Here is a 56080-nt window from a genome sequence, read left to right on the forward strand (position 1 = left end):
GACTGAAGTTTTTATTGTTTTTGTTTAAATGTGTAATTTGTGGCAGTCCTCATTGATGCCTGTTTGTAATATTTTGGGCTCTTAATGAGTTCCTTGGATTTGTTCATTATCTCAGCTATCACGGCTGTGTATGATGATGGTTTGTACTGTCTGATTATTATGTTTTAACATTTTTAATGTTATAACATCTGATCTGACATTCTCTGCTAGGCTAATTGACATTTATTTTGTCTAATTGGTCACCTTTAGTCAATTTTGACTAAAAAGGGGGAGAAGTGTGATGTGGAAGCAGTTAAAGTTGTGGAGCTAAGAGATGTATGTAGCTGAACAGAAGGACAACTATTATTGAAGGAAGTGCACAGGTGTTAAAACAAAATGTTGTTCTGTTTACAGATGTCAAAGGGGATGTCTGATGTGGTGCACAGGTGTTGATGTTGAAGTAGATGTCAGAATGACATTCTGGCTGGTACAGGTGTTGTGGTTATAGTAGCTGTTATTTTCATGGAAGATGTGTGCACAGATTTAGGGGGAGAAGGAGTACCCTTGTGAGTTTGTGTGTCTTACTAGTTGCATCCATAACTAGTAATTCTTTTTGTGTTGCACAGATTTAAGGGAAGGAGAAGTACCCTTGTGCATGTGTGTATTACTAGTAGCTTAGCTAGTAATTGTGTTTGCTTATGCTGCTGTTTAAACTGTTGTTTAATTGCTGATAGTTTTCTTGTGAACAAAAAGGGCAGATATATGTTTTAGCCAAAATTTGCCAAAGGGGGAGTTTGTTGGTTCTATGTGTTGGCCGCAATTTTGGTAAAACAAAGAGAGTTCACAAGATGTTATGTGTGATGTCTTAACATAAGATATCCTATGTACCTACTGGAGTTCAAGAACATAATCATGCAGGATTGTTTCAGAATGTCATATACAATGCCATGGCTTCTGATAATGTGTTCCTGCTGGAGGTAAAATGGAAAAACATAATTATGCAGGATTGTATCAGGATGTCATACACGATGTCATGACATCTGATGTTTGTGTACCTGTTGGAAGTTATAAAAGGAATTATGGAATTATGCAGGATTTTTCTAGGATGTCAGACCCGATGTCATGACATCCTGTACACAGAACATTCAGTGTGAATGTCTGGTGTTTTGTGATTGCACAATTAATGGCAATCTATGTATGATTGAAGATCTGATTTGCAGGCGCATTCAATCATGGATTACAACCTGATTTACTTATTTTCCAAGGAGATCTAACTAGCAGTTATGAAAAGATTTAATTGGAAAATAGATTTAGGGTTTTCAAGATGTCCAAGCCCAGCTGAAAGCTTCTATAAAAAGGGACTTAGAAAACCTGTTTTACAACACAACCAATACTGAGCGAAATATATATAGAGAGAGAGCTAGGGTTTGTGTCTGTTTAGTCGTGAGACTTGTAAGCCATTCAAGTCATCTTTTGATGATTGAATTGGACTGATTTGTGGTTGTAATTTGTCACTCTAAAGCTGTTAAGCAAGAGTGTGTGTCTACTTGATCAAAGTTGTGAAGCAAGATTAAGTGTGTGTCTACTTGATCAAAGCTGTGAAGCAAGATCAAGTGTGTGTCTTCTTGATTGAAACTGTGAAGTAAAATCAAGAGTGTGTTATTGAAAGGTGTTTTCTTTTCTCAAGGGATTGTTGTTGAAGATCACAGGTGTGATTGTAGGGAAGTGAGTGGGTTCTCATATCTAAGAGTGCTTAGGTAGAAATTGCACGGGTAGAGATTAGGTGAGAAAGACTGTAACTTGTTGAAGTGTACGGAGAGTCTTTGAACTGATTCTATTTTAGTGAATTTCCTTCCTGGCTTGGTAGCCCCCAGAGGTAGGTGAGTTGGACCGAACTGGGTTAACAATTGCCTGTGTCTCTTGCATTACCATTTTATATCTTTCTTCTGTTTGTGTAACTCATATATTAGTGTCGTGACATTACCTTTGACATCTCATATCTAATACCAGAATTTCAGTTTATATAACCTTTTTTTAGCACTCTCGAGCTTAACTTCAATAAATTTGGCTAATTCCATAACTTAAGAAATAGAGTAAACAAACTTAATTGCAATTCCCTATCAGATTTATAAGTTAACACTAAATAAAACAATTTAGAATTGTATCTAGTGGTAATCCTAAAATGTGGTTCCCTACTTTTTCAAAATCAGTGGTATTGAGAAACAAAACCGTAACATCTAAGTTTTAACAGTCGAGCATGGTAATTTTCATAAGTTGATGGTCTAAGTCGTAATTGTAGGGCTTTAGAAATTTTGAAACATCCATTTATACCATCCTAGAGCATCTTGTTTCATATAAAAAGCATCCATAAGTAAGTGGTTTTCTAATGGAATATTATAAAAATAATTTTTTTCTAAATAGTCGACCAATGAGCCTGTTCCATAAAAAATCGAGCATGATTTTTTGTTTTCTATATGAAGTGTGCAAGGTGTTCTGATTCTGTAGAAAATATGAAAATATATGGGTTTATTGGGGAGAGCTTGGGTTGAATAATGGTGGAATTGTGTAGTAGGAGATTCTTGGTGTAAGCCTTAAAGGCTAGTACTTTTATTAGAACTTGATACTTGTATCAGATTATTTATTAATAATAGAAGGCATTTCTTTGTCCCTATAATAGCTAGTCTGTTTAATGAATCATTAAGCGTGACTTAATCATGAGATCCCTTTAAACATAAGAACAATATTCTTAAAGTATCCACAATCAAACTTTATTGTGAAATGGGATAATATTAAAGTATTAAGATTATTCTATGGATATGTTGATGATCACATCTCATAGATCGTGAATAAAAAGTTATCAAGTCTTCACATAGGTATGAATATTAGAAGTAATATTTATACTGAATTGACCCACCATGAGAATACTATAAAGAATGTTATGCAAGTGTCATAAGTTATTCTCAAGGTGATAGTGTTGTATATCACCTTTTGACCTGAAACCACTATGAATCCTATATGTGGAGTCGAGCACTTTATTTCTAATATAACATTGTCTGTAACAAGATGATCATAAATATGGTTGATGTGTACTCCATAAATCATATTGAGGGACATGAGTGATCTAGATGGAATTTCCACATTCTACATAACATGATGTATGTCTTATGTTCAATATAGACAAGAATAACACGGTTTATGTCTTGTGTTCAATATAGACATAAGGACAAAATGATAATTATACATGCAAGCATTATCACAAAAAGGTTTTGTCATATCACATGACATTTTCGTAACTTAGGTAACAATGATGTGTTGCTTGATAACGCTCATTGTTTGTTATGTAAAAAATGTGATTTAATATAATTGGCAACGTCACGAGAACCTACAAGGTCACACGCATAAGGATAAATTGGTGAGAAAGTGAAATATAGAACACCGTAAGGTACGTTATACTTAAGAGAATTATGGAACACCGTAAGGTACAATGCGCTTAAGTGAATTATAGAACACCTTAAGGTATGACGCACTTAAGTGGAATATGGAATACCATAAGGTATTATGCACTAAAGTGAAATACAATACACTGTAAGGTACTATGCACTTAAGTGGGCTTTTTCAGCTTACCGCTACTATGAAAAGCATATTTCATAACAATTTCTTACTACAACCACTTAACCAACCGATGTAATATATGTTCATTAGACGTCTTTCATTTTTTTATTTGTAAATAACATATAACCACGATTCATTTAAATAACCACTGAGATATGTGAAGTAGTGACACACTTAGAATATCTACACTTGCAATTTTAATTTTTTCATTAAAAAGGGTGTGTTCCCTTAATTTTTATTTTTGAATAAAAATTAAACACTTTTCACCATGGTCTATATTAACAACCATAGTTAAATATAATGACATTTCACCACGGTTCATTCTATCAACTGTGATGAAATATGTTAACTATAAAAGCTAACTTATATCAGTTTATAACAGAATGTGCTTAACGAAAACTCTAACTTCTCTCGCCTTATCCAAATCTCTCAAAATTTCAATACAACTTCTCCAACTATTATGAATCAATGAACGGTTTCACGAATCTTTGTGAGACAAAATGAGTAGCTCATTTCTTTGTTTTCATTCTCCAAGAATCTTTCCAATGAAAGGTATGTTTGTAAAACATTTAATGAGTTGATGTTCAAAATATTTGTCTTGTTTTTCTTGTCCAAAATATGCATGAAACATAGGATTTATTGTTTTCCTGTTATTAAGATGAGATTATAGTTTTTATATTATTGTTTTTGTTGAGATAAGTAAAGGGTTTGAGTTATTATTAAGGTATGTAGTTGTTTTGTTAAGGTAATTTGTTGTTTATGTTAAGGTAAGTTGTTGTTTTTGTTGATAAATGTTATTGTTTGTGTTATTGTAGATGTTTTTTTATTAGGTTTATTGATGTTTTGTTGAGGTATGTTGTTGTTTTATTAACGTGATTTTTTGCTTATGCTAAGGTAAGTTGTTATTTTTGTTGATAAATGTTGTTGTTTGTGTTATTGTAGATATTTTTTATTAGGTTTGTTGATGTTTTGTGGAGGTATATTGTTGTTTTTGTTAAGGTAAGTTGTCGTTTATGTTAATGTAAGTTGTTGTTTTTGTTGATGAATATTGTTGTCTGTGTTATTATATATGTTTTTTATTAGGTATGTTGATGTTTTTATGGATGTATGTTGTTGTTTTGTTAAGCTAAGTTGTTGTTTGTTTTAACGTAAGTTGTTGTTTTTTTGTTGATAAATGTTGTTATTTGTGTTATTTTAGATGTTTTTATTGAAGTATGTTGATGTTTTTGTTGATAAATGTTGTTGTTTGTGTTATTGTTAATGTTATTCCTTGTACATTGTAGATTTCATTTTGTTCAGCTAACATGTGCTAGAAGATGAGTTTGATATGTCGTATGCGGTTTGAGTATTTTACTAACCCTTCATTGAGTATATAACCTTTAAAATTGAATTAGAAAATAATAATATGAGATATTAAGTTATATTAGAAGACAACTTACACTTATTAATATTTTACGGGCTTTTTACAACCCATTATTTGTATCTTGCCCTTTAACGATTAGAATTTGATTTAATGCTTCTAGTTCTTCTGCTATCACTTTCTTCACTATTAGTTTTGTCTATAAAGTAAACAAAATTTTCCAGAACGAGCTAGTAGATAAGGAAGTGTTAATTGAAGAATTAGAAGCATTGAAATAAATTCTAACGGTTAAAGAGAAAAATATGGATAATGGGTTATATAAAGTTTGTACAACATTGATTAGTGTAACTTGTTCTTCTAATATAACTTAATTTATCATATTATTGATTTCTAAATTAGATTGAAAGGTTATATGTTTAGTGAGCAGTTGATGAAATAAGAATTCCCAATATGTTATAATAAACAGAAGTGAACATATCACCATAATTGGATTTTATGATTATGGTAAAATGGCGTGCGCTACATATTTCACTACAATTAGAAGGAACAATTGTGGTGAATTGTTTTAGAAATTTTCCAAAATGTTGGAGTTGGTATCAAACCCTTGAACTGGACCTTTTACTACAGTTATTGTTTACAACTGTAGTGATATGTTATGCGATACTATGATTTTACCACGGTTACCAGCCCGTGGTGGTAAAGAGGGAACATACTATCACACCATTAGTTACTATAGACCATCGTAAATGATGGAATACTTCTCCAAACCACAGTGATATAGACATTTTTTGTAGTAGTGTGCAACCCACACAAGTGATTCTATAAATAGACTCCTTGTGTAGAAGCTAACACACTTGATGAAATTTGGTTTTGAACCCTAGTTGTATCCCCCTATCTCTCATGGTCTTTATTCGTAACAGCTAACATTGAGATTGAAGGCACTATGTCAATATGGACTGAGTGGAGTCATTGTTCTTCATTCAATGCTTGTAATCGTTCATCCAATTTTACATCAAAGGTTTTAATCACCACAAGAGTTAATCGTTTCTAACACTGGTCATGCTCATTCGTAAGGATTGACTTAAGAGAATTTTTTGTTTTCTGATGTGTTTTATATCATGATTTCCCTTCATGAGTTACTATTTTAACTTAAATGGTAGGGTGATTGGAAAATGGGTGGTGGTGGTTATGTAGTTAGGGTAATAAAGGGTTGACTTATACTAGTGTGGAGAATGATAGTTGGTAAGGGTACATTTAGGAGAGGAAAAGGAATGTTAATGACAACATTTTCTAAGCCTATTAGTTATATGTAAAGGTGAGGAAGATGTACCTATGAAGACAAGGTTCTGAGATGAAAAATGCTGCTATGGAAAAAAATTGTTGCATCATGAAGGATGTGAGTGCTGCAAATTTGGCTTTTGTACAATTATCAATGTTGTTATCCTACTAACCCAACTACAAGGACATGTGTTTGGTTGTTGGTTTCTTGGGCTTCTTTCAAGGTTGTGGTGGTGGATGAGAATCATCCCATTAAGATGTTGGTTTGTGGATTGAATAACATTATCAATGTCTTTTAGGGCGGGGGTAATAGGCTTATGAGGCATTGACGAAAGATGTGAAATGGTTGTGAGTTCTAAAACTACAAATAAAGTTAGAGTTTATCTAAAAAAAACTAAGGGAATAAGATAAAAAAAATAACAATTTCATTTTTCATATCATTTTCGAGTGGCATAATACATATTAAATATAAAGGTAACCTTATAAGTTATGGCTAATGAAAATTGGGCCACATGCCCATTAAAGGAAATACAATACATGTAGAAAATATATTAGTAATAATAACTATTTAGCGACACAATCTTTTAGCCAAAAAAAGATTTGGAATAGTTCTTTTGGCATGTTTAGTCAGCCATCACCAGATTAAGATTGATTAAGAATTCAATAATAGTTAAATGAGATAGATAATTGATGAAGGTCGACAGATCACGAAAGACCATCTGATGGTAAACTATGAGATCTTGTAACATTTGCCTTTTAAGAAGGTTCTAGGGCCTCTAAAACCTAGAAATCTACTATAAAAGGAGGACTAAAAATCAGACTCATGTATTTTAAAACTCTAAACATCGCACTTGTAGAGATCATGCCAACACCATCATCATGAGCAACACTTAAATAAAAGCTCTAACCATATCAATTTTAAAAAAATTGAATCCATGGAATTTAAAAATAAAATAATTTCTAAATATAATTACTTAAATAATAATTCTACTTTTTTAACAAAAAGAATAATAAAAAAGTAATTATATATATTTTTTTATATAGGTTCTAAATAACAATTTGTTATATTATTTTAAAAAAAGTAATTTTCAAACTTAACTATTAGAGAAAAATATAATTCTATTATTTTGAAAACCAATTCTTTTAACAAAAATAAAGAAATTGTTTTTTTTTCAAAATAAATATTTAACTATTTTCCATTAAAAATAAAATAATATAAATCAAGGTTGTTGGAGGCTATCAAGCATTAGAGTTGTCATCGATCATTGTTAGTATACTTTATATAGCAACATCAAGAACAGTGATATGCATGATCGTATGTTTGAATATGGGATTGATCACTTGTCCACACTTAGAGTGTGTTTAGATGAAGACATTTATTAGGGGAAAGTGATTTGGTCAAAAAAAAAGTTCTTTGGACAAAAAAAAGTAAGATTGTTAAAATAATAGAATTTTATTAAATATTTTTCTTTGGATAAAAAAAAGTAAGAGAATTGTAATTTGTCTAAGGGAGGCTGGCTTGTTATTCTTAAATGTCTTTCCAATTCTTATAGTTTACTTCATTTCCTTCTTCAAGTCTCCCTCAAGTGCTATTTCTAAAACTGAATCTCTTTTTAAATCTTTTTATAGGGGTAGTGAGGAATATTGTAAGATTCATTGGGTTAAGTGAATCATGATTTGTTGTTAGCAAGAACAAGGTAGGTTCGATGTTCATATTCTTCAGCTATTTAACGTGGCTTTTTTTAGGTAAATGGCGGTGGCAATGTAAGAAAGATATGGAGGAGTTGTGGTAAGGTATTGGATTGTAAATATGGGTCTGTGCAAGGGAATATGGGTATATGATCTTGAAGAGAATATATATGGTGAAGGGATATAAATCGAGTGGATGAGGGAGGTAGGGGAGTCTGGTTCATGAAAAGGTTATCTAAAAATTTGGAGAATGTTAAAGACTCATACTTTTAGTTAGATTTGTGGATAAAAGAGGAAAGTTGAGAGATAGGCTCGATAGGGAATTGTCCTCACACTTTAACTTCCATCTTAGATTTAGTACACAAGCATTATTCATATCCATTAAGTTTCTCATTCATAGTCCGCTCAAAATCTTGGGTTTTGCTATGTTGACCTTATTTAAAAATATGAGCATGTCTCCTTTCATATGAATCTCCCAAAGCAAAACCTGCTTTAGGTAAAACACATGTCATCATAAAAAAAGTTTGTATATCTTCAATCAATAATTTGTATAATGTTTATCTACCTACAAATGATATATGATATCCCTTCCATGCCACTAATTTTGATTTGACTTAGTCCAAAATATGTTGAAAGTCTTTCCTTTTAGGAATTTTGCTTGTCAAGGAAATTCTTAAGCATTTGCCAAACTCCTTAGCTTTATTTAATACAAACACTTGAATAAGATTATTTTCAACTTACTAAATAGTGTTATTATAAAAAAGGATTTTATTTCTCTCATTGCTTATTCTTTGCCCTTACATGGCACATAATTTTTACAAGACCTCTTTGACACAATGCATCCATTTCTAAGTAGTTTTTCCAAACAATAATAGGTCATTAACAAACATTGGGTGGGATATCATAGGCCCTATCATACATGAATTCATACTCATCCAATTGTAAATTGAGTGGTGTTTTGAGAAAGTTTATCCATACACATCACAAAGATATAGGGTGAGATTGGGTCACCCTATCTCAAACCTATTTTAGGAGAAAAAGTGTTGTTACCAATCACATCCCACAAAACATTCATTCTTATAGTGGAGTTGACTTTCATGATTATTCTAATGATTTGGTAAGAAAACTCTACTTCACTCATAATTTAGTTTACAAATTTCCAGTTCAAGTTATCATAAGCTTTAACTATATCTACGTTGATAACAAAAAAAAGCCATTCTTGCCTTTCAATTGATTCGTGCTATGCTACATTTCCTGAGATACCACTATATTTTCTTGTATACTTCTACCAGAAATAAACCAATTTAGAAAGGGGTAATTGTCTTATCAATCTAGATTTTAAGCCTATTCACCAATACTTTACTCAAAACTTTGTATATAGTGTTGCACAAAGATATTTGTCTAAACTAGCTAACATATTGAGGGTTATTCACTTTAGGAATAAGGACTATATAAGTGGAATTTTCCTCTTCAATATGATCAAGATTTCCCCATAGTTGATTAATGTTCTTGCATATGCTTTCTTCAATGACATGCCATGTTTTTTGGAAGAACCCTGCAGGATATCCATCTGGCCCTGGTGCTTTCCACGGGGACATATCAAACAAAGCAGCTTTAACTTCGTTATCTCTATTCTCTTATGGCAGAACATATTAAGAATATATGTCTATCCTGGGGTAAGGAATACCAGTTTGAGACTAATCACTAATCTCTATGTGTATAGTGAAAAGTTTCTGGTAGAAATATGTGAACATGCTTTTGATATGAGAACAATTTTTAATCCAATCTCTTATATCACTTTTGATCAAGATGGCTTTGTTATTTCATCTTCTCTACAATGCTTTAACATGGTAGTATATGGTGTTACTATCTCAATTAACCAACCATTTAATAAACCATCTTTGAAACCACACGAGCTCCTCCCAATGAAGAATACAATACATTTCTTTTTGAAGCTCCCTTTCCAAATTTTGAAGACGAGAATGTCCTCTACCAGGTTGGAATGAATTTTGGATCTCTTTGATTCTTCCCATGATCTTTCTTTTTTGTATCTAAAGATTGTTGACTATAAACATCTTCTAGTTTCCTATCTTCTCTTTGAGATTCTCTAAATTTTAATTTACTCTATTAACATTATTCCAATTGCTTCTCACCATGTCTTCACAAGAGTATTCTAAGAGTCATACACTATCAAATATAAATCTTCTTTATATGTTTCTAGTTCCTATATCCTCTATAGTGATAAGAATAGGATGGTGGTTATAGAAATCCAACCAGGTGAGCACTTAAACAAAAGCATAAGCGAAATGCATTCCCTAGTATTCATTGTACAACACCATGTCTAGTTTCTTGTAGATTCTTTGTCCTCAAGAACAAATAGTCCCTCTCCATGTGAATTGATTCCTATGAATCCAATATCCATTAACTTGCAATGATCAATTATGTTTTTAAAGATGTCACATTTCCTCCTTAAAGCTAAGGCTTATCCTTTTTTTCTAGTTGCATTCATTATATCGTTGAAGTCTCCTCCCAACATCCAACCTTTATTCATCGAAGTTGCAATCCTCATAATCTCATCCCATAACTCATTCATGTAATCTTATCAAGGGCTCGCGTAAATAGGGGTGAAATACCACTATTCATCTTCATCCATATTGATCTCTACATGTATATACTGAAAGTGCTTATTTTAGAATGTCTACATTAACTTTGTTTTTCTTCCACGCCAAAGTGCTTATTTTGAGTGAAGCCATATACATCAAACCCCATTGGATTGCAAGTTTTTTTTTTAAGATTCTTCGGATTAATTATTGTCTCTGTCATTACGAAGATATCATTTACTCTCTTGTAAATATTTCTTACAAACTCATAGTAAGACTTTATTCGTCGCCCCTTTATATCCAAACAAAAGTTATATGGTTGTGTTTATCCATAAGAAATAGTTGTAAGGTTGCTCTAAGCATTTGACACTGGCTTGGGGTTTCTTCGAATACATCCATGTTAGATCTATCTTCCTCGAAGCCATTCCCATTTTCAACATCAACAAATTCCCATCTCTATCAATTGGTATCATTCAAAGAAATAGTAGAAGGAATTTGTTCAGAAGTAAGTTAGGGTACAAAGTTTCCATTGTTTTCACCTATTGACCATTGGGCTCTGAATACCCTTGGGCCAAGTTGATCCATCTTGTGCCTAATCCAGATATCATTCCCACTAATAATCTTCGTTAAGCCCAAATCTTCATGTTTCCCTTCATCAAGATTAAGCCCAATAACTGCCTTATTCAAGCCTATTTCTTCCATTATTCTTTTCAATATGCTTTTTGTCTTATCGTGTGGTCCCATTATTCTTTTCTCCTTAATAATTCCACGTGTTCCGTAACATTATCGCAATAGACTTTTTGATGATCTTTTTATTCATAGCTTTACAAAACCCACGTGTTATGCCTCAATAGGTTGTTTCAAATTTCGTGCCAAGGTATCATTGCCAAATAAGGACATCATAATTGGAGTTACGACTTTTTCCATAATAAAAGTATTATCTTTTGTCCAATTTTATTTATGGAATCTCTTCGTCAATGACAATAAAACAATATCCCTTAATTGGCTAACTGATTTTAATGTCATTCAATCCTGCCGAAGCTTCGCTGTTGGTTACCACTACCGCCATTTTTTCCGTTCGTCTCTCCCCTGCCTTCTTTCCTTTGCGTGGTCGTCTGGTCTGCTGCACCATCATCCATGGCCTATCTTCTTCAGTGGTTTCGTTTTCTCAATCCTTTAATTTCCTCAAGCTATATTCCCCTCCCATGCGTGTATCCTCATTTTCCCATTCTCAACACAACCTTTTTTATAATGACCAAATCTTCCATAACCCAGACAAAGGAGAACATCAATGAGTCGTTTTGTTAAATCAACTTGAATGCACAATCTATCATATCTATCATACTTCCCTCTTTCTCTTGACAACATATTCATATAAACTTGACTATGAGCCTATGCAATTTCCGTTGAATGTCAAAACTCTATCATCCTAGTATTCAATAGGTAATCCTATCGCACGAACTCAAACTGCTACTTCTTCAATTTCATCGTCTGTCACATAAAAAACTGTACTCCATTCTTTAATGAAAAGATAATGGTCATAGATGAGCCGCGTGTCATCCATTAAAGCAACATATTGATATTCCCCACAAGAGAAATTTACAAGATAATATTCTTGCCCTAGATTCACTATGTATAAAACACATCTTCCAGCCCACAGTTGTTATAGTCTGTTTTCCAAAGCCTTATAGTCAATCTTCCAACCAAACATTTTCACGATCACACCTTTTCTCCATAAGATTGTTATCCTCATCTCCTCTTTTTTCAGAGAGTATAAATTCAGAGCATTCATATTCTCCAAACTTTCTTTCCTCGACTCTTAAGCCTCCTAACATGTCGTTGTCAATAATAGGTTCATCATTGGCTTGAAATCCCACACTTGACATTATACGTTCCATCTCCTTTTCTTCAATTACCATATCTTTATATGATATAGTCTTCCTCCTACCTCCCCCTCTATACGTGAGTGTTGAATCATCATACACACTGTATTGTGTATTTTATTTGACTCTTCTGACATTTAGATCCTTCTGAACATCCTATTTAGACGGATTCAAACATTTCTCGCTTTCTTGCCGTATTAGAGCACTCATGATTCAATGATTTAATAAAAGAAAATATTTTTAATCACTCAACAATCATGATTTTCTTGTTAGACACACCATGATTTAAAAAAACGAGCAAAAGGAAAAAAATCCAAAATCTAGCGCATTCAATCTGAAATTTCGTCCGTATCATAAGAAATAAACTTTTACTTCATCCAATCACAGTACAACAGCGCATAAGCCCTACCCAGTTCCACCGCGTGGCATCACACGATTTAACAGAGTAACTCTAACCATGGTCGCGTTCACAGGAGATAACTAACATTTCTGTATATAACCGAAAAAGAGTGCAGCGCCTTCAATTCATAAATTCCAAACTTTTGCTGACTTCTTTCGTGTGTGTGCGTTTTCCCCCAAAAAGAAGCAAAACCCTCTCCTCCGCCGTGTGCGGCGGCGACTTCTCATCGGAAAAACATGAAGATTAACGTGAAGACTCTGAAAGGGACTCACTTTGAGATCCAAGTGAACCCTAAGGATACGGTAAAATTCATTCTATAACACTCTTAATTGATTAAAATTTTTTAGGTTTTTGTTTTTTTTTTTCCAATTTAAATTTTATTGTTGTGTTGAATGTTTACATTTGTGTATAATAATGCAATTGAATATTTGAATTGAAAATTTTAATTTTCTGTGGTTAATTTCATATATTAGGTTCTTGATGTCAAGAAAAATATAGAGGTAGTGCAAGGTGTTGATGTTTATCCTGCTGTACAACAAATGCTTATTCACCAAGGAAAAGTGCTCAAGGATGAAAGTACCTTGGAAGAAAATCAAGTTGCTGAGAATAGTTTTGTTGTGATTATGCTTTCCAAGGTGATGATGATGATGTTATTTGAATTATTGGATTGTTTCTGTACTCATTTTTAAGCATGATTTTAAGTGTTTAAACTAATTGAACTGTTGAACCTTGGGATGAACCTTGGGAGCACGGATAGTTAAACACACGCGTACACACACACTCCTGTTGTTAAGCTTGGTGCAATTCAGGTTTACATTGGCCTCCAATGAGAATCTTCCATGTTTTTCTGTTACACCATCAATTTCAACAATGCAGTTACAAAAGTTGGGTGACATGGAAAAGTAGTAAAATTTAATTGGATGATAGTTAAAACTGATTTACATTAAAGATGATTATTTTTTGGCTCCAAGAAATTGGAGACTGGTAGTTTGACAATTGGCAGTTTTTACTGTTATATATTGGAATTGTGTTGTGTTAGCTGGTAATGGATGCATTGAATATAAATATAAATTGTTTCTATTGATTCCTTTTAGAAGGAGAGCAAGAAAAATGATTGGCATGTTGAGAGATAGCTAGTTTGTAATATTCTGTCCATTGGTTTACTGCTAAACTTTTGTAGCGATCTGTTCATTGCAGAGTAAGGTAGCAGCTGCTTCATCTGCGCCCTCAAACCCAGTAAGCACAAATTTTGCATTTACAATTTTTCTTGTTATTTTTTTATATAGCTTTTGCTTGCTCTTTCTGACATTTAAGTTGAATTGTCAAAATTTATTTAACTCCTTCATGTAGGGGTGTTCATTGGTTCGGGAAAATCCGAACCAAACCAGAATCCAAACCAAACCATAGTTTTTGGGTTGAGCATTTTTTTAGTTTGGGCAAAAACCAAATCAAACCAATGAAACCCGGTGTTAATTGGTTCGGGCAACGAATCTCTAAAATTCTACCCGTTTCTACCTGTTGGGACATTCACAACCTATAAGGAGAAATGAAAAAAAATAGGGATTTTATATTATTATGATAAATTAGTTGATGTAAAATAGATATTTTTAAAAAATATTTTTGCACATTTGTTTTTAATGTATCTGATCAATCCAACCCAAACCAACCTGTTGTTTCTCGGTTTGGTTCAGTTTGGGCTTTATCGAAAAAATGTGAAAATCCAATCCATATATTTTTTATCGGTTTGGGTATTGGATTCTCTCGAAACCGAACCAAACCGGCTCGGGAACACCCCAACCTTCATGAAGTTCTTTACCAAACTTAGAGCTTGCTGTTTTTAGTCTTTACTGTCTTTGCAGTTGGATGGATATAGCTATGGGTTAGTGATTTAAATTGTTATTGTTTTGTCAATTCCTCTTAGCACTTGTGTGTTTACGTTCTTGTGTTGCCATTTGTCTTATGGTATCGTCAATCTCTCTTTTTATAATAGTTTTTGTTATAATCTGTCTTGGGAGTCAATTTAGAAGAGTATATGATATAATATGTTTGGTTCAAGTAATATTGGATGTGGAGTGTGACTATTGTTGGAAATATCACACCCCGTATGAAAGTACCATATTTTTTATTTAAAATATCTTCATAAGATTCAATTTTGCATGATTATTTAGTTTTAGTTTTATACTTCACCTGTTGACCACTGAAATCTCATTGTTCTTATCTCTAGGCACCCCAAGCTGCAAGTTCTTTGCCTCCCCCTTCATCAACACCTCAGCCTCCTGCTTCAACTGCCACACAGTAAGTTCATATTTATTTTTGTGGCTTCATCATAGTTTCAGCTGATGAATGTTCTTCTATTCAGTTTTTGTGTAAAACTCTTATTTTTCTCACTTTGCTTTCAGGGGAGATTCCAATCCTGTGCAAGCGCCTGCTATAACTCCTCCCACTACGTAAGTATCTGGCATTTTCTCTATAATGGCTTTTAAAATTTTGTTAGCATATAAATGTTGTTGGTAATTTGTGGCAACCTTGAGGCCGCACCAGCTGTGGCTCCCTTCTTATGTAGATAGTGTCATATTGTTATCGCTGTATATTCTCTTATTCTGGTCATCTGTTACTTTTCTGCCGAAAAACATATGTACTGCAGCTCTCTCTCTATTAGGAATATGATGATACATTTTATCTTTTTTGTGAACTCACAATTTTTGCGTGTATACTGTTTTTGGCAGTGTGGTGTCTAACACATATGGCCAAGCAGAATCTAATCTCCTCGCTGGAAGTAATTTAGAATCATCTATTCAGCAGATTCTAGAAATGGGGGGAGGAAGTTGGGATCGGGATACTGTGATCCGCGCTCTTCGTGCTGCATATAACAATCCGGAAAGAGCTGTTGAATATCTCTATTCTGTAAGTCTGCACCCACAGAATCTCGCTTTTTTCTGTGGAGTATGAGTGTTTTTGCTGTTAATCCGGTAACTTGTTGTTTGTTGGAAGGCTTTTAGAGAATCCACTGTGTTGGACTCTGTTTTAAATTTTGATTGACTTACTGGCACAAAAGAAATAACTATTTCACAAAACTGCCATCTTGTGCCACTGCCAGTACAGCTTTAATGATTTTACTAACTTGCCTCTAGCATACCTGTATACAAACAGAAGGACTTAGTGGCAACCAGGGCTGGAAATTAGTTTGACAATAATTGGTTCAGCTTGTTAGATTAACAAATTTAATTTTCGGCTCCAGTTCTGCTATCTTGGTTCATGAACTAAGTTCAACGAATTAATTGCTGAGTTGAGTTTCGAACTATGCTCGAGTTGGTTCATTGTCAGCCCTAGTGGAAGCGATTTGTTTATAACCATTGCATAATTTTTGCAATCTAAGTTATGTTCAAATTATGACTTTGACCATATCACATAGCTGTCATATTTTTATCATTTGATGCCCTAAATGCAATAATTTGTTTATTAATAATGAACTTCAGGGGTAATGATTTTGATTTAACTTCAAGAACTTAAGAATGGAATGGATAAATGATTATTGTGTATCATTATTATATTTTGTTGTCCAACATCTTTTTTTTTATAATTTTTTTATCTAATGTCGATGTTAAATTTAACTGATAGGGCATCCCCGAACAAGCTGATGCTCCAGCAGTTGCTGCATCCACCAATGTTGAGGCAGAAAACCCTTTAGTCCAAGCACCACAACCAGCTGTGCCTTCTGGTGGGCCCAACACCAACCCACTGAACTTGTTTCCCCAGGTGTGTACTGTGTACTGTCCCTCCAGTGTAGTAAAATTTAAACAGTAATGCTGCTAGTTATAATGGCTATTTTTCGAATCAGGGCATTCCCAATTTGGGTGCAAATGAAAATGCAGGCAACCTGGAATTCCTGCGAAACAATGAACAGGTAGTTTAATTGTGTTATCTACAAAGGAAACAGGCTTCATTTTATTAATTTTAACTATTTATGCATCTAACTATTTTCCTTTGACATTTCAGTTCCAAGCCTTGAGAACAATGGTGCAAGCAAACCCTCAAATCTTGCAGGTATCACTGGTTACTTGTAGACCCGTTTCTATAATTTTCTAGGACATTTTAAATCATTTTTGTTTCTTTTGCAGCCCATGCTTCAAGAACTGGGAAAACAAAATCCACATCTAATGGAGCTCATCCAAGAGCATCAAGCTGACTTTTTACGCCTTATAAATGAGCCTGGAGGAGAAGAGTAAGATGACTATTTTAAGTCTCTTGTGTTTTTTCATTCTATATGGTATGGACTTTTCAGTAAGTTCCAGTTTAACTAAATACCATTTTCATTGACAGATATGGGCCCATTTGCTTAAGATTATTAATTTTTTTTATGCTATAGTTATCTGTGTGTGAGGTTTTTTCAAACATCATTGTTAAAAAATGATTTTTATGTTGATTAGTTTTTTTTTAAATTAAATTTTTAAGAAAAACAATTTTAACTGAAGAGGGAGAAAAATATTATTTATGTTGTCTATGTTTTTTCAACCCTAATTTATTTTACTTTTTAAATCTCTAAAAAATCTACAAATTATTTATATGAAAGTTACTTTTATTTTAATCTAAAACAATTGGGCCCCAGTAATTCAAAATTATATGCGGATGAAGAGTCTAAAAGAAAAACTTCTATGTTAAATGATTTGATAAAATACACGTGACACACCCATAAACCACAAGCAGACAGATTTATTCATCATTTTATCTCTTGACTTTGATTCTAAATACAAAGGATACCAATAAACCATATATTAATGCAGTGAAGACAATATTTGGGATTTATGGTCATTCACACAGCAAAAGACTAATTAATTTGTGTACAATTGATTGACTACCACTAGTGAATCTCAATCCAGAAAAGGTTTGAAAATATTTTGGCTTTTATAGGACGTTGTGTTGCTCACTCTATTTGCTGTATTTGTATGACCAGGAACCTAGAGGGTCAGTTGGGTGCCGTGGCACCTCAGACCATCACTATCACCCCAGAAGAGCACGAGGCCATTCAACGGGTGAGCTATTGACAGTACTCTATTCAGTTATTTTAATTGTGATCTCCTTATTTGTATTTTTCTACATTGGCTTGTCCATGTTATTTTTGTACCTGTGATCTCCTCTTTTTTTGGTATATTGAGATAGAATTTCTCCATGCATCTTCCTCACCCCAACGGCTGGCACTGATGTTTGTACTTCATATACATGCATTGCTTTCACTTTACCTGTCTTCTTGCACAATAATACATTGAAAGATACATGAAATATTGCTTGAATGGAACAAATAGCCGCAGTATATGTTATGTTCATCATCTTAAAAAATAAAAACCATAACTGACCATGACTTTTTCTGGCAGCTTGAAGAAATGGGATTCGATCGAGACCTCGTGTTGGAGGTGTTCTTTGCTTGCAATAAAAATGAGGATCTGGCAGCCAACTATTTATTGGATCACCAAAACGAGTTTGATGATTAGTCTAAATTCCAGTTCATCTCTTGACCTGTGGTATTTCTTGTATCTAGCATTTTTCTATGCTAGTTCTTGTGCCGATTATTTGTGTTCTGAACTCTTTGGAGAATTGATATTTTATTACCTTTTACTGTCTTTGGGAACTACAATATCTGTAAATTGTTTAAACACCATTGACTAGAAGTTAGAATCGTGTTGGAGATAGACAATAGATTTATTCTTCTCCAATTGTGTATTTCAGTGCATGGTATGTGTTAGTTTTTTTTCTCTTTCATTTTCAAGAGTTTAATGGCGAAGTTCATGCTCACAAAGTGCAGTGCTGAGAAGATGAGCATTGTGACTTGAGCACTGCAGCTTTTTTATACCTTAGTTGGTGGATGTGTATTTTTCTTTGGGTCAGAAAATATAGAAAATTGCTCTGTCAATGGTAGTGCAAATTTTTTGTCCTTTTTTTTTAATGAAAAATAACTTCAATTTTTTTAATTTGAAAATCTAGTTTACTTTATTAAATTAGACAAATAAATTTTAAAATGTGTTGACAATATTTTTTTATCAGAGTTATAATTCTAATTATTTAATAAAAACTATTCTTGATAGAGATAAAAGTTCTAGTCATTTTACAATAGATATAAAAACTGGTTTCATGTATCAGTTTTTAGACATAAAAGTTCATGTATCAGTTTCTAGTCATTTTATAATCGTTTTAAATACTTGTAAAAATGCAGTGGTTTCAAGTTTGTTACAAATATTTTTCGTGAAATCAAGTTAGAAATGTGACGGTCTTATGTTTTTTTTTTTAAAAAGTTGTTTTTAAGTATTTATTTTTTAGAAAACAAGAACACCCTTAAATTTTATTTATTTTTGTGATATTTAAACATGCAAACTTCTAATCCTCAGGTGTCTCATTTGTATTTTTTTTAATGACTCTTTAGAATACCAATGCAATATTTGTTATTTATTTTTACTACTATATTTTTATTTATTAATCTTTATTATTTTCAACAATTCTACTAACTATAAAAAAATAAAGTATTTTAATATATGATATTAATTTTAGTTATTTTGTTAAGAACCATGCAAAATTCAAATAAATATTTATTATGAGATGAAAGAAGTATTCACTTGGTGAAATTTGTGCATTTTATCTTTAACAAGGAGATTAAATTGAGAAATATTCATTTGTGGATCCTTTTAAAACCCATATTTTTATTGGTGTTTCGAGATACATCTCCAAACACAAAATTACACTAATTTATGTATTTTAGTCGACCATCATATTTTTGTCAAAATATGATTCGGAAATGCATCTCCGGGTGATTTCGGAGATGCATCTTTTGTAAAACACTATGGGTTTGATAGAGAATATTCGAAGATGCATCTCTGGTAACTTCCTGAATGCATTCTATGCATCAACATTGTTCTAACTTATATATTTTTTGAGACCAACTTATATTATAAGTCATTTTAAGTCAATTTTGGTCATTTAAGAGTGCCATAAATTGATCCAAACATATACATCCATTAAAAGTATAAACTATAAGTTACTCCGAAAAAACGAAAAATACGACCATACATGATTAGTTTCAAAAATATGAAAAATTATACAAATAAACATAAATGATTGGATATGTTCAATCCCTCGATTTCTCCTCCGCCTGTATTGCAAGGCTTTTCCGTGCCTCGACCATAATACCTTTTACAAGGGCCAATTGGAGATTGAATTCCTCAAAAAGTTCAGCCTTTATACTCGATCTCACCATATCCACAATACGACAAACCGACAACACATCTTAAATGTGGTAATCCCTAGCCTCAAGTATCTTCTGATTAGATGACCTAGGTGGTCTTCCAGGAGCGTCTGGTGTCTTGATACGACATGATACCCTATAACCATGTGATGTAACAGTCTGCATAAATCCATTGTACAAGAGCTAACACTCTACGATACTCGTTTGATACCAAAATGACTATCGAGATCTTTAAGTATGACATCAAGATCTCTGCGGTGGATGCTGGAAGGAGCATACTGTGAGGGGTGTCTCTGAATAACTTGCAAATACCTAACTTGGTGCATCATTTTCTCGGGAAGATACACATACATAAGAACTTGACCCCTAAGTCAACCATCTAGAGTATAACAAAATGACGTTCTGGTGACGCGTTTGACGGTGACATTCGTACGAGCACAAGGAAACATCATCGACTACGTGACAATTAAGATACACTCGGAAATGGTCAATCACATGACTCCCTCTGTACAACGCAAACACACAAGCATATGGGTAATCCTCAGTGTAGTCAGGCTCAGGTTCCTACCCAAATATACGAGGAAAGTGAGATATGATCCACACTTGAAAATAGTTCAGATAAAATATTAGTAACAAGTGTAACACAAGAGTTATGTAAATATTAGTGATAGTAAATTAATATAAACAACATGCAACATCCTGTTAATTTCTTTGTCTTCCAAATACATGTTTCGCCAAATTTCGTGTACAGGTAGACTAAACAGACGGTCCTCAGTTGTTCTCGTGAATCTTCTTTTAGTCGATGAAATATTTAAGATATACCACATCAACGTAAGGGGCATGAGACGTAATCCATGGTGATGGTCATCTCACCAATAGAAAGGTGAAAAAATGACGTTTCTAAATGCCATTTCTCTATAAATGTCGCCTGCATGCCGTGGGTTATGGTCTTGTACGCAATAACACATAAATAGGCAAGCCTAAAGTAGCAAAAATCATCTTTGAACCAATCATGTTCGGTCTGTTCCAATTTTAGAATCTTCTTTCCGTGGTTTACGGATTTTAAACATGGACACTCCTGTAAAAATAAATATATCACTATCAATCACGATTAAATTAATATAAAACAGATACAATACAAAAGTAAATAAATATACCTCTCTTTCCTAGACATGCCTAACAACATGTTATTCATGGAGACGAAGTAAGAGGGTGTCAAATGGGCCTCTTGGATAACCATCTACAGTGGAATCCACATCAACAACGGATTCCCCCTGATTGGCTTTATAAGCTTTATGGGGCTTCAGGAGCTTTAGGGGATTCATAAGCAGGGGACACGTGGCCCCGTGAAGAAGATGCCCGAGACATGAGACTTCGGGAAATAAAAGCAGATGGTTGTGAACCTCGACCTTGTAAACTATCAAACGAGGTAGCATAGACTTTTGGCCTTGTGAGTATGGCCCTGGCCCCCTCACGTCATACAAACGCGTGTTGGGACACACAGCCGAGCCTCAATTTATCCTGGTTATTTTAGCCGTTGTACCTGTAATAAAATCATAAAATCACATCAAAATGCAGTCAGACCAAATTTGGAGATACATCTCCGTAAACTAGTTTAGACAAAATCTGAAGTTGCATCTCTCGGTAAACTCAGGAGTTGCATAAATGGCAGAAACCCCATTAATGCCCTAAACTCCAATCAAACGGGAATGCATATCTATACCAACAAGTTGTTTCGCATGTAATTACTACCTAATGCATCTTACACAACCTATTATAGCTAACACATTCATCATATCTCAAAAAATAAATGAAATGAGAAACTTACTAAATGAGAGTTATGGATGAAAAACTTCAATGAAGTGAGTGGAATGACCTAAAATTGAATGTAGTGAAGCAATAATAGTGTTGAACCTTTAAAAATGTACTTGAAGGAACTCGCTCACGAGCTCAAATATAGTTTTAGTAAGTTTGCAGCAAATGAAGAAGAAATGAGGATGAGTCTGACGCAGGTATATAAATTAAACGTGTCCGGAGATGCATCTCCATAAAATTCACTAAGTTTTGAATTAATGATGTTTATGGAGATGTATCTCTGTTCTCACCCTAATATTGATACGGAGATGCATCTTCGGATTAAATTTTGGCAAAATAATAGTGACTAACCAATCTGCGTTGAAATGTGTGCAAAAAAGGTGCTTCCGAAGATGCATTTCTGAATTATAGGAGCAATTGTGATTTTTCACCGTGTTGGAGAAACACCCCATGGGATGTAGAGAGTAATTCCTTTAAATCGGTCATGAGTAAAGTGGAGTTTTTATGGACCGTACTAGAAAGCCTAAAGTAATACAAACTTACATTTTGCATTAGGGATTACTTCTTTCACCTTTAGTGGTGGAGAAACACCATATGTAAATTCGAAAATACCTTTACGAATTCAAAATAAAATTATATCTCACCCGCAAATGCTTAAGATCAGGAGGCTTAGGATCTCTGTAGTCACGCGTGAGCCGTGACTTAAAGTCCCTCCAGCATGTACCAACATAAGTTGTCCATTTTTTTTCAATTTATCATCATTGAAAAACTCAAAGTTCAATACATTTACATCAATAAGTATGTATTAGTAATTATAGAAATTAATATCGAATTGATGAATATTAAAATTAATACCATAACGTCTATCTATATGCTATATTTCACGTTTTTGTGCTTTTTTCCAATCATCTATCAATAGACTGACTTTGCTATGTCCAAGGAATTCAACATAACTCTTAAAAAGAAAATAAGTAGTACCATTAATGTGAAATATATGACATTAAACTCGATAGAAAATTTGATATCCGAGTTGCAGAATTTTGTTAATTTTGTCATTATTGTGGCACCTCTCTGTTTTCTTTTCTATTTTCCGTCTATAGTTTGAGAATCATTTGTATGAGTTTCATTTATATAAATTTCGTCGCTAATAGATGAAGAATAAGCCATCTATCTTCAAAAACAACAATAAAAGATTAACTCAATCTCTTAACCAAACAAATGTGACCATACACATTCAACAACAACAACAACATAACAAATGTGTCACATACACATTCAACAACAATAACATAAACAACAACAAATCCATAACAAATGTGTCTAATACACATTAATTCAACAATAATAACATAAACAACAACAACAATAACAAAAGATTTATTCAATCTTAACCAAACAAATATGCTCATACACATTCAACAACAACAACAATAACAACAACATAAATATTCAAGAAGAACAACAATAAAAAATATTCAATATCAACAACATAAACATAAAACATTCAACATCAACATAAAAATATAAACATTAACAACAATGGCGACTAAAGTTTACTAGATGCATGTGGAAAAAGTTTACGTACCAGAAACATGATGAATAAGTAAAAGAGCTAAATAAATGTTGTGAGATTCTTCATCTTCCTCCTCGACGACTGTTAATCCAAGAATGATGAATTTGGTATCGTCTTCCTCCTCGACGGTACGTAAGCCAGGAACGATGAAGTTGGTTGAACGATGAAGATGAAGATGACATTGGTTGAAAAAGGTATGGTTTCATCCCATTTTGTTAATGAACGATGAAGAAGCAGTTGATTGAAAAATGATGTTGTTTTGTTTCTAAGCGCGGAATGTTAGGGTTGAAAATGGTTTCACTAATGGAAATGAAAAAATGGCAGTTGAAGAGATAAGCTAGTTGTGTTTCTCGTAAATGAATAAGGCATTCCACCATGACCACTTAAAACAATTGTGGTGATATATGCTTTACTTAATAAAATTTTATAAAAAGTGTCAGCTTTTAAGCATTTAATTTTTTTTAAATAAAATGAAATATATATCACATCGGTCGGATTAAATAACCGTAGTGATATCTCATTTTTATTTATTTAAAAATTAATCAAAATAAAAGGCACAACTAAAATATTAAAGAAAAATATATCACAACGGTTGGATTAAACAACCGTAGTGAAATCACATTTATTTTTTATTTAAAAATAAATCAAAACGAAAGGTGCAACTAAAATATTGAAGAAATCACAAATTTGCCGCCGCTGTTATTAGAACTCATGAAAGGTTAAAGATATCACCACGGTTGGTCTAACCAACCACGATAATATGCTAACAATTTTTAATTTAAAAAAATATTGACGTCTGAGTTTAGAGATGTCATCACTGTCCTTCAAAGGACCGTGATAACGTGAGCGTTGTTGTAAATACTTTTTGTAGTAGTGACTACAATAAATGTATAATTTTTAACACATTCCCTTACGCTCAGATCTCAATTAGTTTAAGCATGGATGATGCGGAAAACCTAACGAAATTAAGATAGATTGTAATACCATGATGTAAAATAAGGTTTTGATATATTCAAAATTATAATTATAATAATAAAGTAATGTTATTTAAATAGAAAGAAAAATACATAGGTTTTTCTTAATGGACCTCAAACTAATATTATATTTTATTTTTCAAAACTATAAAATAATTAGGTCTAAAATATGGAGAGCAGAGATCCCAACAAAGTCAACACCCCTACTCTTACCACCCTCAAAATAAAATATTTATTAAAAACTCCAACAACAAAAAGTGCAGTGCATATAAAATAAAATAAAATTAATGAAACCTGAAAGAAGGTAAAATCATATTTTTCTTATGTAAATATTTTCCAATATAATATAACATAATAAAACCATCATAAGCAAAAATAAATATTAGTCAGATCGTCATATTTTAAAATGAAAAATTATAATTAAATGAAGGCAACTAGACCATATGACTTGGATCTTCCAATGCATAATATTCAGATTAGAGAAAGTATGATAGACATTGCTTGCTGTACTTTCCTCAATTACTGGAGGAGGAGAAGAAGGTTTCCTCTCTGCAGCCAAATTCAATCGCAGCGGCCAATCCTGAACCTCCTGAAAATATTTCAAGGAATGTGGTTATATAGTTAGACTGAAATATCATAAGACTAACATGAGATCGCAAAATTAATCTCCCGAAATTGTTCTTACCACGCCGTTCATAGCCTTCAAAGCAGCCTGTAAATCCTCAGCAGTTTCAAAAGTAACGAATCCAAAACCTCGAGATCTTCCATTGTCCTTCTCATAGACGACTCGAGCACCCAGTAATCCCGGCTGTTCAGCAAAGGCATCTCTAAGATCCTGAGAGTCCAGTTCCCAGCCAAGGTTTTCAGCATACATCTTGTGAGGACTGTCTACAAAGCCTTTGTATTTGTTTCTATTTATTTTTCCCATTACTAACCTTTCACCACAATTATAATCAATAAAATCAACTTTCAACTAACTATGAATTGATTATTTAGATTAGAAAGCTCAACTATGACCAAAACTTTGATGAGCGTATACCTTTTATTAGGGGTGGCAATTGGATCCATTAAGAGAAAATTCATCCAATCCATCCATCAAAAAATCCATCAAATCCATCCCCTACATAAAAAATTAAGTTAATGGATTGATCCAATCCATCCATTTATAAGCATGGATTGATCCAATCCATCCAACACATTTTAATGATCCAATGAATTTTTTTATCTAATTTTAAAAAAAATATTTTTTTTCAAATATTAAATTTTTTTTATAAAAAATAAAAAATAATTTCTTTTTCGAAAAAAAACTTTTTTTTTTGAAAATACAAAAAATCGATTTTTTCCGAAAATTTAAAAATAAAAAAAATTCTTATTTTTAAATTCGAAAACTGATATTTTTTTTTTACGAATATAAAAAAAAATTAAAATTATTTTTTTATGAATATAAAAAAAAAATTAAATTATTTTTTTTCAAAATTACAAAAATATATTTTTTTTTGAAAAAAAAAACTGATATTGTTTTATTAAAAAAAAAGTAAAAAACTTTTTAAAAAAAATAAATTTTAAAGAAAAATTTTAAAGAAAAAAAAAATAGATGGATGGATATCCATCCACTAAAAATATGATAATGAATGGATTAGATGAATTTTTATTCTTAATGGATGGATTGAATTGGATATTTTTAAAAAACTTTTAGTGGATTGTTAATGGATAATGGATTGTTTTGATCCATCCATTAACGATCCAATCCATATCCATCCAATCCATCCATTTTGCCACCCCTACTTGCAGCTAGCTCAAAATAATAATTTATAAAAATATATTTTAGAAAATAAATTTCGAATATCTTGGAGTATTTTATGAGTATCAATATCCAATATATTCAAATTTCAATATTTTTCTCCTTTTATATTATCCACACTTCTTAGAAAAAATACTCTCTCTAAGTTATAAAACATTTGAAATTTTTTATACGAATTATGAAACATAATTAATTTTGTATGATTGAGAAAAATTATGTATGACTTTACAATTTCGTTTTTTATTTATTACCTATATAAAAGAGAAATTTAAATAATTAAAAATATAAATAATAATAAATGATAAACGGTAATGTTAAGTTAAAGTTTTAAAATAATTTATAGTTTGGGACAATATTTTTCTTTGGTAAAATGGGGGATACAAATATGAAAGTAAAGAAATGAAAGTAACAATAGGCTTATAAAGTTAGTACAAGCTAACCTTATCCTTGACACCTGTCAAACCAAAACCCTCAACTCAACAATGGATGCTTTACTCCAATAGTTACATTGTTCCAATTCCTTTCTCAACTCTTCATCTTTCACAAACTCAATGGCTTCTACTACACCTTCTGTTTCCTCTTACATCTGCAACAGAATCTACAACCTTTCATCCACACACTCTTCCATTTCTCTCACCACAAACTTCCCTCAAAGACCCATATCCTATAAACCCCTCAATCTCATCCTCAAGTCTCAAAGTTTCACTCTTTCCCCTCTCACACTTCAATCTCTTCAACCCCCATTCGCTGCAGCAGATGCATTTGAAACTAATGTAGACACCACAGTTTCTCAACAAGAGGAACAAGAAACAGAAACAGAACAGGAAACATCTGATGAACCAAAGAAAGAGGAAGAACAGAAAGTGTCAACCTCAGACAATGCTGGAAGACTCTACGTTGGAAATTTGCCGTTTCGAATGACTTCTGCTCAATTGTCTGAGATCTTTGCAGAAGCTGGCACTGTCGTCTCTGTTGAGGTTTTTTCTGTCATTTTGTTTTACATAATTTATTTGATTTTTTTACTATTCAATTGGAAAATTCAATTTTTTTATGTGGATTTTATTTCAATATGATATTTCTGTGTTTTATTTGATTGAATTATATAGGTGGTGTATGATCGAGTTACCGCCAGAAGTAGAGGATTTGCATTTGTTACAATGAAGAGTGTTGAAGATGCTAAAGCAGCAATTCAAATGTTTGATGGTTCTGTAAGTCTTCTACAATAGCTTGTAATTAGTTTGTTTTGATTCATTTATGCTCATCAAAGTTTTGGTCATAGTTGAGCTTTCTAATCTAAATAATCAATTCATAGTTAGTTGAAAGTTGATTTTATTGATTATAATTGTTTACAGCAAGTTGGTGGTAGGAGTGCTAAGGTGAACTTTCCAGAAGTGCCCATAGGAGGTGAAAGGTTAGTAATGGGAAAAATAAATAGAAACAAATACAAAGGCTTTGTAGACAGTCCTCACAAGATGTATGCTGGAAACCTTGGCTGGGAACTGGACTCTCAGGATCTTAGAGATGCCTTTGCTGAACAGCCGGGATTACTGGGTGCTCGAGTCGTCTATGAGAAGGACAATGGAAGATCTCGAGGTTTTGGATTCGTTACTTTTGAAACTGCTGAGGATTTACAGGCTGCTTTGAAGGCTATGAACGGCGTGGTAAGAACAATTTCGGGAGATTAATTTTGCGATCTCATGTTAGTCTTATGATATTTCAGTCTAACTATATAACCACATTCCTTGAAATATTTTTAGGAGGTTCAGGATCGGCCGCTGCGATTGAATTTGGCTGCAGAGAGGAAACCTTCTTCTCCTCCTCCAGTAATTGAGGAAAGTACAGCAAGCAATGTTGATAGTTCACCTTCATCTCCTCCTCCAGTAATTGAGGAAAGTACAGCAAGCAATGTTGATAGTTCACCTTCATCCCCTCCTCCAGTAATTGAGGTAAGTACAGCAAGCAATGTTGATAGTTCGGAATTGGTGTCTAGCGCAAGTGCATGAGAAAATATGTTTGATCAAAGTTTTGCCTACAAAATGCACATCATTTAGCTTTTCTTTTCTCTAAACTATATTATCTGTCAAAGTGACTTGTACACTAGATTTTCAGACAGTTGTGAGATCTATACATATGAGGGGTTAATGTCAATTATATGGTTCGTAATTGTGAAGAACAAACTTCCAGAATTTGATGGGCTAAGATTTATTCAAGTGAAGATTTATTTAAATATACCTTCTATGGAGGGTGTAAACTAGCGTTGAAATGAATGCAAAATGATTTTTCATTTTTATGAGTATAATCTCAAATGGAGAGTTCTAAATAAAGGGAGTAGTCACATAAGCATTAAAATTACACCGATTTTGAACTTGTGCTGATTAGTTACCACAGAAACATAGGTACAATTTTCCAAGGCAATAGAGAACACGGGTCGAAACAAACCATGACCGGCATAACTCAATTAAAAAAACATAGTTGCCTATTGGAATCTTTTGGCTTCTCTAGTATAGGTGGTTTTTATGTTACATGTTTGTGAAAATAGAATACAACAATCTGTCACTCACATACTTGGCAGACTGCCAAAACAATTTCAGTTTCACTTCAAAGATGCTATATATACGCTCTTCCAAGAAAATGTTGGATGGAGTAGCTGAGCATCTAAACAGGTTTGAATAACAGCAAAGAGAAGAGCCAAACGATCAACACGATTGTCATCTGTTTTTTATGCAGAATTATCGCCAGCTAGAAGAGCATCAGCTGCAGAATCCATGTCGTGCGGGAAAAACATCCTGCAAAGCAGTATTTTCCTTAGAGCTCCAGACTATATAATAGATAAGCAACACACACGATAGTATACTAAAAGAATCAATTTTTTTGCGAATCAAACACCAGCTTATTAGGTAAACAGCATGTCATTCAATTCATTTCATTCTATATACTAGTAGTTTAGGTCTAGGTTCAAAACAGTCCACCAGTAAAAACTCTTAGCATCTCATAACTAGGGGACGTAATCCCACACAATGAAATATTAATACTAATATCTGCCTTAAGAAAAAGTTCCCTTAAGTTCATTTTTGTTGAAAAAAGTATAGACATCAGTACAGCCCACTAGTAATTTAGTTTTCCAAGCAAATAAATAGGATCAATGATTCTATAAGTGATCACTGATCAGTTCATTCAGTAATGGACAAATCCAGAGACAAGCTATATTACCTGCAAGTGTTGTGGTACAATGTTCTACTGAGGTTATCCGTGTCATTGATGCCTTTACAGCCAGCAACCACCTCAAGAACTTGCCTGGAAAATTACAGTCAATCAGACATATTTCCAGGATAGTCTTTTAAGAAAATGAAGGCAACAGATTAACAATAAGAAGATATTTCTTGAAGCAATAGTTACACATTGGTAAGTGAAACCATACAAATTACCTAACTAAACAAGGTTCATTGCGGCCTTTGACCATGCATTCTTGATCATACTTCTCTTTCTTCTTAGAAGACCATTTAGATTTAACAAAACCCATTCCGGCATGAGTGTTCTTTATTTCACAGTATGGTGAGTCTGTCTCAATCATCATTCTCTCAATAGGAATACCCTTGACAACATCAAGGTTCTCATTTGCCTTCAGAGAGCACCCATTTATGCCTGTCAGAGTACCCAAAAATGTGTATCATTCATGGGTGGGATTTAACTATAATGTTAACATTCAATCATCACAATTCCACACCATTCATATGTCTATCTTTGTATTTTGATATCAAAACACCAAAAACAACTTTGAACACAGCTTTCCTCAAGTGCATTTATCTTTTTGCCTCATGAAGCTTGCAATAGCATGATAAAAGTTCACTTGTGATTATATTTTCAAAAAGACAGCACCTAAACTTAGACATGCCAAGGTGCTCTAAAGTGGGTTAGCAGCAAATATAGTAAAGCTTGAAAAGATGGATTTACCAATGTACATTTTATCAAATGAGAGAAGCTTAACGCACTCATCCGTAGTACCAGTAAATGAATGGGTGACACCACCAGAGAACCTGTCACAAAAGCAGAAATGATTACTCCATTTCACATCCCAAAGTGATTAGGCCTCGAGGTAATTTTTGTAACCCTTCAAAAGATGGGTTAAGAGTTTGGAAAGAACCACATGTATCGTCAAACAAACCTGCCTGGTGCAACTTGTTCTGATAGATGTTGGACATTTTATACCATTTTCCCCCCAATTCCCAAACTTGAAAGGGTAAACAACATAGCTAAGGTTGGCAATGGTACTTTCTAACCAATACGACAAAGTACATTTCTCGAAATGAATAAAATGATAGGCTAAACAAGACGCAGGCCAAAGCAATATTATTTGAATATTTACGATTTCAAAATAGTGAGATCCAACAATCACACCTGTCTTTATTTTTCTCAACTATTTCACAGAAATCTTCAGCTGCTGCTCGCATGTGCAAAAACATAGGCAATTTTGTGATGTATGCCAATTCAAACTGCTTCTCGAAATACCTAGTATCAGAATAAGAATGAGATAATTCATTAATAATTTTAATATTTAAAAAAAGAGTAACACGAAGTAAGGGTAAAAGATTCTAAAGTGACACATGTAGCAACAGATAAACTGTGCATACTTCTTTTGAATCTCTGCCGGGCAAAAATGAAGTCGGTCATAGTCTAATCCACATTCTCCAACTGCAACCACCTGGCAATTGAAAAGAAGAAAGAAGAACGCAAAGTTATTTCTAAAAATGCTTACTTGGACATTCGTTTCAGAACTAGAATACAAGTTCTGCCACTACATAACAACATACATTGTGACATGTCTAGAACTTAAAAACCACTTAAGAAATCAAGATTTAGATCTATGTAGATCTGACATGCACAAGAAAATCTAGTTAAAATAAGATTAGTAGTTTTCTTACTTGCTATAGTTTAAGCATACCTTTCCTTTCTGAATTCCCTCTTTAGCCAATGACAAAAGAGCTTGAAAATGATTTTCTGGATCTCCACTCTCCTCAAATTCCTAAATCAAAACACCAAGTCACATTTACAAGTGCTATTTTCCATCTGACCCAATGCAGTTCAGGGTATGTTGGATGAGAGTTTTGGAGGAATAAGTCTGTATTTTTCTATATATTTGAGATTTTGAAAAAATTGAAATAACGTGATATACTATTATATAACATTTCAATTACACAATTCATTTTTAGAAACATTTTACAGCTTCCTTTATTTAGGTAAAAAGCCCTTTCCTCCAAAATACTTCATCCAAACATACCCCTAAAAATTAAAAGAGAAAAGAAAATAAACCTTGCAACGTGTTGGATGCACACCAACTGTACAGAAAAGTCTTCCTGTCACCGGTCATAAAATTATCATCACAAAAAGATTCTATTTAGAAAAACAGTTTAATTAAGCGCTTACAATATAAATGCTTATGATAAGCATTTCTATAACAAAAAGAAAAAACAAATTCAAACAATTTTCATACAAACTATAAGCTGTTTTTATAATTTCATCTGAAGAGCTTCTGAACTAAGGTGAAAAAAAAACTTATAGACAGTAATAAGTTCATAACTCATAAGTTGTTTTCATAAACTCTCTCATAATCATAAGTGATTATGCCAGTAGCTAAACCCAAATAAGTCAATTTAAACAAGCCCTAAAGCCAAAAAGTAATGAAATGACAAACCATCTGTTTCAGCAATGGCAAGAGCTTCCCTTGATTCCTGAAGAGATCCACCAGTTACCTGCAACACAAATAACATACATAATTAATGAATGATTTAAGCAGAAATGAAAACTGGCAATGCAATTTATACAATGATTCTGTGAACACCAGCAGCCCAGGCCCTGTTCAAAACTGTTGGTATATCAGCAACATGACATTGTTTTCCATTGTAGATTCCCTTAAACATGCCATCTGCAGTGATTTTGAATTAATATGATGATTACTATTGAAGCACACAAAGTGTTTGATAAAATGCCTGACCTGTGAAGTTGACGGCTATATCTGCATTTGTTGAGAGAATTAACAATTATCAGTTACGAAATTGAAGTTCTTAATTGTGAATCTAATTCAAAGCGTGTTATAGTTACTCACCTATCATCCGAATAGCTGCCATGTTTGTTTCGTTGCCTTGTTATCTCACTCGACAAGAAAAGGACCGATAGAATAGAGTGAAGTATGCGCTAGAGAAAAAATGCTAAACTTTCGGTATTGCTATCTACACCCTTGTAATTTACCAGCTACACCCTGCAACATTGTTTGTGAAAAATACTCACTACGAAGAGTTTTAGTCTGCAAATTAGATGTATATTGCTACCAACACTCTTACAGAATACTTCCCACACCCCTTGTGTGTATTTTTTATACACCTTCCAATATTGTAATATATACTTTTAATAGTATGGATGGTTTAATATTATCTCATTTTACAATAAAGTTTGACTATAAATACTTTAAGAATAATGTCCTTATGTTTAATGGAATCTCATGATTAAGTCGTACTTAATGTTTCATTAAACGGACTAGCTATTTTGTGAACTTTATTATTTTAAAACAAACATAACAAAGAAATACCTTTTATTATTAATAAATAATTCGATACAAGTTCCAAATTCTAATAAAACTATTGGCCTTTAGGGCTTACACCAACAATCGTCCACTAACATTAGAGTCAATCAGGCATACACCTAATACTCATAGATCTAGTATGGCCATTGTAACACCCTTCTAAAATACCCCAAATATTTAATTAAAAATAATAAACATATAACAATTCAGAGTAATTATGCCATTCAAGGGTGTCACACATAATATTCACACCATTCAACAATATAACGGTCATGCTCTTTTATTAATTCAAAACATAAACATTTGCATAAAACGCAGCGGATAGAGATCTCCTCAATCATGTAAAACATGTAACATTCACATGTAAATTATTCAACAACATAAAACAACATAATTAAAAGGTTCCCTCCCGATGTTACATCTATCAGAGCACGACCCACTAAGGAGACTACACTAGACTCCAAGCATTCGCTTCTACTCAACTCATTTCTCGTTACCTGAAAAATAGTTGTAAGGGTGAGTTCCTCAATCAATATAATAAGCATTATAGAATATAATGTCATGTTAAGTAATTTAACACATTAATCACCCTAATCGCAACATACAATCAGTAACAGCACATCAGCTCAACATCATACTCAACACCAACATAAAGCACAAGTATAATCTCAAATCATACTCCATAACAACACCAACACACGTATAATATTGGAATACATCCATTCATATTATACGCCATACATACATTATGCAATGAGACTCCACACATGCGGTACCGACTATTCTTGAACATATAGTTCAAGCTCACCGATCCCTCTAGATACGGCTACTAAGCTCACTAGTCCCACTCATTTGAGACCTAGTGACTCACTCACTAATTCCTCACCATGGGAATTAGCTACAGCCCCGAAGGCTAGACTATGCACACTAATCCTCTAGCATGCAAACATCAACAACAAACCCACAATGGTTCACTCACTAATTCCTCACCATGGGAATTAGCTACAGCCCCGAAGGCTATGCTATGCACGCTAATCATCTAGCAATGCAGCATCAACAACAATTCACAATGGACATATGCTCACACTCTAAGCCATACAACAGTCCATTCACAAATACATGCATAATATATACATTCATAGCATTATGCATATCATCATACATCATCAACACATGTATCAACACATCATTATCATGTCAATCAATTAAACACAGTATTAGCACACTCTACTAATACCTATACTGCTCAAAACAACGGGAAATGATCCCTACTACGTCATACATCAGCTAAGTTACATCACTCAGCCTAAACAACCAAAAACTGCACAACAACAGTTCAGAAAAACCCCAAGTCTGCCCATACGCGTATTGCCTATGCCCATACGCGTATGGCGCATTTCCTCGCCCAACCCATACGCGTATCATCTATCTCATACGCGTATGCTACGCGTACCACTCTCCCGTACGCGTACCAACAGAGACAAAATCTACGTTCAAAATATCATTTTCCTCACCCATACGCGTAAGGCCTCATCCATACGCGTACCAGCCACATCATACGCGTATTGCCTAGTGCCATACGCGTATGACCAGAAACCAGAATTTCCAGATCTGCAATGGCTTTCTCTGCTACGAGATCTATCCAATTCAACCTTCCACAATCCAAATTTTACATACAATTCATTCATCTCATCTAACACGAATCATACACTTTCGATTTCACAAATTGCTAACCTTTCTACCTCTAATTCCTACGAATTTCTTCCATTTAAATCCCAATTTCGTTCATCCCAAAAGTTCACAAATTCATCATACATCATTCAATCAGAGGCAAATCAATGGTTTCTCACTACCCATCACATATTATCCCATAATACCCATTAATCGGTGATAAACCCCCCTTACCTGAGTTAATCCGGCGAATCTCTGAGCTCCAAGCTTTTCCTTCCTTCAACCTTCGTTCTCTGGCTCTTTGCCCTTTTTCCACTTTCTGTCTCTTTTCCCTTTTCACGTGAAAATAACCCTTTTTTTACCAAAAAATGGGATTTTCTAAATTCCAACTTATATATTTTCCAATAATTATTATCCCAATAATAATAATAATAATTCAATAATTCCAAAATAATAATAATAATAATCCAATTATCTAATTAAATTAATAAATATATTATTAACTTAGTTTAAATAATTATCATATTATTATCGGGGTGTTACAACTCTCCCCCACTAAAAGAGTTTTCGTCCTCGAAAACATACCTCAAGTGAACAACTCTGGGTAAGACTCCTTCATCTTACTCTCCAGTTCCCAAGTCACATTGCCACCTGCTGGTCCTCCCCAAGCTACCTTCACCAAGACAATCTCTTTACCCCGCAACTGCTTCAACTCTCGATCCTCAATCCTCATAGGTGATGTCTCAACAGTCAGGTTATCTCTCACCTGGACATCATCTACTTGGACCACATGCGACGGATCATGAATGTACCTCCTCAACTGAGATACATGAAAAACCTCATGCAAATTCGCAAGTGACGGCGGTAAAGCGATACGATAGGCTACCTCCCCTATCCTCTCCAAAATCTGATAAGGACCAATAAATCGAGGTGTCAACTTCTTCGACTTCAAAGCTCGACCAACACCAGTTATCGGAGTAACACGAAGAAACACATGATCTCCCTCTTGGAACTCAAGTGACTTCCTCCTCTTGTCATGATAACTCTTCTGACGACTCTGAGCAATCCTCATCTTCTCCTGAATCATCTTAATCTTTTCCGTAGTCTGTTGAACAATCTCCGGTCCAACCACAGCACTCTCACCGGACTCATACCAACATAAAGGCGTCCGACATCTCCTACCATACAAAGCTTCAAACGGTGCCATACCAATGCTCGAATGAAAACTATTGTTGTAGGTAAACTCAATCAAAGGCAAATAACAATCCCAAGCACCTCCTTTTTCCAAAACACAAGCCCTCAAAAGATCCTCTAATGACTGAATCGTCCTCTCAGTCTGACCATCAGTCTGCGGATGATATGCAGAACTCAATCTCAGCTTAGTTCCCAAAGCCCTCTGCAAACCTTCCCAGAACTTCGATGTAAATCTAGGATCTCGGTCCGAAACAATACTAGACGGAATACCATGCAAACTTACAATCTTCTCAATATACAACTCGGCTAGTCTCTCTAACGGATAATCCATTCTGATCGGAATGAAATGAGCCGATTTCGTCAATCTATCAACAATCACCCAAATAGCTTCAAAATTCTTACTTGTCCTCGGCAAACCAGAAACAAAATCCATACTGATACTATCCCACTTCCACTCTGGAATAGCCAACGGTTGCATTAGCCCAGACGGCTTCTGATGCTCAATCTTCGACTTCTGACAAGTCAAACAAGAATAAACAAAACTCGCAATTTCTCTTTTCATTCCCGGCCACCAAAATAACTTCTTCAAATCATGATACATCTTCGTAGCTCCAGGATGAATACTCAAGCCACTACGATGTCCTTCCTCCAGAATACTCTTCTTAAGTTCGGTAACATCCGGAATACACACCCGATTACCAAACTTCAAAACACCATTCTCATCAACTCTAAATTCACCACCTTGACCTTGATTTACTAAAGTCAACTTATCAACCAAAAGCATATCGGATTTCTGACCCTCTCTGATCTCATCCAGAATACCACTCGTTAGCTTCAACATTCCCAATTTAACACTATTGTGAGTACTCTCACACACCAAACTCAAGTCTCTAAACTGCTCAATCAAATCCAATTCCTTAACCATTAACATAGACATATGTAACGATTTCCGGCTCAACGCATCAGCTACTACATTTGCTTTACCCGGATGGTAATTCAAACCAAAGTCATAATCCTTCAGAAATTCTAACCATCTCCTCTGTCTCATATTCAGCTCTTTCTGATCAAACAAATACTTTAAACTTTTATGGTCACTGAAAACTTCAAATCTTGACCCGTACAAATAATGCCTCCACAACTTCAGAACAAATACCACAACTGCCAACTCTAAATCGTGCGTCGGATAGTTCCTCTCGTGAACTCTCAGTTGTCTCGAAGCATAAGCTATAACCTGCTTATTCTGCATCAACACACCACCCAAACCTAACAATGAAGCATCACAGTAAACCTCAAATGGTTCCGACGAACTCGGTAATATCAGAATAGGAGCACTAGTCAACCTTCTCTTTAACTCTTGGAAACCTTCTTCACATTTTGAGTCCCAAACAAACGCTTGCCCCTTTCTAGTCAACATCGTCAACGGTAACGCCAACTTAGAAAATCCCTCAATGAACTTCCTATAATAACCAGCCAATCCCAGGAAACTGCGAATCTCAGCAACAGACTTCGGAGCTTCCCACTTAGACACCGCTTCTATCTTAGAAGGATCAACAGCAACACCACCTCTTGAAATCACATGACCAAGAAAACTAACCTCCTCTAACCAAAATTCACACTTGGATAGTTTAGCAAATAACTTCTTTTCTCGTAGAACTTCTAAAACCACTCTCAAATGCTCAGCATGCTCTTCTTCAGATTTCGAATACACCAAAATGTCATCAATAAACACCACCACAAACTTGTCTAGGTACGGATGGAAAATCCTATTCATATACTCCATAAATACTCCAGGCGCATTAGTCACACCAAAAGGCATTACAGAATACTCATAATGTCCATACCTTGTTCTGAAAGCAGTCTTCTGAATATCCTCAGTTTTCACACGTATCTGATGATATCCCGACCTCAAATCTATCTTGCTGAACACACTCGCACCAACCAACTGATCCATCAAATCATCAATCCTCGGCAAAGGATACCGATTCTTGATCGTCACTTTATTCAGTTGCCTGTAGTCCACACACAACCTCATAGTACCTTCTTTCTTCTTAACCAATAACACTGGTGCACCCCACGGTGACACACTCGGACGAATAAATTTCTTGTCCAACAGATCTTCCAACTGACTCTTCAATTCAGCTAACTCAACAGCAAACATACGGTAAGGAGCCATCGATATCGGCCTAGTACCAGGTACCAAATCAATCGAGAACTCAACTTCACGCTCTGGCGGCAATTCATTCACTTCTTCAGGAAACACATCAGGAAAATCACACACCACGGCTAGATCGCCAATCACTAGTTTATCTTTAGCCTCCAAAGTCGCTAACAGCATGAACAACTCTGCCCCATCTGCTACTTCCTCATTCACCTGCCTTGCTGATAGAAATAAACTCTTTCCTTCCTCAATCTCAGGAAATATCACAGTCTTATCAAAACAATTGATAGAAACTCGGTTAAACACCAACCAGTTCATACCCAGGATAACATCAACCTGTACTAGTGGAAGACATACAAGGTCTATCCCAAAATCTCTACCAAAAATACTCAAAGGACAACTCAAGCAAACTGAAGTAGTAGTCACTGAACCCTTTGCAGGAGTATCAATCACCATACTTCCAAGCATCTCAGATATCTCTAACTTAAGTTTCACAGCACAATCCAAAGATATAAAGGAATGAGTAGCACCTGTGTCAATAATAGCTACAAGAGGAAAGCCATTAATATAACACGTACCTCGGATCAAACGGTCATCTGCAGAAGTCTCAGAACCCGATAAAGCAAAGACCTTGCCTCCCGACTGATTCTCTTTCTTCGGCTTAGGACACTGTGGACTGATATGACCCAACTCTCCACAGTTGAAACAAGTTACAGTCTTCAACCGACACTCTGCAGCCAAATGACCACCTTTTCCACACTTGAAACACTTCATCTCAGCACTGGTACACTCATGGACACGATGTCCAGCCCGACCACATCTATAACACTTAGCAGGAGCACTAGAGTCTCCCCCACTAGGCCTCTTCATCCCACTCTGCTTCTGAAAACCTTTGCCAGCTGCATACGGTTTTCCACGATCATTCTGACTCTTGCCTTTCCTATCAACTCTCTGTTGATAGCTCTCTGCTCTGGCTTTGGAATCCTGTTCAAAAATCCTGCAACAGTCAACCAAGTCAGAAAACACTCTGATCCGCTGATATCCAATAGCCTGTTTGATCTCGGGACGCAACCCGTTCTCAAACTTCACACATTTCGAAAATTCTCCAGCAGCTTCATTATAGGGAGTGTAATACTTCGACAGCTCTGTGAACTTAGCAGCATACTCAGTAACAGACCTGTTACCCTGCTTCAATTCTAAGAACTCTATCTCTTTCTTTCCTCTGACATCCTCTGGAAAGTACTTCCTCAGGAATCTCTCTCTGAACACAGCCCAAGTGATCTCAGCATTCCCAGCAGTTTCCAACTCAGTGCGGGTAGCAACCCACCAATCATCAGCTTCTTCTGACAGCATATGCGTACCGAACCTGACCTTCTGGTTATCGGCACACTCAGTCACTCGGAAGATCCTCTCGATCTCCTTCAACCACTTCTGAGCACCATCTGGATCGTATGCTCCCTTGAACATTGGAGGATTGTTCTTCTGGAACTCACTCAGTTGACGAGTAGCTCCCATCCCCATAACATTCGGATTTCCTCCAAGTACTCCAGCTAGCATACCCAGAGCCTCAGCAATCGCAACATCATCTCTACCTCTTCCAGCCATCTCTATTCTGAAAACCCAACAAGCTAAAACAATAAGTACTGATAGGGTTACACAACACCTATCCCGTACCGGGAAACAGAATAATTACGACTCGACTCGACCGACTATGCTCTGATACCACTAATGTAACACCCTTCTAAAATACCCCAAATATTTAATTAAAAATAATTAACATATAACAATTCAGAGTAATTATGCCATTCAAGGGTGTCACACATAATATTCACACCATTCAACAATATAACGGTCATGCTCTTTTATTAATTCAAAACATAAACATTTGCATAAAACGCAGCGGATAGAGATCTCCTCAATCATGTAAAACATGTAACATTCACATGTAAATTATTCAACAACATAAAACAACATAATTAAAAGGTTCCCTCCCGATGTTACATCTATCAGAGCACGACCCACTAAGGAGACTACACTAGACTCCAAGCATTCGCTTCTACTCAACTCATTTCTCGTTACCTGAAAAATAGTTGTAAGGGTGAGTTCCTCAATCAATATAATAAGCATTATAGAATATAATGTCATGTTAAGTAATTTAACACATTAATCACCCTAATCGCAACATACAATCAGTAACAGCACATCAGCTCAACATCATACTCAACACCAACATAAAGCACAAGTATAATCTCAAATCATACTCCATAACAACACCAACACACGTATAATATTGGAATACATCAATTCATATTATACGCCATACATACATTATGCAATGAGACTCCACACATGCGGTACCGACTATTCTTGAACATATAGTTCAAGCTCACCGATCCCTCTAGATACGGCTGCTAAGCTCACTAGTCCCACTCATTTGAGACCTAGTGACTCACTCACTAATTCCTCACCATGGGAATTAGCTACAGCCCCGAAGGCTAGACTATGCACACTAATCCTCTAGCATGCAAACATCAACAACAAACCCACAATGGTTCACTCACTAATTCCTCACCATGGGAATTAGCTACAGCCCCGAAGGCTATGCTATGCACGCTAATCATCTAGCAATGCAACATCAACAACAATTCACAATGGACATATGCTCACACTCTAAGCCATACAACAGTCCATTCACAAATACATGCATAATATATACATTCATAGCATTATGCATATCATCATACATCATCAACACATGTATCAACACATCATTATCATGTCAATCAATTAAACACAGTATTAGCACACTCTACTAATACCTATACTGCTCAAAACAACGGGAAATGATCCCTACTACGTCATACATCAGCTAAGTTACATCACTCAGCCTAAACAACCAAAAACTGCACAACAACAGTTCAGAAAAATCCCAAGTCTGCCCATACGCGTATTGCCTATGCCCATACGCGTATGGCGCATTTCCTCGCCCAACCCATACGCGTATCATCTATCTCATACGCGTATGCTACGCGTACCACTCTCCCGTACGCGTACCAACAGAGACAAAATCTACGTTCAAAATATCATTTTCCTCACCCATACGCGTAAGGCCTCATCCATACGCGTACCAGCCACATCATACGCGTATTGCCTAGTGCCATACGCGTATGACCAGAAACCAGAATTTCCAGATCTGCAATGGCTTTCTCTGCTACGAGATCTATCCAATTCAACCTTCCACAATCCAAATTTTACACACAATTCATTCATCTCATCTAACACGAATCATACACTTTCGATTTCACAAATTGCTAACCTTTCTACCTCTAATTCCTACGAATTTCTTCCATTTAAATCCCAATTTCGTTCATCCCAAAAGTTCACAAATTCATCATACATCATTCAATCAGAGGCAAATCAATGGTTTCTCACTACCCATCACATATTATCCCATAATACCCATTAATCGGTGATAAACCCCCCTTACCTGAGTTAATCCGGCGAATCTCTGAGCTCCAAGCTTTTCCTTCCTTCAACCTTCGTTCTCTGGCTCTTTGCCCTTTTTCCACTTTCTGTCTCTTTTCCCTTTTCACGTGAAAATAACCCTTTTTTACCAAAAAATGGGATTTTCTAAATTCCAACTTATATATTTTCCAATAATTATTATCCCAATAATAATAATAATAATTCAATAATTCCAAAATAATAATAATAATAATCCAATTATCTAATTAAATTAATAAATATATTATTAACTTAGTTTAAATAATTATCATATTATTATCGGGGTGTTACAGCCATCACGCTTCTGCTATGCAAGAAGCTTTGTCAGTGGGTCAACGACATTGTCAAGTGTTGATATTTTGCACATCTTTGCATCTACTCTATCTTTTATCTCTCGAATAAGGTGATATCGCCTAAGTATGTGTTTGGATCGTTGGTGAGATCTAGGATCATTAGTTTGTGCGATGGTACCATTGTTATCACAATAGAGATCAATAGGATCTATAATGCTAAGGACTATGTCAAGTTCACTAATGAACTTCTTGATCCAAACAACTTCCATTGCTATATTTGAGGCAGCAATATATCCGTCTTTGTTGTAGAATCAACAATTATATCCTTCTTTGAACTTTTCCAACTCATAGTGCTAACATTTAAGCAAAATACATAACAAAATTGTGATCTGAAGTCATCCTTGTCTGACTAGAAGCTAGCTTCCGTGTATCCAATTACAAACATCTCTTCTTGACCTCTATATATCAAGAATGAGCGCTTAGTACTTCTCAAGTACTTAAGGGTATTCTTGATAGCAAACCAATGAGCATGATCGAGATCATACTAGTACATATTCGTTACATTTAAAGCATACGAGACATCTGTTCGAGTACATAATATGGCATACATGATACATCCTATTGCAGATGCATATGGAATCTTGTTCATGTGATCCCTCTCTTCCTTAGTTGAAGGGGATTGTGTTTTTTACAGACTTAAGTCATGTTGCATATGTATAATCCTTTCTTGGAATCATGCATATTAAAGCGTCTCAACATTTTGTCTATGTATCTAGTCTTACTCAGGCCAAGTAGTTTTGTGATCTATCTCTATAGATCCTAATTCCAAATATATAGGTTTCTTCACCCAGATCCTTCTTAGAACAACGTTTCCCTAGGCACGTTTTCACTTGTTGAAAGGTATGGACATCATTTCCAATGAGTAATATGTCATCTACATATAATATTAGGAAGAAAATCATGCTCCCATTAACCTTCTTGTAGATACAAAGCTCATCTTCATTTTTAATAAATCCATATTGTTTTACTATTTCCTCAAAATGAAGATTCTAGCTTCTGGAAGCTTGCTTCAATCCATAGATTGATCGTTATAACTTGCATATTTTTTGGGCTTCTTCCGGTATGTCAAATCCTCCAGGTTGTGTCATGTACACATCCTCAAGAAGATTCTCATTAAGGAAAGCAGTCTTGACATCCATCTTCCATATTTCATAATCATGTATGCAATGATAGCAAGTAAAATCCGAATAGATTTGAGTATTATAACTGGTGAAAAGGTTTCACCATAATCTACAACATGAATATTGTTATAGCCCTTAGCAACCAGTCTTGCCTTATAGGTATGTACCTTACCATCAATGTAAGTCTTCTTTTTGAATACACAATTACATCCTATTGGATTAACTCATATATGAGCCTCTACCAAGATCCAAACCTAGTTTGTGTACATGGAATCCATTTCAGATTTCATGACTTTTATCCATTTCTCATACTCAGGACCAGTGATGGCCTTTTGGTAGGTCACAGGCTCATCTTGGTCCATGAGTAATGCATCATCTTGATCAGTTACGAGATAACCATATCTCTCAAGTTGGTGACTATCCTGTTTGACGTACGATGGTCTTGTTCTACCTGAGTAGATTACTCTTCCATAATTACATGTGTTTCTTGCTCTAGTTCCTCCATAGGTATATCAATACTTTGTGATTCTTGAATCAAGATCTTTTTTCCATCTACTTATTATTTTGGAAATAAAATCCTTTTATAGGAGTACTTCAGTTTGAGCGACAAACACTTTTCCCTCAGAAGGATTGTAGAAGTAATATTCTCTACTTTCTTTAGGATACCCCCACAAAGAAGCATATATCATATTTGGGCTCAAGCTTAGTTGAAATTTGTCATTTCACATAAATTTCGCAACCCCAAATCTTAATGAAATACATATGTGGTCTCTTACCACTCCTTAATTCAAATGGTGTCTTCTCAAAAAAAATTGTATGGAACATGGTTAAGTGTGTAAGATTTGTCAATAAAGCATGTCCCCAAAAGGAGTTTGGAAGATGTGAATCATCATGGATCAAACCATGTCTAACAAGGTTCTGTTTCTTCTCTCGGATACACCATTCCATTGTGTTGTTCCAAGAGGAGTTAGTTAGGATATAATCTCACACTCCTTTAGATGTTCATCAAACTCTAAGCTTAAATATGCACGACCTCGATTTGATAGAAAGGTTTTAATATTCTTGCTTAATTAGTTTTGTACTTCATTTTTAATTCTTTGAATTTTCCAGACGACTTAGGTTTATGTTTATTTAAATACACATAATCATATCTACTATAATCATCAATAAATGTGAGGAAGTACTAAAAATCTCATTTGGCTGGTGTGTTCAATGGTGCACATACATCAGTATGTACGAGGGCCAAAATATCACTTGCCCTTTCACCTTTTCCTATGAATAGGAACTTTGTCATCTTTCCAAGTAAACAACATTTGAATGTCTCATATGATTCATAATCAAAAGATTCCAAGAGTCCATCTTTGTAGAGTTTGGAAATGCGCTTCTGATTTATGCCGTGATTAACAGTTCTAGCAAATGTACTAGTCTCTTCGAAGTAATAAGTTAAATTTGTTTCCATAGTGATTATGAATTTTAACAAGGTAACTATCGTGCGAATTAAAGTGAACAACAAGAGGGGTTTAAGATTGCTTTGTGTCATACGGTGAACTGGACTTTATCGGATTTGTAATCGCAATGTCGCGGTTAGCAAGAGTCGCCACCGACTTTTCTTTTATCCAATAAGGAAAGGTGGAAAAGAACAGGAAAGACCTTAATTTAGATTCTTAGGTTCGGGAGGTACGTTATACAAAGGGAAGGTATTAGCACCCTTTGTATCCATGGTTACCCATGGGCTCTTAATTGCTCAATCATTTATGTTTTTCTAGTTTGGCAAAGTGGTTGAGAAATGTGTAGGAAAATGTTTTGAAAAAGGAGAATTTAACTTTGTAATGATTCTTGTATGAATGTATACAAAGTGGTCATCTCATTTAGTTTTTGAAAATAGCTTAAAAAAATAGTTTGGAAATGTGTGAGGTGTGAAAAGTATTTTAGGTTATGAATGAGCAATTAAGGGTTATACCTGTCCGAGGTCTTTCCGGGCATTTCCTATCCTTATGAGGGTAAAACTGTCCTTACTATTGAGAAGTAAGTAGTTTTATCCTTTGGATGTAAAAGGGTCATCGTAGGGTCATCGATTGGTCATTGAAGGCAACATTTGTAAGGATACCTTAGCATTCGAAGGGACGATCATCATTTAACCGTAGGCTACACCGAAGGGTCATCGAGGGACAAAATCGTATTTTCGAAGGCAACATCCGAGGGACTATGATTTATTTTATGATGATTTAATCGAAGGGCCATTGCTAAGTGTATCCCCACATTCGCGGGACATGACCGTATTACGTAATCGTGGGGTAATAAAGAGAGGTCCGATGTTATTTATTTAAAGTCCGGATTTTAACAATTAATTAAATAGCCGTAATCAGTTAGGTAATTAGGTCCACAGGAAATCAATGAAATCAATACATTAAAAATCAAGCTTGGTGATTCAAGATGAATCTCCATATTAAACTTAGGTCATCCAAAAACCATCTCCTCAAGAATGTCCACACCTAAAGCGGCATGCCTAGCCGGTTATTTCTTTGGAAGTATGCTAGCGTTTACATCATGCAACACACGGATTAGAGCATTGAGGCAAAATACAATTGGAAATTGCCCCATAAATAAATATAACAATCAGGAAGTTAAGCCAAATAATGCAGAATCATGATTAGATAAACATAAAATGGGCAACAAAGAGACAAAGCAGCCCCTGTCCCGTTCGCCTCTGCTTCGCCTAGCGAAGGCTCAGCGAAGGCTCGCTGCAGGCTCGCCTAGCGATGAGCTAGCGAGCGGCCACGGGTTTGAAGTTTGAGAATAGTATGACCTCAACCTGCGGCATGGCTTATGGCATTCAATACATAATTATACGGTTCAGCATTCACAATATTCAGGCACACTTAAATTCACATGCAAAACTTCGAATATGTTTATGAGTTTAATTATAGTATCGCATGCAAGTTAAGAACATGAAATGGTACCACATGCCAAATGAGATCACAAAGCGGTATCACATGCAGATTAAGAACCTAAAGAGGTACCACATGCAAAATAAGAACTTAAAGTGATAATCACATGCAAATTAAGAAAATAACGCGATAATAGTGATGCAAACCTGTTGGCGATCGAATTGCAACCTTGAATTGGCGAGCCGGATCGGGTTAGGCGGCGGTAGCTTCGGAGCGGGGCGCGGCCTTCAGGGTTTCTTTACTCGGAATTTTCTAAAGTAGCCTCAGGGTTTCCGTGCCAGGGTTTCCGTCCGTCTTCCTCTGTTTTTCGTCCGTCTGTGTGTGTTCTTTTCGTGGCAGAAGAGCAGGTATTTATAGTAGTGGTAGTAGTGACCTAATGGGCTTAAAATGAGGTCCAAAAATTCAAATTCTCGCAAGCTTCGCTAGGCGAAGGAATTGCTCGCCTAGCGAGCAAGCTAGGTTTGGGCTTTTTCTGGACCTGATGCTTCGCTGGGCGAGTGGCATGCTGAGATATTCGCTAGGCGAAGGGAATGCTCGCCTAGCGAGCAAGCTATTTTGGGCCGCTTGTGGATTAGGCCTGTTGTGAGCTGGGCTTTTGTCCATTTGATATCAGTGCCTTGCAGATCAAGTCAGAGGGTCTTGGAAAATGCTTTGTAATACCAACGGGCAAATTTTGGGGTATGACAGCTGCCCCTGTTCAATATTCTTGAACCGAGAGAGTAGAATGGTATGTGCCGTTCGTGATCTGGAGGTGAAAGATTATTGAACACTAGAATGCCCCAAAAATTTGCGCTTGTCCATTAGGAGCTAGCCTTGATGGAGATGGGCTTAGAGATGCCATCCAGGAAACCTGATGAGGAGATTTCCAGATTGTGTCGTACGTTAGACGATATCTGGAGACATGGGTGTCACACCGGGTCGCACATCAGACCGTATAGTGAATCATCCATCATGCTGTTGACTTCGCTGGGGAGTCAGAGTATGTTATACACTGCTGGGGATAAGGGATCAGAATGGATCGTATATTAGACCGTGTCTGAATACCAGAGTGAGTTATTCATTAGGCGGATGACTTTGCTGGGGATGAAAAATCAGAATGGATCGTACGCTAGATCGTCTCTGAGTTGAAGATCCAAATGGGTCTTATGATAGACTGTATTGGAGTTGCAGGATGAGCCGTCAGTTAGGCTGAATTTGCTGAAAAGGGAGTAGTCGTATACTAGACTACCATTCAGGAATGTACCTGTCCGAAGGTAGCACCTGAGCAAGGGAGTAGCCGTATACCAGACTACCATTCAGGAATGTACCTGTCCGAAGGTAGCACCTGAGCAAGGGAGTAGCCGTATACCAGACTACCATTCAGGAATGTACCTGTCCGAAGGTAGCACCTGAGCAGGGGAGTAGCCGTATACCAGACTACCATTCAGGAATGTACCTGTCCGAAGGTAGCACCTGAGCAAGGGAGTAGCCGTATACCAGACTACCATTCAGGAATGTACCTGTCCGAAGGTAGCACCTGAGCAAGGGAGTAGCCGTATACCAGACTACCCTTCAGGAATGTACCTGTCCGAAGGTAGCACCTGAGCAAGGGAGTAGCCGTATACCAGACTACCATTCAGGAATGTACCTGTCCGAAGGTAGCACCTGAGGAGATAAAGGTCTAACTTGGTCGTACATTAGACTGTATTTGCAGAATCTGACTTGAAGGTCTAACTTGGTCGTACATTAGACTGTATTTGAGTGGTATTTGAAGATTTGAAGGTCTAACTTGGTCGTACATTAGACTGTATCTGAGTTAATGCAGGTCAGAATGGATCGTACGCTAGATCGTATCTGAGTTGAAGGAGTCATGTGTTGAGATGAATCAGGGTGGACCGTATGCTAGGTAGTACCTGAGAAGTGAAGGTCCAACTGGGTCGTACATTAGACCGTGTTGGGAGTAGTTGAAGATCAGAATGGATCGTCCGTTAGATCGTATCTGAGTGGAAGGAGTTATATGTTGAGCCGAATCAGAACGAACCGTATGCTAGGCTATATCTGATAGTATTTGTATATGTTGTATTTGCAATGAATATTTGGGATGGGCTTATAGATGCCATCGTTAGGAGGATGTCAGAATGAATGTTGTCATGGAGTGTATCTGAAAGATGTAGTTGAATCCTGCATGTAATTGATAAGGATGTCCGTTTGAATGGACCTTTGTTTTGACTATGTCAGGAGGATAATTGACCTGAAAAATAAAGTTAGCTTCATGCCATGTCATGATGCATGAGATGCAAATGTTGTATGCATGCGTATGCTGTGAAATGATGTAATGAGTGAATTATGCGTCTGGAATGAATGAGAGCATTGTATACATGTATATGTTATGAAATGATGTAATGTATATGATGCGGAACGAAAATTGTATGTAGGTATGTGATGTGAAATGATGTAATGAGCGCACTATGCGTCTGAAATGTTCTTCCAGGGGACTCTACTGGGGAAATAAATCTCAGTCTGCTGGTCGGAGATAGTTATAGGGAAGACCCTCCCTTAACTGGGGGATTTGACTTCTGTCTGATGGTAGAAACACTTGACAGAGCCTGGCTGGGGACAGAAAAGATGACCCATTTGTCTAGTAATGCCACTCTCTTGACGTTGTCGGGGAATAGGATTAGCAACGGATTCATTGGAAAGCATGGTTAGACCTTTTCCTTGGTCCTGAAGTCTCGTAGTAATTGCAATTTCCATTTTAGGCATGTATTTTTGATAAACATTGATCATGTTCAAATGCACATATCAATTCAAATTAAATCAATGGACGTTTACGCAAACAAAACAGAGAAATAAAACCACAACATTTTTCGAAATGAAATTGCATTGATTCTGAAAGAGGGCCTATAAATAGGCAAGTGAGTACAAGGAGACAGAAATCCTAGTAAGAGGAAATTGTCAAGAAAGCAAAGAGAAAACTATGCAGAAAAAGTCCTATTGATTTTAATTCCACTACTGTCATCATGTCTTCAAGCATCTCATCTTCTGCTGTCGGATAGAGGTGATTGGCTTGTTCAGTCCCTTGAACTTGGTTGAAGCTGATAGAGAACGGGACATAGTCATACGCTTGAATCCCTAATTTTTGCCTGGACCGCCTTTTCAGGTTTTCAGTCCACCAGGATACCCGTTTTTGCCTAAGCCGCCTTTTCAGGTTTTCGACTTGCCGGGTGTACATTTTTATATGTTTATCCCTAATTTTTGCCCGAACCCTTTTGGTTCGCCGGGATGCCCTTACTTTTGCCTAGGTACGTCGACCTAGCGGGTCTCTGTTATGCGTAGTATTTTTTAACTATGTCCGCGTTCACAGGATGCGGGAAGTCTTCGCCATCCATTGTAGCAAGTATCATGGCTCCACCAGAGAATACCTTCTTAACCACAAATGGCCCTTCGTATGTGGGAGTCCACTTGCCTCTGGGATCCCCTTGTGGTAGAATGATACGCTTGATCACCAAGTCACCAACTTGATACACCTGTCTCTTGACTCTTTTGTTAAATGCCTGGGTCATGCGCTTCTGATATATCTGCCCGTGACAAACAGCCGCAAGTCTCTTCTCATCAATCAAGTTTATCTGATCGAGTCGAGTCTGAATCCATTCATCTTCATCTAAGCCCGCCTCTTTCATGATTCTTAGAGAGGGAATCTGAACTTCCACCGGTAAAACGGCCTCCGTTCCGTAGACTAAAGAGAAAGGAGTTGCTGTAACACCCTTCTAAATACCCCAAATTATTATAATTAAAATAACAATATATTCATCAGAGTAATTATGCCCCGAAGGGTGTCACACAATCATTTCACAAAATCATTAAAATATCCTGTCATGCTCATTTATTTAATCAAAATAAGGTTCTTTGCATAATTCGCAGCGGAACAAAATTCAACTCAATGTAAAACATGTAACACAATACATGTAAATCATTCAACAACCAATATCAATTTAATTAAAACATCCCCTCCCGATGTTACATCTATCAGAGCATGACCCATAAGAACTACTCTAGACTCCAAGCATTAGCTTCTACTCAACTCATTTCTCGTTACCTGAAAAATAGGCGTAAGGGTGAGTTCCTCAATCAATATAATAAGCATTATAGAACAACATGTAATGCTAAGTAATTAACACATTAATTCACCCTAACCAGACTACACACTCAGCAACGTCAGTATCCGTTCAAACATCATATTCAACAATAGATTCTCAACCATATTCAACATCAATAACACAACACACAATACACATATAATACTGGAATACATCCATTCATATTATATGCCATACATTCATTATGCAATGAGACTCTATGCATGCGGTACCGACTATTTGTGAACATATAGTTCAACCTCACCGTCCAAATCCAGGCACGGCTACCAAGCTCACTAGTCCCACTCATTTGAGACATAGTGACTCACTCACTAATTCCTCACCATGGGAATTAGCTACCACCCCAAATGGGCCATGAAATGCACGCTATTCACCTAGCATACAAACATCAACAACAACAATCACAATGATTTACTCACTAATTCCTCACCATGGGAATTAGCTACCACCCCAAATGGGCCACAACATGCATGCTAATCACCTAGCAATGCAACATCAACAATAATCAAGAATAGACACATGCTCACACTCTAAGCCATAATACAGTCTATTCACAAACGTATACATTCACATCATCATGTATACCATCACACATCATCAACATAATTAATCACAAAAGCACATCATATCATGCCACATACTCAACCACAGTATTAGCCCGCTCTACTAATACCTATACCACTCAAAACAACGGGAAATGACCCCTACAACATCATATCTCAGCTAAGTACATCACTCAGCCTAAACAACCAAAAACTGCACAACAACAGTTCAGGAAAATCCCAACTCTGCCCATACGCGTACTGCCCATGCCATACGCGTATTGCCCAAACCTGGCCAACTCCATACGCGTAATGCCCACTCTCATACGCGTATTGCGCATTTCCTCGCCCCACTCATACGCGTATCACCTGTCCCATACGCGTATGCTACGCGTAACAACTTCCCATTACGCGTACCAACAGAGACCAATTTACGTTCAAAATGTCATCTTTTCCTCCCATACGCGTAAGACTTCCCCCCATACGCGTACCAACATCTCATACGCGTATTGCCTAGTGCCATACGCGTATGACCAGAAACCAGAGCTCACAGATCTGCAATGGCTTTCTCTGCTACGAGATCTACCCAATTCAACCTTCTACAGTCCAATTTTTACACAAAATTCCTTCCCATTGTCTAACTCAAAACAGATCCTATTCGATTCCACAAGGTCTAACATTTCCACACTAAATTCCTACGAATTCTTCAATTATATTCCAATTTTCGTTCCTCTCAACAGTTCACAAATTCAACATATATTATCCAATCATAGGTAAAACAATGGTCTATCACTACCCAGTACATATCATCCCATAATACCCGTTAATTGATGATAAACCCCCTTACCTGAGTTAATCCGGCAGCTTCCGAGCTCCAAGCTTCTCCTTCCTTCAACCTTCGTTCTCTGGCTTTTTGCCCTTTCTGCCTCTTTTCCCTTTTCACGTGAAAACAATAAACCTTTTTACCAAATGGGACCTTTTTACTGATTTCCACTTTTATTCCAATTATAAAATAATAATCCAATAATAATAATCCCAATAATTATTATTCCCAAAAAATAATAATATTAATCCAAACTTCCAATTATTCAATTAAATTAATAAATACAATATTAATTTAAATTAAATAATTAGCTTATTTTAATTGGGGTGTTACAACTCTCCCCCACTAAAAGAGTTTTCGTCCTCGAAAACATACCTCAATCGAACAACTCCGGATAAGACTCCTTCATCTGGCTCTCAAGTTCCCAAGTCACATTGCCACCTGCTGGTCCTCCCCAAGCTACCTTCACCAAGGCAATCTCTTTACCCCGCAACTGCTTCAAATCTCGATCCTCGATCCTCATAGGTGATGTTTCAACAGTCAGGTTATCTCTCACCTGTACATCATCTACTTGGACTACATGCGACGGATCATGAATGTATCTCCTCAACTGAGACACATGAAAAACCTCATGCAAATTCGCAAGCGACGGCGGCAAAGCGATACGATAGGCTACCTCTCCTATCCTCTCTAAAATCTGATAAGGACCAATAAATCGAGGTGTCAACTTCTTCGACTTCAAAGCTCGACCAACACCAGTTATCGGAGTAACACGAAGAAACACATGGTCTCCCTCTTGAAACTCAAGTGACTTCCTCCTCTTATCATGATAACTCTTCTGACGACTCTGAGCAATTCTCATCTTCTCCTGAATCATCTTAATCTTTTCCGTAGTTTGTTGAACAATCTCCGGTCCAACCACAGCACTCTCACCGGACTCATACCAACATAAAGGTGTCCGACATCTCCTACCATACAAAGCTTCAAACGGTGCCATACCAATGCTCGAATGAAAACTATTGTTGTAGGTAAACTCAATCAAAGGCAAATAACAATCCCAAGCACCTCTTTTTTCCAAAACACAAGCTCTCAAAAGATCCTCCAGTGACTGAATCGTCCTCTCCGTCTGACCATCAGTCTGCGGATGATATGCAGAGCTCAATCTCAGCTTAGTTCCCAAAGCCCTCTGCAAACCTTCCCAAAACTTCGATGTAAATCTAGGATCTCTGTCCGAAACAATACTCGACGGAATACCATGCAAACTTACAATCTTCTCAATATACAACTCAGCTAATCTCTCTAACGGATAATCCATTCTGATCGGAATGAAATGAGCCGACTTCGTCAATCTATCAACAATCACCCAGATAGCCTCAAAATTCTTACTTGTCCTCGGCAAACCAGAAACAAAATCCATACTGATACTATCCCACTTCCACTCTGGAATAGCCAGCGGTTGCATTAGCCCGGACGGCTTCTGATGCTCAATCTTTGACTTCTGACAAGTCAAACAGGAATAAACAAAACTCGCAATTTCTCTTTTCATTCCCGGCCACCAAAATAACTTCTTCAAATCATGATACATCTTCGTAGCTCCAGGATGAATACTCAAACCACTACGATGTCCCTCTTCAAGAATACTCTTCTTAAGTTCTGTAACTTCCGGAATACACACCCGATTACCAAATCTCAAAACACCATTCTCATCAACTCTGAATTCACCACCTTGACCTTGGTTCACTAAAGTCAACTTATCAACCAAAAGCATATCGGATTTCTGACCCTCTCTGATCTCATCCAGAATACCACTCGTTAACTTCAGCATTCCCAATTTAACACTATTGTGAGTACTCTCACACACCAAACTCAAGTCTCTAAACTGCTCAATTAAATCTAATTCCTTAACCATTAACATAGACATATGCAATGATTTCCGACTCAATGCATCAGCCACCACGTTTGCTTTACCTGGATGGTAATTCAAACCAAAGTCATAATCCTTCAGAAATTCTAACCATCTTCTCTGTCTCATATTCAGCTCTTTCTGATCAAACAAATACTTCAAACTTTTATGGTCACTGAAAACTTCAAATCTTGATCCATACAAATAATGCCTCCACAACTTCAGAACAAATACCACAGCTGCCAACTCTAAATCATGTGTCGGATAGTTCCTCTCATGAACCCTTAGTTGTCTCGAAGCATAAGCTATAACCTGCTTATTCTGCATCAACACACCACCTAGACCCAACAATGAAGCATCACAATAAACCTCGAATAGTTCCGACGAACTCGGTAATATCAGGATAGGAGCAGTAGTTAGCCTTCTCTTTAACTCTTGGAAACCTTCTTCACATTTTGAATCCCAAACAAACGCTTGTCCCTTTCTAGTTAACATTGTCAACGGTAACGCCAACTTGGAAAATCCCTCAATGAATTTTCTATAATAACCTGCAAGTCCAAGAAAACTCTTTATCTCAGAAACTGACTTCGGAGCTTCCCACTTAGATACCGCTTCTATCTTAGAAGGATCAACAGCAATACCACCTCTTGAAATCACATGACCAAGGAAACTGACCTCTTCCAACCAAAATTCACACTTTGACAGTTTAGCAAATAACTTCTTTTCTCGTAGAACTCCCAAAACCACTCTCAAATGCTCAACATGCTCTTCTTCAGATTTCGAATACACCAAAATGTCATCAATAAACACCACCACAAACTGATCTAGGTACGGATGGAAAATCCTACTCATATACTCCATAAATACTCCAGGTGCATTAGTCACACCGAAAGGCATTACAGAATACTCATAATGTCCATACCTTGTTCTGAAAGCAGTCTTCTGAATATCTTCAGTTTTCACACGTATCTGATGATACCCAGATCTCAAGTCTATCTTGCTGAACACACTAGCACCAACCAATTGATCCATCAAATCATCAATCCTCGGTAAAGGATACCGATTCTTGATCGTCACTTTATTCAATTGCCTGTAGTCCACACACAACCTCATAGTACCTTCCTTCTTCTTAACCAATAGCACTGGTGCACCCCACGGTGACACACTCGGACGAATAAATTTCTTATCCAACAAATCTTCCAACTGACTCTTCAATTCAGCTAGCTCAACAGCAGACATACGATACGGAGCCATCGATATCGGTCTAGTACCAGGTACCAAATCAATCGAGAACTCAACTTCACGTTCTGGTGGCAATTCATTCACTTCTTCCGGAAACACATCAGGAAAATCACACACTACAGCTAGATCGCCAATCACCAGTTTATCTTTAGCTTCCAAAGTCGATAACAGCATAAACAACTCTGCCCCATCTGCCATTTCCTCATTCACCTGCCTGGCTGATAGAAACAAACTCTTTCCTTCTTCAATCCCAGGAAATATCACAGTCTTATCAAAACAGTTGATAGAAACTCGGTTGAACACCAACCAGTTCATACCCAGAATAACGTCAATCTGCACTAATGGAAGACACACAAGATCTATCCCAAAGGCTCTACCAAAAATACTCAAAGGACAATTCAAACAAACAGAAGTAGTAGTCACTGAACCCTTCGCAGGAGTATCAATCACCATACTACCCAACATCTCAGATATCTCTAACTTAAGTTTCACAGCACAATCCAAGGATATAAAAGAATGAGTCGCATCTGTGTCAATAATAGCTACAAGAGGAAAGCCATTAATATAACACGTACCTCGGATCAAACGATCATCTGCAGAAGTCTCAGAACCTGATAAAGCAAAAACCTTGCCTCCTGACTGATTCTCTTTCTTCGGCTTAGGACACTGTGGACTGATATGACCCACCTCTCCACAGTTGAAGCAAGTCACAGTCTTCAACCGGCAATCTGCAGCCAAGTGACCACCTTTCCCACATTTGAAACACTTCTTCTCATTACTGGTACACTCATGGATACGATGTCCAGCCTGACCACATCGGTAACACTTAACAGGAGCACTAGAATCTCCTCCACTAGGCCTCTTCATCCCACTCTGTCTCTGGAAACCTTTGCCAGCTGCATACGGTTTCCCACGATCGATCTGATTCTTGCCTTTCCTATCAACCCTCTGCTGATAGCTCTCAGCCCTGGCCTTGGAATCCTGTTCGAAAATCCTGCAACAGTCAACCAAATCAGAAAACACTCTAATCCTCTGATATCCAATCGCCTGCTTGATCTCGGGGCGCAACCCGTTCTCAAACTTCACGCATTTGGAAAATTCTCCAGCAGCCTCAGCATAGGGAGTGTAATACTTCGACAGTTCTGTGAACTTGGCAGCATACTCCGTAACAGTCCGGTTACCCTGCTTCAGTTCCAAGAATTCTATCTCTTTCTTTCCTCTGACATCCTCGGGAAAATACTTCCTCAGAAATCTCTCTCTGAACACAGCCCAAGAAATATCAGCATTTCCAGCAGTTTCCAACTCAGTGCGGGTAGCAACCCACCAATCATCAGCCTCCTCTGACAGCATATGTGTACCGAACCTGACCTTCTGGTTATCAGCACACTCAGTTACTCGGAAGATTCTCTCTATCTCCTTCAACCACTTCTGAGCGCCATCTGGATCGTATGCTCCCTTGAACATTGGAGGATTGTTCTTCTGGAACTCACTCAACTGACGAGCAGCTCCCATTCCCATAACATTCGGATTCCCTCCAAGTACTCCAGCCAGCATACCCAGAGCTTCAGCAATCGCAGCATCATCTCTACCTCTTCCAGCCATCTCTATTCTGAAACCCAAACAAGCTAAACAATAAGTACTGATAGGGTTACACAACACCTATCCCGTACAGGGGAAACAGAATAATTACGACTCGACACGACCGACTATGCTCTGATA

At 36.1% G+C, this 56080-nt stretch overlaps 4 protein-coding genes and 1 long non-coding RNA gene across 5 annotated transcripts; 2 read left to right on the forward strand and 3 right to left on the reverse strand.

The window, feature by feature from the left end:
- The first annotated feature begins 12909 nt into the window (after positions 1 to 12909).
- Positions 12910 to 18516, forward strand: LOC127128757 (ubiquitin receptor RAD23c). The gene is made up of 12 exons (XM_051058124.1): positions 12910 to 13103; positions 13275 to 13436; positions 13999 to 14037; positions 15026 to 15096; positions 15201 to 15248; positions 15528 to 15705; positions 16420 to 16557; positions 16640 to 16705; positions 16798 to 16845; positions 16920 to 17023; positions 17753 to 17831; positions 18171 to 18516. Exons 1-12 carry the CDS (start codon positions 13038 to 13040, stop codon positions 18285 to 18287), a joined length of 1116 nt encoding a protein of 371 aa, XP_050914081.1. The 5' UTR covers positions 12910 to 13037; the 3' UTR covers positions 18288 to 18516.
- A 2193-nt stretch (positions 18517 to 20709) lies between these two features.
- Positions 20710 to 23393, reverse strand: LOC127128760 (uncharacterized). Its single transcript, XR_007806028.1, has 3 exons — positions 22489 to 23393; positions 21187 to 21572; positions 20710 to 21107 (listed from the first exon to the last, which is right to left on the reverse strand). It is a non-coding gene; the product is annotated as an uncharacterized LOC127128760 (long non-coding RNA).
- Positions 23394 to 24679: 1286 nt separating this feature from the next.
- Positions 24680 to 25459, reverse strand: LOC127132011 (33 kDa ribonucleoprotein, chloroplastic). Its single transcript, XM_051060873.1, has 3 exons — positions 25409 to 25459; positions 25077 to 25364; positions 24680 to 24980 (listed from the first exon to the last, which is right to left on the reverse strand). Exons 1-3 carry the CDS (start codon positions 25457 to 25459, stop codon positions 24786 to 24788), a joined length of 534 nt encoding a protein of 177 aa, XP_050916830.1. The 3' UTR covers positions 24680 to 24785.
- A 1145-nt stretch (positions 25460 to 26604) lies between these two features.
- On the forward strand, positions 26605 to 28340 carry LOC127128758 (33 kDa ribonucleoprotein, chloroplastic). Its single transcript, XM_051058125.1, has 4 exons — positions 26605 to 27169; positions 27299 to 27400; positions 27545 to 27853; positions 27950 to 28340. Exons 1-4 carry the CDS (start codon positions 26744 to 26746, stop codon positions 28193 to 28195), a joined length of 1083 nt encoding a protein of 360 aa, XP_050914082.1. The 5' UTR covers positions 26605 to 26743; the 3' UTR covers positions 28196 to 28340.
- Positions 28341 to 28529: 189 nt separating this feature from the next.
- Positions 28530 to 32437, reverse strand: LOC127128759 (uncharacterized). Its single transcript, XM_051058126.1, has 12 exons — positions 32293 to 32437; positions 32182 to 32202; positions 32012 to 32112; positions 31882 to 31939; positions 31500 to 31543; positions 31132 to 31212; positions 30821 to 30891; positions 30588 to 30698; positions 30144 to 30226; positions 29618 to 29834; positions 29403 to 29486; positions 28530 to 28978 (listed from the first exon to the last, which is right to left on the reverse strand). The coding sequence occupies exons 1-12, from the start codon at positions 32312 to 32314 to the stop codon at positions 28912 to 28914; spliced, it is 960 nt and encodes a 319-aa protein (XP_050914083.1). The 5' UTR covers positions 32315 to 32437; the 3' UTR covers positions 28530 to 28911.
- Between the last annotated feature and the right edge of the window lie 23643 nt (positions 32438 to 56080).

This window comes from Lathyrus oleraceus, chromosome 3 (assembly GCF_024323335.1).
Source record: "Lathyrus oleraceus cultivar Zhongwan6 chromosome 3, CAAS_Psat_ZW6_1.0, whole genome shotgun sequence".
NCBI lineage: Eukaryota > Viridiplantae > Streptophyta > Magnoliopsida > Fabales > Fabaceae > Lathyrus > Lathyrus oleraceus.

Coding starts and splice junctions, on each gene's coding strand:
- LOC127128757 (XM_051058124.1), top strand. CDS start 13,038: ATGAAGATTAACGTGAAGACTCTGAAAGGGACTCACTTTGAGATCCAA. Junction 16,706..16,797: donor TCCTGCGAAACAATGAACAG/GTAGTTTAATTG, acceptor TTGACATTTCAG/TTCCAAGCCTTGAGAACAAT. Junction 17,832..18,170: donor AGCACGAGGCCATTCAACGG/GTGAGCTATTGA, acceptor TTTTTCTGGCAG/CTTGAAGAAATGGGATTCGA.
- LOC127132011 (XM_051060873.1), bottom strand. CDS start 25,459: ATGGATCCAATTGCCACCCCTAATAAAAGGTATACGCTCATCAAAGTT. Junction 25,365..25,408: donor ATACGCTCATCAAAGTTTTG/GTCATAGTTGAG, acceptor ATTCATAGTTAG/TTGAAAGTTGATTTTATTGA. Junction 24,981..25,076: donor TGAAGGCTATGAACGGCGTG/GTAAGAACAATT, acceptor AAATATTTTCAG/GAGGTTCAGGATTGGCCGCT.
- LOC127128758 (XM_051058125.1), top strand. CDS start 26,744: ATGGCTTCTACTACACCTTCTGTTTCCTCTTACATCTGCAACAGAATC. Junction 27,170..27,298: donor GCACTGTCGTCTCTGTTGAG/GTTTTTTCTGTC, acceptor TGAATTATATAG/GTGGTGTATGATCGAGTTAC. Junction 27,854..27,949: donor TGAAGGCTATGAACGGCGTG/GTAAGAACAATT, acceptor AAATATTTTTAG/GAGGTTCAGGATCGGCCGCT.
- LOC127128759 (XM_051058126.1), bottom strand. CDS start 32,314: ATGGCAGCTATTCGGATGATAG. Junction 30,699..30,820: donor CCGGCAGAGATTCAAAAGAA/GTATGCACAGTT, acceptor TTCTGATACTAG/GTATTTCGAGAAGCAGTTTG. Junction 30,227..30,587: donor GTTGAGAAAAATAAAGACAG/GTGTGATTGTTG, acceptor CTTTTGTGACAG/GTTCTCTGGTGGTGTCACCC.